The sequence below is a fragment of the Melopsittacus undulatus genome, chromosome 3, assembly GCF_012275295.1.
Source record: "Melopsittacus undulatus isolate bMelUnd1 chromosome 3, bMelUnd1.mat.Z, whole genome shotgun sequence".
Taxonomy (NCBI): Eukaryota; Metazoa; Chordata; class Aves; order Psittaciformes; family Psittaculidae; genus Melopsittacus; species Melopsittacus undulatus.
Genome location: NC_047529.1, coordinates 37,384,583 through 37,456,671, shown reverse-complemented (window position 1 = coordinate 37,456,671; position 72,089 = coordinate 37,384,583). Strand labels below are relative to the sequence as shown.

Genomic DNA, 72,089 nt, shown 5'->3' with positions numbered 1-72,089 from the left:
ATTCCACTGTTCTTCATTCCAGCTGATCATCCTAACTAAGCAGTAAAGAAAGAAAGGCACTCTTAGTCCCTGAGTCACCCCATCCCAAAATAGTTATCTAAATCAGGTCACTTGAATTATGGTTAAAAGTGCCAACTGGTCTCCACTAACTGTAAGGACAACCTAAGGTGGCTATCACAGATGAAGACACCGATACTATAAAAGTCTAAACTTAGGTGAAATGAATCCTACCCTAATGCCTTTGAGCTGCATGTCATAGTACTGCATGATGTTAAAGTGTGGCAGTTGGTTTAAAAGTTATTAGAGGGGACAGACAGATGGATATGGTGATCACTGAAGCCTTCCTTTGTCTGGGTGCTGGGCTGAGAAATCAAAAAGTATTGAGGAAAAGTGATAAAAATATATCTATGCATATTTGCACAGAGGAAGGTGCTATATTCACTGAATAAATTATTTGTTGTATGACTCAGTCTGTTCTAGATTTTATGGCTGATATCTAAGGTCTGATCTCCCACCTAATAAACTTCATAAAGACACACCCAATAGTTCCTGCATGAAATCCACAGCCGTTCACTAAAGCAGAGAATATACATAAAAAGATAGAAAAACTCAAATTGAAACAATTTTTCTTTGAAAAAAAAAAACGAATACAATAAATTATATTTATCCCTGTAATAGCTTAAAACCAAACAAAAATAGGAGCTTCTATATAGCAGGTTTTTCAGTCTTCAAGCCATTCTCTTCCTGAGAATTCTCTTCCACTTTCTGAGCTCCCTCCATCTGCTCAACAGCCCCTGTATGCATCTGAGTGGTTACAGCCAGCAGCCCAGTGCTGATGTCACCACCATCTTCCCAGCAGCTAAAACCACCACACATTGTTCGACAGCAAGTACCAACAAGTTGACCTGTTCTGCAAACAAAGGTGAAGTTAGTTACCTTTTTTGATTTTCAAGGTTTTTGAGGAATTAACATGTATTTTTCCCAGTCATAAAGTAGGAAGGTGATGAAGGAAAGATGATAAAAAAATCACACAAAAAGTATATGGGTTCTGACAAGATGAGAATATTTAGCTGTTCTATGTTGGAAATCAGAAAAAAAAAAGTTGTTGACTCATAAAGGACTTTGAAACATTCTCTTGCATGCCCCTGTCTGAGGACAGCCCGAGTTTCCACATGCCTCTCTTTCTCCAAGCCTGAAGCTAGGCTGCAAAATCCCCACCATGTGCTACTGTGCAGATTCAGAAGTGTTCCACAACTCTGAACTGGTTTCTCAACACACACAAAAGCTTACTTTGTGAAATTTCATTGTGAAAAAGTGCCCTGAAACACACTATGTACAGTAAATGCTCACCACTTGTGAGTGCAAGCCCAGGACAGCTGGGGTGAGGGCACTTCCAGTGCCTCCTACACACCTTTTCTCATCCTCAGCCCAGGTTGCCTCATGCCCACCTCCTCAGTTTTGGTGACTGCCTGGGAAATCCCCTCTGAGGGCTCTTGCTCAGGGGTTCCATGCTTGCTGCTCCAATGCTGCATCCTGCTGCAGCATGCTGTGCGGTGGGGCTCTGAGCTCGTGTGTGTGCCATCCCTGCAAGGGACGATCATGGAGTTCTGGTGGAGCTGGGTGTCACTGAACACAGGTAACAGGCACTTCACACACCCTCACCCTGGGAGGAAGCACAAGCCCCCAGAGCCGGCACAAGAAACCTTCCGTCTTTCTTCATGGTCCCCCCAAAGTAGTTTCCCCCTTCCCTCCAGCTCTGCCTCCACAGGCACATACGTTCACGTGGTGGGATCCAAAACTGCATCACAACCCCAGGCCAGATGACAGCTTGTGTTTTTGTTCCGGTTGGCTCAGAGCTCAACTGGATCATTTCCTTTGCCACCCAGACCAGGCCTGTACAAACTCAAGGCCTTGAGAGGGTAGGAATGAGCTGCTGAGGGGCAGGGCTCTCTTTTAGCACTGACTCTGACTAATGTCAGCTTAGACAGTTAATTCCTAGCTGTGAACCAACTTCTTAGCCCTATCAGAGCAGTCCTCTGCAGCCTTTTCTCTATGAATGTGGAGGGCACATGACTGCTTCTGTAACTGGGCCTCACAAGTCACAGTTCGCAAATAGCAGCGGCTGTTTTGCACTGGAATGCAAGCTGAAAATGCCAGGAAAGGAGACTCTGAAAGGATCTGCTGCAGAAAAGCCACTCGTTTTTTGAAAGGCTGACCAAAGTAGTCAGCTGCCTGGCAGCCCCCAGTGCACATGGGCTGTTCTGTGGTGGGACAGTCAGCCAGAGGCCAGGGTTTCTGCTCATGGAGGGCTGAACGGGAGAGGGAAACCTTAGGTTCTCTCCAGCATCAGGCAGCCACACTGCCAAAGGAGCAGCTTCTAAAGCCGCAGGAATTGGCCCACAGAAATCCAGTTCAAGTTGCTGGATCTACTCAGAGTTGCAGAAAACTGCCAATTTTGTGGCAGTTGAGATTACGGATTTCAAGAAGTTTAAACTGAAACAAAAAGTAAAGAATGAATGTGCATGCGTTATACTGTGTTAGAAAGACATGCAGTTTCATAAAACAAACTTTCTCCAATGTCTTTGGTACTGTTTCCTATTAGCCTCATGAGAGTGTCAGCTTCCTTCTGCTGATAGCACAGCAGAGTTACACAACGACGGTCTGTCCCAGTGCCACGTGGCTCCAGGTGCCTCATACTCAGTGTATCATGTAAACACAAAGTTATCGGTTTGCTAGCAGGTTTGCTCAGGTGAAACAGGGCCAACAGAGGATGACTGGACAGAAACTATCGGGACCTTTCACATTATAGAAGAAATGAGGCACAGCATAGCCTGAGACCAGGGACTAGATTCAGCAGATCTAGAATCATGTTACAAATAAATTATGTTTTCAAATTTAAATTAAGTTATCCTGATTTGCTTAGAAGATTAGATGCATAACACCATATAGAGCTTTTTGCTCCAGTATTTTAAATATGCCTCAAATTGGTAGTGACTAAGCACCTTGACAAATTCTCATTTCCCCCCTGCAAAATGAATCAGTAGATTTGGGTTGCGTAAGACCATTACGCATGTAAAGGCACCTCCATGTGTGCTTCTCATTGACACGGGCAGGAGAGACCCAAACAAGCTGCTTTCTCCCTGAGAAGGCTCCCAAGCCAGCCTGGCCCTGTGCTGGGGAACTCATGATGCTACTACACTGTGATCTCTCTGCACTCACTTTGAAAGCTGCTGCCGCCCCTTCTTTCCACAAAGAGAAACAGACTACTAAAAGAAAGACACCTGAGTTCAATTTCCTCAGCCATTTTTTCTCCTAAAATTATTGTGCAAGCTGTGCTCCTGGAAGTACCAAAATTCTGTTTAAATCTGCATTTTCCACTTGAAACTTTAGGAAATAATTCACAGTGTAGAGGACTAAACTAAACCAACTCACCAGCCAGAAGAGAAAATACCAGTTGTCACAATTATCCTTTTTTTCTGTTTTAGACTGTTTCCTACGACTCTTGGCAGGAAAGTGGCAAAGACAGTGGCAAATTTGATGAGCAGAGAGATTAAAAATTATTAAGGCTAAAGGTATTAATTTATTTGTATTCCAGAAGGCTGCTGTTTGGACTCTCCTGAAGATAATACATCAATGTTAGGATGAAATGTTGGGATGCTGTCCAAACTTTTCACCTGATATTGAATCACACACTACAGATGCTGAGTTACTGATCATTGTTATTACCTCAGAGAAGTAATATGACATTGTTCAATGATGGAAACCAGCCAAACTTTTACAAAGATAAGAAATGGATCCATTTCCTCCCAAAAGAATTTCATATATTTCTGGTATCATTTGGTGATACATCAGTAGAAAACCAAAAAGAACTGGTAAAAAGGGTCTGCTCATTGTTTCTTTAAAGAAGATTTGATCCCTTTAGGCAATTTCAAATGGCATCATTTTGGGCCTCTGACTACTATGTAGTTGGAGACCTGATTTTCACAGCACAGCTGCCATGTAGTGATGTAGCTTACTATGATGAACGTGTCATATTGCTTATATGTAAACATAGTATGTCCAAACAACTACCACAAAGGAATGCATCCACAGTTTTGCATTCAACTCCAAGTGGTGAGATGGAAGCGTTAGTCAGGTTGCCAGAAGTAACAGGGAGCATGGTCAGTAGTCACTAAAAGACAGCAGCTTATGGGATTGCTATGAAAAGTGGTGTTAAAACTTTCAGAAGCAAAGATCCTTCTCATGGGTCAGCAATTAAAGCACAGCTTGATTCAGGAGAGCTCCTCTATTTGGTCAGTGCTTGCCAGAAAACAACTGCATATTTCTGTTGATTTTTGGCAATTACCCAATTTGGCACAAATAACAATGTTCCATTTCAAAGTTGCAGTTTCTTCTTCTAGAACTCTTAGTATTCCAAAAGGATGAGAATATTTTAAATAGACTGCACCCTTAGTGCAGTCAAACAAGCATGTCTTCATCAACTAGGGAAGTTTCTGTCTTCTGATTCCTCTCTCAGTTTTAATTCTATTTCAGATTCTACTACTGATTGGTTCTATGGGTCTTGGAGAAATCAGTATGGAAGTGGGACAGGTCACCAAAATCTCAGATGTATAAACTTGCTTCCTTTACAAATACAAGTGTAATATGCTATTGAATAGCAGTTATTATCTGTAGTTTACAGTGAAGAAAATGAAGTGATATGCCTTAAGGAAAAGGAACATTTCAATGATAAAATCAGGACAGAAACCAAAAATTTCTGACTGAGTTCTGTTTAGTGTTTTCTAACTGGTACTGTACACAGAACTGGCAACCACATTTACAGGAAGCAGTGTCCAGGAGTTCCCATCTGCAGGTGCTCATTTGACTATGCAAAACTTTCATAGAGCTGAAGTTTTCACCCTTGGTACCACTAAGAGTGCCCGTCATTACAAAATGTTGACAAAAATGGTTGCCTTTGCTGAGAATAAGTCAAGACATGAAATACACCTTTCTGGGGGGTTCAGTCACTGTTGAGAATGTGAATGGGTGGGAAACATGCCATGTTTTCTAGGTTAACAAAACCGTAGTTGATCCTTCAGGAAGCTTTTTGGTATCTATGAACTGAAGGAGAATTTCCCATTTGGAGAGGTGGAGTTACAGCATATGAGGAACTCCTCCAAGCATGCAACACATGTAAGTTGAAAGTGCTCAGGAGATCCTGCTATTCCAGTCTGTGGAGAGGGTTTCTGAAATCAGGGGGGTCTGACAGATGTGTCGTCCCCATGCAGCACCCAAGGCTCCAAGGCAAGGATCAGCCAAAGAACCAACAGACCAGCAGAAGATACACACCACAAATGATGAAAAGCAAACAGCTGGACAGTGTTGTGTTCAGTTCATCTTGAGATAAACCTCCTTTTCTGGAGGTGGGAATAAACAGGTACTTTTCATCAGCATATCATCTATGAAAGGCAGTGGGAATACACTTGTCCTAGCATCCTTTTGGGACTGACTCGCTGGGGAGGACAGCCTTTCTCTTAGTGAACAAGTTCAAAGGGGAGAGGTCAGTGTTGTGAATTAAAAACATCTTAACTTGCTGATGAATGCGTAAATGTCAACATGCATGGTGTAGACATAGGAGGTCTGCATTTTCATCTTCTCTTGTGTAAACCTATGAGGTTATTCAGACACACATTCCTAGTTAAAATGAACCTGTACTCAAGGAAATCTGGTTTTGCAGTTAGTCCCTCTAATGTCACAAAACGCCAGAGTTAAGCTTGCCTTTGATGTAGTATCCTGTTTTGTATGTATTATGATACACTTTTTTTATGATACAACTGCATCATGCTCCTTTCAAGTGATCCCTGCTTCATTCAATACACAAGAACAGCTGAGATTTCTTAATAGGAATCCAGGCAGGATTTTTATTAGCACTGTCCTTCTGCACCCTCTTTTGCTTACTGAAGTCGTTCCTAGTACAGCTCTGAATAGAAAATTTAAAAAGTAGTATGTTGTGTAATTATCCTGAAAGTTCAGCTCAGCTGCAACTGAGTGCTAAGACTCAGTAGTCTAAGATAGGAAACTAAAACATGCAGGCCAAGCAAGCTGTGAAAACCTAGTTTTCAGGTCTTGTGTCCCGCAGCTTGTGTGACACAGCCATGTCCAGCTGCATTCACGATGGCACTACTCCTACTCTCCTTGACAGCTCCCCACTAGACCCTAAGAGCTGGCCACATTCTGCAGCAAACAGCAGAGACCTTTCAGAAGACAGTATGTTTCAGCCTAACTCCAGAAAATACATATCTTTTACTCTTGCTGCATAGTTACACCAATGTCCTCCGGCTGACTGACTGTCAGATACATTTGCACAGTACCAAACCTTACAGAATACTTGAAAGTATTGTAGGGCAATGAGTAGTTGGAAAACCTGGAATTTCTTCTCATCTCTCCCAGAACTGACTACTATATCCAATGCCTACATGCACACACACAGAAGAATGGATTCCTCTCTTCAAAGGATCCTGAAAGTGGAGAGATTGACCAACACTCACAGAATAAGACAAATCCATCCCTCCTATTTCCCAGGAGACAGTACTGGAAGGCATTTGTGGCACCAGGAACACTGGGCTTAGAGCTGCCTCTAAGGCAGTGAGAACTGCACCATGGGAGTCTCCACCTTCAGAGTGCCAAGAGGTCTAATACAATATGCCAATGGAAAAAAAAAAACCCAGCACAAATAGCCTGTTTCTTAAAAAGAAGCTGAAGTGGAAAACCATAATCCATTTGAAGGTTTCAGAGGAGAATCTGTTCAGGTAAACTAGTAAGTAAGCTCTCTGTATGAGTTAACACTTTCACCCCTTGACTTCTTAACATACCAGCTCTAGGGGATTTTCAAGGAAGATGCAGGTTTTCATATGTAGATGCCCTTTTGAGTACTTTAGGATACCCTGCTCAGCCTCCAGCCACCAATACAGAGGGCATGTGGGCCCAACAGGTCCTGTGCTATATCTGCAGCACTGTGTAGACGTGTTTGCTACCCTCTGAAGCTTATGTCCAGGCATCAGCTTTGCTCCCTGACAGCTGATGTTGTCAGTGTTCTGGCATGCATCGCTGGTTTGTTGCTGTGCACCCAATCCTCTGACATACCTGCCAGCTACATCTGCCCAGCCAAAGCAGGGTGCCAAAGGCAACAGTGAATCATTGCGGCATTCACCCCAAGACACTGTTGCATGAGGAACCTGGGTTTTTAATGGGGCTGAAGCTGCACTTCCCACAGGGCTTAAAACATGGAAAAGCAAGCTACAGGTTAACTTTCAAGGGAGGATAGCTCGGGAGGTGCCTTTTGTTTTAAACTAACCGCAGCAGAAGAATGAGCAGTCAGCTGAGTGTTAAAACGGACAATTAATCCACACATCAGATAACTGACTCAGTTTTGAAATAATACCATACTTTATCATTTTAGATTGAAAAACACAACTGTTCAAAACTGCTGCAACTGCAGCCAATGGAAATACTGTCTTTGACTTCAATAGCAACAGAAAATGTCTTGAGTTAATCTGCAAAAACTCTGAAACACCAGAGTGATTACTAGTTGCTGCCAATCCTAATTTTTCCTTTTTTCTCCAACTGAGTATGTTAAATCTTTTATGAGCAGTACATTTCATTACCATTTATTTATTTGCTGTCTACCTTCATAGATTCTCTACAGATTTTTGAAAGATGAAAAGCTGATCTGTTTCCAGAATATATGATAGCAAAAAGCCCAGCTAAACAAATAAACAAACAAAAAAGAGAGAAAGAGAGCCTGCCTAGGTCCTATGGAGATGGAAGGGGAGACTGCAGTTATGTCTTGAAGGGAGCTGAGAGATAAGCTTACAAAATATGCAGATTTTATTGACCATCTTCCCTTAGAACAAAGGCTTGTTGCTGCTGTCTCACTGGCTAATCTGCCATATTGCAGTCCCAGCTTTATCCACTTATACCCCATTCTGTGAAAGAGAAACCCAAAACGACAAATAAAAAAATATGTATATGCAGGATGCTGCTGAAGGTGGACTGTGCATAAAAAGAACTTAGTCATTTGTTATTCAAGGGTAGTGGCACTTTACCACAAAATGGATTAACCAGCTTTCCACTGCTATAAAGATCTTGCTTCTTTTTCCTTCACTTCATTTCCTTAGACACAGACCCAGTCACACAATCCTATCCCACCCTTTGCATTAGCTTTGGTGCTCTTCAGTACATTCATACTTTGAGTCAACTCCATATGACATGACAAACGATTCACCTTTTTTCCAGTTTAATATCTTCTTGATTCCAATAAATTGAATTGACTTGGTGTGGGGTCAGAAAACACAAGTCAGTGCATGTGAGGGGAGGAGGTCCAAGAGAGGAGGAGAACAGGGAGAATGGCACAAAACTTCTTTATGTGGAAATGAGCTGTTAAGACAATCTCAAGCCCAAACGTGTAACTTCACCTGTGGCAGCTTCACTGCAGACACTTTAATTCATTGTTATGTGCTCTGTAGACTTGTCTTAACAGCCATCTGCAGCGTGTCAGTAATTATATAGCCCAGTTCAGAGGACTGAGCAATGAAGTTATATATGGTGAACACAAAGAACTCTGTCTCGTAAACCAGATATTAAATGTGTTTAGAGGCCACCTACTGAGTTTCCAAAGGACTGAGCTATTCCTGCAGAGCTGGGCATGTCTTTATAGTTGTAGCATCTTTGTCTTCAAGAACCTGGCCCTCACCTCCACACAACTTCCTTTTCATTTAGGACTGTGTCTTGCTCTATACAACACAGTCCCAGAAACAAGTATGGTAACACCACCAAAGACCCTGCAGCCCATGGTCCATGGCAGCTTCCAACAGCAGTGTTTATGCAGTGTATGGGAGCAGTGGTGAGACAGCAGCCAGTAAAGCTGCTCCCTCACACAACACGTTTTCTCACAGAGAGAAAGCAGAGCTATTGAGCTCATATTACATTCATTCTTCAGGACCTGCAGCTCTATCCAGGAATACGAGCTGCCAAAAAAAGTTACAAGTCATATCTAAAATTATTTGAATAGCTGAACTACTAAATGGGAGGCAAATGTTTCCAATTTTTATACAGTTGGTCTACTTGCAAATTGGCATTTCAGCTTCATTAGTATTTGCTGAGCTAGGTAATACTGTGTTTTATTCTTGAGATGCCTGGAACATGCTTAGGCTTATTAACAAATTTAACCTTCAGCTACATATAGAAATAAACAGGTTTCTACTTAGGATTTTGAACAATTGCTTCATGATTTAGTTAAAGCCTTTCCCTTGGTGGAGTGCCACAGAAGTATACAGCTCTTATGAAAAGGAAGATTAGAGCAGACTGCTGGAACTGGAGATGAACAAAGGTTTGTCACTGCCATATGACCAAAAACTGCACACATGCATCCACTGAAAGGAAGGTACCATAATTCCTGTATCAAAGCCAATTAAGAAAATAAGTAGCATTAAACTGAATTACTTCAAGCACAGAGTCTTTTGGCTATATCTGTTCTTCCTTTCTAGCTCTGCTGCTATACAACTAGAACAGCCTGCACTGAACAAACCTTGCAGCCTTCTCTGCCCCTTTGCACCGTGCATGGTTGCAACACTGCCCTGGCACTGCTACTCTATGACCCTAATTTTGGAAAGAACCGGATGGCAGCAGCTAATTCCATGGGCAAAACCTGGGAATCCTGATGTCAATGCCACGGAGCGTGGGAGCGCTGCAGGTTTGGCAGGCATGTGGTTGCTTTTTACACAACTGTGCAAAGTACAGTTCTTGTAATAAATTACAGTACATTACAGGTTATTTGGGGCAAGGGTTAAATTTCCACTAGTCTTATCTTGGTGTCTGATGCATTCTTTGGCAGAAATGGGGATTTGGACAAAGATTAAAGAATATATGGATGTGAGCAACTAGGTTACCACATAGAGGCTGTATTACTGTTACTGGCAGTATAATCAAGGGTTAGAAATGTGAGGCATATAATCATTTACAGGCATAAGAGAGAAACCAGGCAGTTACTTTTTATAAACCTCAAATACTAGAACAAAGGAGCCTTGGGAGATTTAGCAATGCGAAGCACGGCTTGGGTTCCAACCCTTACCTCACCTGATCAGCTTTAACTGTTTCTTCATACTTTCAGGAAATATCTTCCTGAACACCACCTGAAAGGCATATATATACAACAGAGCCTGAGCTGAAACAGGGAATAAGAACAACTGGAAGTTGAACTTCGTGCAAAGCCAGGTTATAAACACAGACTTGATTATATAAAGGTATACCACTATCTTAAAAGCTTTTTGCATATCTGTATTATTTTTGTGTGAAGTTCTGGTGTCCTCAACATAAAAAGGACATGGAACTGTTGGAACAAGTCCAGAAGAGGGCCACGAGGATGATCAGGGGATTGGAGCACCTCCCGTATGAAGACAGGCTGAGAAAGTTGGGGCTGTTCAGCCTGGAGAAGAGAAGGCTGCATGGAGACCTCATAGCAGCCTTCCAGTATCTGAAGGGGGCCTACAGGGATGCTGGGGAGGGACTATTCATTAGGGACTGTAGTGATAGGACAAGAGGTAATGGGTTGAAACTTAAACAGCAGAGGTTTAGACTGGATATAAAGAAGAAATTCTTTACTGTTAGGGTGGTGAGGCACTGGAATGGGTTGCCCAGGGAGGTTGTGATTGCTTCATCCCTGGCAGTGTTCAAGACCAGGATGTATGAAGCCTTGGGTGATATGGTTTAGTGTGAGGTGTCTCTGCCCATGTCAGGGGGTTGGAACTAGATGATCTTAAGGTCTTTTCCAACCCTAACTATTCTATGATTCTATGATACTCCAAGTGAGGTCTCACAAGAGCAGAGTAGAGGAGCAGGGTCACCTCCTTTGACCTGCTGGTCACAATTCTTTTGATGCAGCTCAGGATACGGTTGGCTTTCTGGGCTGTGAGTGCACACTGCTGGCTCATGTTCATTTTCTCATCGACCAACACCCCCAAGTCCTTCTCTGCAGGACTGCTCTCAATCTCTTCTCTGCCCAGCCTGTAGCTGTGCCTGGGATTGCTCCAACCCAGGTGTAGGACCTTGCACTCGGCATGGTTAAACTTCATGAGGTTGGCATCAGCCCACCTCACAAGTGTGTCAAGGTCCCTCTGAATGGCATTCCTTCTCTCCAGCGTATCAACAGAACCACACAGCTTGGTGTCATCGGCAAACTTGCTGAGGGCACACTCAATCCCATTGTCCATGTCAGCGACAAAGATGTTAAACAAGACTGGTCCCAACACTGATCCCTGAGGGACACCACTCATTACTGGTCTCCAGCTGGACATTGAACCGTTGACCACAATTCTTTGAGTGCGATCATCCAGCCAGTTCTTTATCCACCGAGTGGTCCACCTATCAAATTGATGTCTCTCCAATTTAGAGGCAAGGATGTCGTGTGGGACAGTGTCGAACACTTTGCACAAGTCCAAGTAGGTGATGTCAACTGCTCCACCCTGTCCATCAGTTCTGCAGCCCTGTCATAGAAGGTCACCAAATTGGTCAGGCAGGATTTCCCCTTAGTGAAGCCATGCTGGCTGTCACCAAGCACCTTGTTGTTTTTCATGTGCCCCAGCATGCCTTCCAGGAGAATCTGCTCCCAGATTTTGTCAGGCACAGAGGTGAGACTGACTGGTCTGTAATTCCCTGCGTCATCCATTTTCCCCTTCTTGAAAATGGGGGTTATATCTCCACATTTCCACACATCAGGTGACAGCAAGAAAAAGAAGTTTTAAAGCAATACCGAGAAGTCACAACCATGGCCTTCCTATGCTAATTGAGAAATTAGCTTCAGGCATTCTACCTTTGCCTGGAATAAGTCTGTTAGTTATCTTCCTCACTGCAGAGCAGGAAAACCTTCACTTGAAGGTCCTTCATAAAATCCTTCATTTGAATCTTCTCCAGGTTGTGGTTCCCCTCTTCCCCTCAAACAGATTATTTAATCCAAGCTGCCAGTCAGCAAGACTTTCTGCATCAAGAAATAATTGCCTGAGCACAGATCTCTCCAGTGCCTCAGGAAATGCCTGGAGGCCTCTTCTTGCCCGAAAGGAAGCAGTTATTACATCTGGTGCTCACCTCAGTCAATTATACTGGACAGAGGTGCACATCATAAATTACAGACTTGGAAGCATTAAAATTTGATTAAAAAAAAGACAATTATATTTTTTTTTTACCAAGCATAACATTCCAAACCTTTCAAAGTGGAATGTTCCATCTGAAGTCTTTCTGCTTTATTCAGAGAATAATACAATATTCAGCAATGTGAACTCAACAGTCACCTCAAATAATGCTACCTTAAAACTTTTCAGAGATGATTCATAAGGAAAAATAACACTTTTATTCTCCCTGTAATAACAGCCTCATCACAAGACATCTTTTTACTTATTACTTCTAATGACAGCCAGTAAAAGAAAGGATTCTGTAGGAGTGGTCTCACCCATGAGTCTACATATCTTTCATCTCTCCCAGCGGGTATATCCTCAAAGTGACAAGCTCTATTTAAACTCTGTTTAGATTTAGCTGATTTGAATAGCTTGCAGATATACAAAACACAATGCTAGTTATGCTCTGTGAAGGAAAGCAGTCACATGTGAACCTTAAGGACAGCTCCCCATTCTTGCAGGTGACATTAAAATGTGTTCACTCCCTTGTACAAACATTTCTGGGTCTATACAAGGGAATGAATGTTATCACACTGCATCAACACTATCATAAACAAATAGCTGAATCTCACCTGGAAACAAATTTTCCATCTCTGTAAAAAATAAACATTTCCCTTTTACAACTTGACGCAGACAACTCATGCTGCTTTTCATACAAGGCAAGGCTTCTCCAGTAAGTTCCTGTTCTACAACAGAGAAGGAAGAACAAAACAAAATGCTGGTATGTGGTTAACTTGACATGCAAGTTGCTTAAAGCAGTTATTGTAACCACTTCAGCTGAACACATAGTTTTTTTAAAAAACAAAAACCAACCAACCAAACACACACAAAAACAAATGACATATTGAAAATATACTAATGTCACACTCCCTGGTCACATTTCCCAAATAAATGCTGATTTGCTCTGTAATCAGTGGATACTTCAGGAATGAGGAATGGTCCCTACCTGGGACTGAAATCAGCTACTCAAGAGATAATGAAATAACAAAGTGGCCCAGTTCAGATCTTGGAGCTAAGGGAGGGTTTAAGGGGAATTTGGGCTGGGTCTACTCTTAAAAATGTTCCATGTTGCTGAGTCTGGGCAAAGGATGTTTTTCAGGAGAAGATTATTTCTTCTCCCCAAAACGCTTTTCTAGCAAACTTTCTTTTTTTCTTCTTCTGGTTTTTTTTTTTTTTTTTTTTTTTTTTTAATTTCCAGGTTTATTCCTTAAGGTTTTCCTTTGAACTGTCCAGAGAAACTAGCCAAGTCTTGGGGCTGGGAATACTGGTACAGAGCTAAACTAATAACATCATCCAAAGTAATGCCTGCATGTTTAGAGAAGGTTTTTTTCCTGCTAAGTGTACTGGAAGTAATTATACATGACACTAAGTGTACTGGAAATAATTACACAACATTATGCATGTAGGCAGATATTATACAATGGTGGTTTGTCTTGAAGTCACATTTTGTGAATAGCAAATGAACACTTCTGCATTCTGTCAGCCTTAGCACACTTTATAGTCCTCCTCTATGCCACAGTCTCTGCAAAGGAAAAAGACTACAGATAGCCCTGCACTACTAGAACACATGCACTAGAACTGAAATGCAAAAGGCTGCAGGTGAAGACAACAGATATCTCATAAACAGAGCTGACCTGCCATGCTGTTATGCTGAAGATTACAATGTGAGAAATCAATTTACATTTTTACCAGTTTTACTAGTGCAGAAGGAAAAGATCTTGGATTTCTCTTATAAACAATGTCCTCGCTCTATAGTTGATATGATTAAGCACACAGGACTGGAAACAGAGCAGATAATGGAACTGACATAATACAACGAGATGAGTTTAAACGCGGAAAAAGACACTGAAAACGTGCTCTTGAGCTTCAGGTCAAAGAGTAGCATTAGTGGTCAGTGGTATGAACTGCATAATAGCAGCCCACATTATCATAAAGCTGATCTGAGTTTGGAAATATTGCATATGTTGCTGGAAATGTTTACCGTCAGTTATAAACAGCAGCACACTCAAGCAACTGGGATCACACCAAATACCCAGTTCTTTCAAAAACATCTCTCAGCAACACAGTGCTCTCACATCAGCCTAGTCAGCTGAAAGCACGGATCCTAAATAACATGGACAGGTTTGCCCAGATTCATAAGATGACAATGTTCAGTTTGCTGTTATATACCAACACTTGCTCCAACAAAACCCAAGCTCGACTGCCCCAAGAGAAGGAAAGGGGCTAAAACAGCTGGCAGAAAAGACATTAGCTGTCACTTGGTCACTGCTGGTGTTCCTCAGGTGTTCCAGCTTGAAGCTAAGCCCGTGGAAAACAGGAGGCTGGGCAGCAGCATGGTGGCAGCAAGGCTGAATCTTGATCTTTTGGTGGAACTGTTCTCAAATATGCAGGGTGGTGTATTAAGTCTCTTTGTCCTCTCAGATCTGAAATAACAGTACAACTTGGCTTTCACATGAGGGATACGCCTCATCTGACTCCGACTGCCAAGTGTAAGATATCCTGGTGTCCTGATTTTTCAAAAATTAAAAACCCTTTGATCTTTTAAATCCTCTAAAAAGGATTTTAACTTAAATATTGTTTTCTTCTTCCTCAAACTAACCTTTCTCCGGATTTACAACAGTACCAACAGCACTGATATTGGTTAGATCAGCTATTATAATTTTAGTGAAAAACATTACACTAAAAAAGTCATGAGACACTGAAACTATCACATTATAAATTAGATGTTTGTAATTTTAATTATAACAGTCACTGTTTGTTCTTGTTCTGTCAATGCTGCCCTTTGTGTACAAACTTAGGTAATTAAAAAAATAACTAAGATTCAAAACCTTTTACTTTTGAGTGGTTTTACTTTAATGCGTGGTATCTTCTACTAATGCATTTCAGATTTATTATTCTAATGTGTTGGGAGCTTGTCCTACCCTGAGGCACCTCATATCCTGAAAGAAAAACAATTAGTCAGTTCCTGTCAATATAGTCATTCAGTTAATGAAATATCTAATAATACAGATCATCCATTAGTGGGCTATACCACAATTTAAATAGTCTACTAATTCTTAAATCCTTAGCTATGCAATCCTACTGCATATCAGCTATGCTTGTCTTCAAGGACTGTAAAGAAAGACTTCTGTGAACGTAATAAAACCAAGGGCCCAGCTTCTCAGAAGTGAGAGCCTTTCTCTTCATTTTCATGTTTAATTCCTTATTTCTGTCTCTTCATTTAGAAAACGCTTCAAGTACTGCTGATAGGCCTTCCTTCTGTCCTGCATCAAACATCAAATACACACTGACACGGCCCTGCTTCCCCTTTCCTGAGCTGACTGCTGTTCCAATGCCCTTGAGGACAATTCCCAGGTAACTAACTCATCCCTGACATCTTCGTTAGCTGGCTGTTTTCCTGGCACAGCAGGATGTGGGGCTTACAGCCAGAGCAGACATGTCTGTCATAAGGTGTCTCCATGGAGTCTCACACCACCCACTTGAAGCACCCGTAGGCATCCAATCCATAGAATCATTGAGTAGTATGGCTAGGCAGGGACCTTAAAGCTCACCTAGTTCCAACCCCTGCCATGGGAAGCGGCACCATCCACTAGAACAGGCTGCTCACAACCCCATTCAACCTGTCCTTTCTTCTGAGACACGTGCTCTGATCTGTAATAAATACACAACACCCTTCAGTCCACCGTCCATATTTTAGGCCCTGTATTTAGGCACTTTTAGCCACACCAGGGTCCTTTTCCACCAGGAACCCCATCCAGACCGAACCAGCCAGCCTGACCCGCCGCTCCTGCACCCTTGGCCACGGACAGGGCCGCCCTCGCCGCCGGGGCGGACATCTTCCCACCGCCATTTCAGCAGGCCTTCCGAAGGAGGCAAAGAGACGCTTCCCCCTACGCTCGCGGCGTGCGCCGGGGAGCGAGCGGGGCAGCAACACTCGCACACGCACACAAGCGCTGCGAAGCTGCGGCTTCCCCGGAGGCTGCTTTCCCCGAGGCGCCTCCTTCCTCCCCAGTCCCGTGAGCGGGGGATAAACCCGCTACCGGCCGCCAAGCCGGCAGCAGTGCTGTAACCGCGAGGTAGCGCTTCAGCCTGCCCTCAGCGAGCCCCGACCGGGGCGGGGCCTGCCGCCGAAAGTGCTGAGTCACGGCCTGACGTGCTGTGCCGTCACGTGTGGCGCCGGGCTCCGATCCCGCTGCCGCCGGGGCGCACAGCGCACCCCGGGTCGCGCAGGCTCCGCTCGTCTCTTCCCTTAGCCCTCCGTGCACTGCCGCGGGCCGGCATGGGTCTGCTGTCGCAGGGCTCGCCGCTGAGCTGGGAGGAGACGCGGCGGTACGCGGAGCACGTGCGGAAGCACGGCATCCTCCAGTTCCTCCACATCTACCGCGCCCTGCGCGACCGGCACAAGGACGTCCTCAAGTGGGGCGACGAGGTGAGACCCCGGCGCGCACCTCACTGTACCCGCACGGCCTGATGCGGCCTCCGCCGCCCGGGTGCAGGTGCCGCTGCTGCTGGGGGGCGGCCGCTACTCTGCTCCGCTCCGGTGCGGCCCGGGCCCTGCCCGGGAGCAGGGGGTCTGGCCGCTCTGCCGCGGCTCTCGGCGGGAGGGGAACGCTCAGGCTGCCCGCCGGGGCTTTGTTTCCAACGTACACACTGTCGCTCGCTCGCCGCCTCCGGCTGCGCAGCACGGCTGCCCTGGTGCTACCTGGTGATTTCTGAGCGCTCACACAACTTTAAGCGCTTCCGTCAGGCATCGGTACACGCGATGGTACACCTCGGGAGGTGTATCGCTGTGAGCGGTGATGTCTGGCAACGCTTGCTCTTTCCCGTGAGCTTGTTTATTTTCTCTGCAGTGAGGTCTGGTTAAAGCATGTGTATGTCTAAACTTAAAGGTAGTGCCTTGGTCTTGGAAGGGGGAGCAAGGGAAGTAGGGACACGAGGTGGGCAGGTGGGCTCAGCAGCACCACCTCTCACCACACACCAGGTTCTCCTGTGGTCCTGGCTTGTCCCTGCGGAAAGGGACCTGCCAAACCTTTATTTTACTTCAGTCTTCGAAGCGTCTGGTGCAAGTTAGCCTGCCTTTGGAACAAGGATGAGAACAGTCACTCAGGTCATGATTTGAGTATTGTTACAGGTGTTTCGTGCCCGAGGACTGTAGCTTTATCTGCAGGTCTTAGCCATGCAAGCCTGTGTTGAATCGTGTCCCAGACTGACAGCACCCTGTGAGGAGCAGAAGCTCCCTCTGTTGATCAGGATTTCCCAAGGGTCCCGGCTTTCCCTGGGGACAGCGAGTAGCTTTGGATGTGCTGCACTAGTAGCCATTCTTCATCATGGTGCTGGTGTGGTCCAGCATGTCACTTTAAGATGCTTGTGATGTGACTGCAGGGGAGTTCAAAGAGCAGAGTGGGAAATGAGCAACATGGGGGCTTCTCTGTGCATCTCTGTTTTGTGCTCCATTTCCTTTCTGAATGGCAAAGGCATTTCTGAGAAAACTTTATCCAGGGGTAACAACAGGTTTTCATGGATGCTCTTTGCCGAAGGAAAATGCTGTTCCATCGAGCGTCTTGAAAGACCTTGATTATTAAAGTTTGTTCTTTTAAGGAACTGGTGTCATATCTCACAGAACAAGGCAGGCATTGGAGCACAGGAGCTGTTTTCAAGAGGACTGAGTAAGGGCTTGGCTACTAAAAATATGTCCTGTAAAGGGACTAATGCTGCCAGCATGTCTAGTCTGCACTGAAGGGTTTTGCAATCAGTGATGTGGGCTCAGGAAGTTTAAATCCATATCTGACTTCTCTGTGTCCCTTAATCTCTTGTATTACTGAAGTTACGCTGATAGAAGAGCCTCACAAACAGTTCTAAGTTAAGGAATATAGATGGAGCAGAGCCTTCCTATTGCTCTGAGACTTAGCTTGGGGGGTTTCTCATTAATCTTGAAGATGAGATACTAATTTTTCAATGGGCATCACTTTCTAGTTGTCCTTGCTTTCTCAGGGTGAGATTTCACAAGATAGCTAGGGCTGATCTGCAAGCAAGCAGGTTCAGCTTCCCTTTTCTTACTCCAGGCTCATGTTTCTTCTGCCTTCTTTGCATTGTTAACTGACTATGTGAGTTCAAGAGCTTAACCCAGCAGAAAACTCTTCTCCCACTCAGTTTTCTAGGGTAGTTAATTTACTCAGAGCTTCCTCTGCTTCACTGTGAGCTCCAGCAAGTTCTGCTTAAAGTGCAGAAGGTAGCAGGGGTATATGGAGGAAAGGGGTAAGCAGAACTGGCTGATAAATTGTGGTGTGTTATGTTTAAGGAGATTCAGTTTTCTTCTGTCATGCCCAGTATGGCAAGAGGCAGAATTTTAAGACCAGTGTGATTACTATGATTACAGCCACAATTCTGATAAGAAGGTAAGAGCCATATTTGAAATGCCTGTGAACATTGAGAGGTAACCCAGTTTATCACCTACCTCTGATTTTAGCAAATGGGAATAAGCTCAGGTGTGGCTACTTATTTTCATTATACTGTATTATGCAACTTTTATTTTTATGTAAAACAGCATTTAGGAGTGCGTTAATGTATCACATACTTGCTGCCAGCCTGCTCTTCTTGTGCAAACACAAAAGCATACTTGTCTCCATAGGCAAGTGGGGAAAGCGGTAAAGTTGTTTTCTGGTTCTTCCTCTCAAATACCTACTTATTAGAAAGTGGCGCCACATTTACATGCAGCTTAGACAGATCAACTAGTTGGACCATTTTCATAAAAAGCCTTCTGTGTACTTTGACCTTCGTGCATAAAGACACAGCCTGAGGGTGTTTTGTTGTTTTAAAAACCTCTTGAAGGTAGACTCCAAGAATGAAGATGGCAGCCCTCATATAATGGTAGAGATTAAATCAGAATTAACAATTACTTCTGTGTTCAAGAGATGTTTCTGAGACATTGTTTGGTGAAAGGGTTTTGGGTTTGTTTTGTTTTTTAACTTTATTTTTAAGGACTGCTTCAAATTTCTCAGCACATCCTGAGTTTGTCTTTCAGGGCAGATGTATGAATCTATAAAGATTGTCTCCGTCTAGCTGATGCCATTGTGAAAAAGAAATCCTGTGTTTGCTTTAGAGTACAGAACAAGCTTTTTCTTTGGATCTGTTTTTCAACAACCATGAAGCCTTTGCAATGGTAAAAAAACCCACAAAAAACAACAACAACCAAAACCTACAGATGTGAGTGTAGCAGAGAATAAGACTTGGTTAAGAAAATCAAATCTTTCTAAAGGTCTCTTTGAAGCTGCGTTTGCAAGTAAGGGTCTTCTGTATCTTGATCATCCTTCTGCCTCATTTAAAACTGACAGTTGGCCTCCCTGTTTATGCTTGGCTTCTCCTGACTATGGAACTGTCTCATTATCCCTCAGCAAGCCTTTCCTTATTATCCTTGCCTTAATGCCTACAAAAGTTGGGCAACAGTTAGACCTGCTGATAAGACCCCATCACACTAACCAGTATGGTCTCACAGTCTCCTTGTGTTTTCATCATCCTGTCCCATCCAACAACATATGCTTATGTTTGTATTTGCAGAGTAGCAGTCATTATTAGTATTTTGTGCAGCAGATGCAAAAATTGCACTTTTTTGTACTGGGTTTTAAAACTCCAGTAGAGTTAGTAGGTATTATGTGAAACAATTCATTTGTGCAGTTTGGCAGATGTTAGTGGTACCAAAAGAGTTTAATGGGTTTTTGAGAGTAAGGCAAAGCCTATTCTGCTGCTTCCCAGCTTTTGTACCAAAAAGCTCTCTTCTCTGCCAGCACATTACCAGTCTCCTGTGCTGTTCAGTGCCTCTTGTCTGCTGATTGCATTCCTCCAGCTGACGGATGTTGCTTAAATTTCACTTTGCAGCCTATTGCGGATGCTCAGATCAGACAAGTGGAATGGTTGGCCCTTGGCTAGGCTCACTGCCACTGCTTTGTGCTGAGCATGCACACAAGTATATGAATTGTGACACTTCATGCATAACTATCTATACATATGTATTCATATGTGCATGTAGTATTTGTCTTCTGTAGTCTGTTTTGCTGCTAAATGGGAGGTTGGTTGTTTTCCAGGCTGGACACTAACCTGGACTGGGAAGAAACAATACAAGCAAGAAGAGCTGAAAAAGGAAAATTGATAGGAACAAAGAAACAGTAAAGAATAAGGAGGAAAATGTTGAGAAAGGCATGCTGGAGGGAGATCTGCTCAGAAGGAGGGGTGTAGAAAGCAAGCATAGGCAAAACATGACGGTTTTATTTGAAAGTATATGTAAATTACTTGCCCAGCCTTGTTTAGTGGAATTGGGCATAATGACCCTTTTGTTGTGTATCAGACTGTTCCTGTCAGTGTTGGGACATAGCATGTAATAAGCATCTTCAGCTTTTAGAAAGTTGTTTTCTTTATGGAAACTTGAAGTGAAATTTGGAGGCCTTTAAAATGGGTTTGATAATAAATTGTATGAGGCAGTGTGAAAAATGTGCCACTGCACTGCTTGTCTGTTAGCTCTTTCTTATTTTTAAAAAAAAAACTTCTTTTGGTCTTTCTTCTCTACTTTAGATTTGTTCCCTTCCTTATCCGTTAGTTTTTTAATCATACCTTATAAATAAGTTAAATAAGAACTAAAATGAACATTTGATGTTCAGCCCTTACTCATGCAAGAAGCGAAGCAGCCCCTCTCAGATTCTGTGAGAGGCCAGAGGTTTTTTACTAGGGTGTCCCAAAGGTGTGGCCTCTGATTAGAAGATGCAAGACTCTTTCAAGCCTTTTCCTTCTTCCTAATGAAAGGCTGGGCTGTGAAAAAAAGCTGCTTTTCCTTGTGAATGATTCTTCCCAGGTACCTAGCTATTGCATTGATGTCTTGCTGCGCTTTACAGCCTGCATGGTTTTGTTTTGCTTTTTGCTTTTTTTTTTCCAGGGCAGTAGCAGTGTGTAAATGATATCATCAGTGATGTTGTGTTACAGTCTGCAGAACTTCCAAATGGCAAAATAACAAGCTACATCTTAAGGAAATGAGTTTGGGTTCAGATGCACACAGTTTGAGGCTCCTGTTTGTCAGCCATCTAAAACCAGGAACGAAGTCTAGGGCATTTTGTAACGGTGATGAATCTAGCTCACCAGCATCATAAAATAAGTATAGCTACTATCCCTGATATACACAGGTTAACTTTTGGTCATCTTTCCACTAAAATACGACAGTGAGGCTTGGTGAAAGACACCTATGTCTGTGGAAAAGGTCAAGCAGAGGTAAGAAAGGGACATGACTGATAAAAGAAGCGGTAGGTTCAGGGAGCATTGTGGCATACAGCAAATGTGATGTCCTTTTCTCATTTTGCAAGAAATTTGGCTAACCTGATAGAACAGAGAGGCAGCAGATGTCCCTTTAAGATAATATCTTACTTTACAAATCTTAGATGCTCTGTGGAACAAGATGCTGCATGATAGCTTTGAAGCAGAGAGACAGACATGGGCAACAAGAACAGACAACCTATTGCGGTTTCTTTAAACTCTACGTGCTGCAAGATGCATGTGCCTCTATCCAAACCACTTAGGTAACTGTCAGGTGACTCATGGGGTTTCTTTAATGTTCATCTGAAACTTTCTAACTAGCTTTTTACTGTATGTGTTATAAAATAGAATCACCACAAATAGTTGTTTTATTTTCCTGGCTGTTGATAATGGATCTTATTGAAAAGAAGTATCAGCCAAGTCATTATACAAAGTCATCATCAGTATTCTGGTGATCTCGCATACTCACTTTGTACAAATTGCTGCAATATACAGAATGCAGAAATTGTTGTATTTTAAAGGTTTTTAAGGGAATCTCATGATTAATAAAGCCAACATAGCCTGATGCCTTCCAAAATTGTTTTTTATGTCTGAGCTTTTGTCATTTTAAGACAATCACTTTTAGTCTCCTCCTCCCCCAGCAAAATTCCCCAAACAGAATGTGGTTTTGAGTTTCTTTCATGCAGAAATTCCTCGTGAGGGCTCTTGCCAAACAAGGCATGTGTGGATGCATCTGAATGGGAGCTGTCTTAATCGATGTACTCGCCTGCTTACCGCATATGGGGAAGCAGCACTCGTGAATCATCTGGTTGTTTGTCACGTGTCTGCCTGTTCATTCTCTCTGAGCTTTATTTGATTAAATAAAGGGACAGTGCATTGATTGTTTACACATGGATTTAGTGCTTTCTTAATGTTTTGTAGCTGCACCTGTTATTTATCATAGTGGCATTTCTGGGGAAGGGTCTGAAGGTATGATGCTAATGCGTCAGCTCATGCTGCTTGACAGCCTTGAGTGTATATATGCAACCTCTCAAATGAGTACTCTCATGCATGCAAATGCAACTCCTTAAATCTTGACTTGAACAAGATAGGTGCCCTTGAAGAGTCTCCATGTTTATTCCTTCACTAGATGCTTTGGCTGACAATCCTAAAACTAGTTTTTCTTCCTGGCTTTAATCCTCGTGTCACGGAAAACCTAAACTGAATTACATCTAAACCCTCTAGCTCTCAAGATGTGCATGATGTGGTGACCTCCCCAAGAACTGATTATTTTGCTTCAGCTCTGTTCTTCCATGGCCAGGTGATGAGGTTGTAGTGCAGTACCCCTGACCTACCTGTAAGCTTTGCTGCTGGATGTGTTGTGTGTATGACAGTGCAGGACTTGCTGTAAATTATAGTGAGGTGCTTTTTCAAAAGCTAGTTTTGTAATTCAGTTGAAAGCAGTTTGGAAAAGATTTTTGTTTGTTTGGGTTTTTTCTTTGGTTGGTTGTTGGTTTTTTTTCCTAAACAAGTTGCAGTTCATCATAAACAGTAACCATCCCCATTGTAAGCATTGATTTCTTCCTTCCTGATCTCAAAGCTTAAATTATCTGCTGTTTGTATATTTCTGATAAATATTCTGTTCACAGTGAACGTTTTTCTGTGGATGTCAAGTGAATTGCTATGGTCTTGTCATGGGACTGTTGTCTATTGCAATTCCTCTTTTGCCACAGGGCTTCCTCTTCTTGTTGTAGACACCTTATTTTGGTTAACAGTGTGAAAAAAGGTGAATTGTAAGAATGTTTTTGTTTGTTTGCTTGTTTTTGTTGTTGATGTTGCTTGTTTGGTTTTGGGGTGTTTTTGTGGTCTTGCTTTCTGATGCAAGAGGCAACTTAGAAGCTTGCAGCATCCTGTTTCATAGTTGATCAAGTGGTCTTTTAATAGTACATAAAAACATCTAGCCTGTGTGGAACAGAAAATATCATTGTGCCAAAAAACTCCTTTTCTGTTTTAAATCTATGAACATTCATAAGTGAGTGTGAAAGTTGCCTTTGCTGTAGAAATCTAAAGTTAACATTACCCTAGTATCTTTTTTTAAAAAACACTATTAACCTTAGGTGTTACATGGTGCAGCAGTCAGAGACACTGCTCTCTAATGTGCCACATCTTGTTCTTTAGAAGTACACAAATGGTTATAACCTCTAGAGTCTAGTTTTTAATAATCCAGCTTCCTGGTTTGTGGTATGCTGGCACAGGACATCCTCTAGTCACATTGTATCACATGCAAAAGAAAACCTGCAATCCTGACATTGTCAAGTGGGAGGGGGAACAGGCGTGAGCGCTTAGCTGGGTCTGGCTGTGCATCATTGCGATGAGAACCCCTGCATCCTCCTCCTTTTCCTTATCTATGGTTGTCTTTAATGTGGCATAGAAGTTCTTAGTTTTTTGCTTATTGTCAATGTAGTATAAAATACCAGCTGTGTTTTGTTTCTAGGGCATGGTCTCTGGGAGTTGGTCTCATGTGGAGCTGGAAGCTGCTTTGTTCGTTGGATTGTCCCACTTCAATCTGCTTGATCAAAATTAAGAACTTTGGGAAGTAAATTTAAACCTTGGTTCTGCTGTTTATGGCAGATACTTTAAATTGGTTTTGTGGCAGAGAACACCCATAGTAATCTTATGAGCATGGAAGTGGCTCATCCATGTGCCAGTGTATGTGGTTTGGGGATAGGCATAGGAATGGCCTTTGTGGCACTTCCAGACTTGTTTTCCTCTGAAATCTGCTCCCTCAGGGCTTACACTCACCTTTGTGGGCCAGTAAACCTATCATTAAAGGTACAATACCAGTTGGTTATTCCTGTGGCTCCATGTTATCACACAGCAGTGGTGAGAAAATAAATTTATTTAAAAAACAAATCTTTACTGTTATGCTTTATGTTCATCAGAGTTATGTGTACCTGTGGAATAAATCCACTTTTTCCATCTTAACACTGAAAACTTGTGGCAGAGGTTATTTAATGAACATTTGAGTTATTAAAACTTTGTTCTTCTGTAGTCTATCATTTTAATGATACAGGATATTTTAATACTGTATTAGCTGACCAATAAAGGTCTGTGGGTTTTTATTTTTGCTCTAATGAAGCTTAATAACTAGTGAAAAGAGTTTTGTTTCTTTGATGCTCTTGAGAAGAAAGTTCCCCATAATTTTATTTTCTACTGTATACATAAATATGAGGCATACTGCATAGAAATACTTATATTAAGTGTTGTAGTGACTTTTGGTAACAGTAAACACAAGCTGTGAGACCTCACTGGGTGTTAAGAAAAAATTTCTAATTTCTCTTTAAAGTTCCAGGCCTGAGGGAGGGTAGGTATGAGGAGGCTGCTAATAATTGCCCCAGGTATATGTGGCAACAGTTGTCCGGTGGAAGGAGAAAGAAACTGTCAATAAGATTGTCCTTGAGGAACGGCAGTGGTACATAAGTTGCATGTGATCAGGCCTCGTTTAGACTTGCAGAATGCTTTGGGTTGTTGACCTTAAAAATCATCTAGTTAACTGCCTCCTGCAGTGGGAAGTGACATTTTCCACTTCCATTCTCAATAGCCCCATCCAACCTGGCTTAAACACTTACAGTAATGGGGCATCCACAGCTGAGATAGATGACCAGGAGTGTGGTAAAAAGTAAACTCCAGGAACTGATTTTCACAGGTAGAGAGCATACAGACTTGCAGTGCTTTCCTCTCAGAAAAATTTCTCATCAGATCACAGATCATCATTCTTAAACTATTTTCCTCTACTATGTAATCTCAGTACCTTCTGAGTTTACCAAAGTCCCAACTGTTTGCCTGTGTTTGTGTATGCAGAAATACCTTGTGGCAAATACTTGGAGTGTCAAAAGGATTTCAACATTAACTCTAGAGCAGAGGCTTCACTCTCAACTATTAGATAGTTTTTGTTCCCAGTGTACTTAGCATGATGGTGTTGAGTATGTGAGAAAGGGCTTTGATACTAAGAAAGCAGGCCACTGTCAAAACAAGGATTTGTACAGCAATACTATGTGAGATGTGTGTCAACTTTGGTTCCCCTTGTTCCTTAGAATTGCTACTAAAGAGTCACTTAACTGATACTTCTTCAGTTTTAAGTAGTGTGAAACAATATGTGTAATTATGGTCAAACAACTTGGGCATTCAAACACAATTTCAGGCATGTTTACCTGTTTCCAGAGAGCAGTCATCTTTTACTTTGCCACTATCCAAGTCCAGCACAACTGTTTGGCTTTATGCATGGAGAGTGGTTTGGATCTTCCCCAGCTGAGGGGCTTCAAGGACTCACTTGTGGTTGTATTTACAGAGGCAGCATCAAAGAGTTTTCAAAAGCCTAGAATTTCCTTGGTAGCAGGCTGTGAGAAGTGATCATAGCAAGCGAAGTAATGCTGTTACGGGTGCTGTCCTGTTGGCCAGACAGAATGCACTAAGGTGCATACTCCTATGGCAGTGGAGCAGAGCTAGTGTGGAAATACTCTGAAGGTGCAGTACATTGCAAGTTGGTAGTTGAGAGGAAGGAAGCCTGTAAAGAATAGTTTTTCTTTGTATTGGCTCACAGATAGATGTTTTACCCTTACTATTTGCTTTAACTTTGAATTTATTGGGGTTTTTTACTGCATTTAACTTTGAATGATTTGTTTTTAGGCATGCTCTGTGTGGGTATGTAGATTTACAGCTTTTGCTTTGCAACCTTGCTGCCAAAACTGATGTTCCTTCTCTGGGCTGGTTGGAGAGGTTGGCCCACTGAAGCAGTGCTGAGCATGTCTGTCTGCAGGGAGAAGCTGAGAGGCCACCTCCTGTCCTCGGCAGCCTTGCAGCACGTGCCAGCCAGAGGACAGAGATGCAGAGGGTTTGCTTGCAGGGTGCGAGCACCGGCTCTGTGTGCAGGTCCAGAGTGGCTGCCTTTCTTGCCATGGTAGGGTACGCTTTCCTAGCTATATCTCAGCAAGACTGCTTGTCATCCCTCTGCATCGATAATTTGACCTGACATGTATTCGGATGTTTGCTAGGGAGGCTAGTTAAAATCGGAGGAAAGCTAACTCTGAAGATCTTGGCAAAATGATGAATTCTAAATGCTAGGTGAAACCTCACATATTTGGCTTTCAGACTCGAAGCTCTGCCAGGCCTGCTGATACTTTCAACTTGGCTGCAATCCTCAGAACTTTATTGTGGGTAGAAAACATGTGAGAAGTCTGGGAATGACGAGCTGAAGTTAAACGTGAAAATGTGTGAACTCTGAATTTGTTTCTCTCTTTCTAGCTGCAGGCTAAACCTTTTGATGAGCTTAAATTAAATTCTTTAAGGATGCCCATTCAGGCAGTCCCTCTGTTGGCAAGATACTCTGTGGGTTACTTGGAATTGTTGGCAGCTGTCTGAAGATTTTTTCTCTTTTCTCATTAAAATTAATGGCAGATCTTCTGTGTGTTAAGACAGCTTTGAAGATTAGTCAATGTTTCCGGAGGCAAGAGTAGTAGCTGTTTCTAAAGCTAGATGCATAAATGCAATATATTCACTATGGTACTTGGATTATGAAACATCTTGATTTCTTTGGTTTTACCTTCTTGGCTTAATACTTCTTTACACTTCTGACTTATTTTCTTTTGTGGAACTGGTCATACAGTTGATAGAAAAGCAGAGTGTTCTCACCAGCAGCTCATTGCAGTTATATTTGGGGAGGGTTTCTTAAGACAGGAGGCTAATCATAGTAACATATTCATGTAGTGGTGGACAGATGTTCAGCTTTGAGATCTCTCAAAGGCCGCTGCAGTTCCTTTGCCTTCCCTTCTGCTGCCCATCCACGCGGTTGTTGTGCAGTTGGATGGTATGGTACGAGGCCAGGAATGCAGTGGGCTTGATGCCCATTCATGCATGCATCTGTATGACTCGGAGATCTGTGTGGTTATGAACCTGCTCTAGTTTAGGCTGGGTCTGAGTGAGGAGGGTGCTTTTGCAAAGCAGGAGGAGATGATGTTGAACGTGGTAGAAACTGGAAGGTGTCAGAGTAAGCACTACTTTTTCCAATAGTTATGCATCAGTATGGGGAGACTGGTAGTAGATAATAAATAAATCAGTACTGGAATACATCCTGGTTGACTGTAGTCTGTATTTACTTTGAGTAGATCATGGCGGATTAATACACGCAAACCACAAAATGCCACACAAAATGCTGTCTTGCACAGAAACTAGAAATCACTGTTTTTCTTTAGGGGATTAAAATTTGATCTTAAAACAATATAGAGAACAAGTGTAACTGCTGAATGAGTCCCTTCAGAGTGTCTGTCTATTCAGATTCTGTAGAATTACAGACACTCTTGGATAATGCTGCTGGTGATTTAATCGCAAATCCCAACAGAGGATTATATTTGTTGTCACGGTAGCAAGCAATAATTCTGTCATGAACACAGAGGCAACCAAAGAACATAAAGCCTACAAATCCACTTACACTGTGCTGGAAAACACCGTACAAGTTCCCTATGTTTTGGCAAGCTGTTTTCCTGTATGCATCAGACTTCTGTACCAAACAGGAGTTGTCATGAGTTGGTATGCTGCAACTTTAACATCATCATCTTGCATGAGTCTGAACTCCTGGAGCTGGAGCAGTGGTGTTTGGTTAAGTACTGCTGGATGCAGCTCTAGGCAGTGTCTGAAAACCAAACAAAATACAGTGCAAAATCTGTAACAGGTTCTAGCTGTGGAACTGCAGCTTGAATTCTTAACCACATGCTGATCTTTGTAAGAGATGAGTTGTGGAAGTCTTGGAGGCACCAGTTTCAGAGCCTCCAACAAAAGGTGCTGTGTATCACTGCTGGTCCAGTCAGGGGTTTTCAAAGCCAGTACCCCTGTGATGCATTTCCATGTATGACTTCTGCTTTCATGTGGTAGACAACACATTGCACTTGGGGGCTGTTTTGTCTTTCACATTTTCCAGAACAGTGCAAAGCATCTCCTGCCGAATAGATGTTAGGAAATAGATTATATCAGTAATAGTGAAAGGCCACAAGGTGCGGGCAGCTGTTGGCTTGCTATACTGGGTAGCACTCTAAAAGTCTTTTGGGGAGCTTTGATAGCAAGTATGCAGGGAGATTAGGAAGTTTGACATGAGGGTGTTCCAGGTTTGGCTGCTTTCAGATAAGCTGTTACGGAAACACCTTATTTGCCTATGCTGGGACGCAGCACTGCTGTTAGTGACTTTTTGGATTGAATATGGCTTGTACCCTGGAGCAGGTATAGGGACAAGGAGGCAGTAGTCTGGGGCAAGGAGTGCTGCTGGGCAGGAGAGAAAGAGAGCGCGGCAGCAAAGCTGAAATCCAGAATGGGTGGAACCCCCTACCCTGTGATGAAAGCTGAAGTGTGTTAATAGCAGGACTGATGCTGTCTGTAACAGTCGTGGTGTACATGAGGCTTCATGCTAGCCTTAAATAGCTCCAATAAGTGATGAATGTAAATGAGTCTTGTTTGTAGAATGACTGGGTTTTTTGTCAGTAGGAGAGACTGTAGCTCGGGGTTACAGAGAGGTGTTTGTAGGTAACCCCCATGGCTTGCATGGTAGTTTATTTCTTTTTTTTTGTCTGAAAAATAATGTAGAGGCAAATGCAAATTCAAAAATCTCTGCAAAATATCCACAACCGGAAATGGAGGGGAAAAAAAATTCAAGGCTGATTTCAAGGAATTTTAATTCTTTATTGAAGATTAAATAAGCCTGCTGCTGCCATCTCCAGTACTGTTTACTGCGTTCAGTTAATGATGGGTTTTAAGCTTACGTAAAGTTCAATCTGACATCCATTTTGGTTTTTTATTTAATCCTTAAAATTATGTGTCAACATGTTTGTGAACAGAATCTGACCATTTAATTGGTTTTGTTTTCATTATTTTACAAGGTGGAATATATGTTAGTGAAATTTGACCATGAGAATAAGAAAGTGCGCTTGGCACTCTGTGGTGAAGAAGTTCTTCAAACACTGCAAGACAAAGGGGAGAAGGTAAACCCCAAGTGAGTACCTGCTTCCTGTTTCTTCTTTTTCTTTTTTTTCTGTTTGGATACTGTAAACAAACTATTAACTTTCAAGTCTGCTGTCACTAAAACTATATTTTTTACATAAATCTGGGGTGCAGGAAGTGAAAGATTCGATCACACTTGTAGGCAGTCCATGCACATTTTGTTATACCTTGGAAGAAAGAAAAATGCAATGTCGAGCCCACAGAAGTTACAATTTGGTATTTGTTTTTTCTTGATTTGTTTTTGTGTCTGTGTATACACAGTAATTTGGTACTAGACCTTCCCTGCCCCATAAAGCATATGCATGTGTGCACTTGCCTCTATATCCTTGGCTACAGAAGCAAGTGAGGGCTGTGTGTGGAAGCCTGTTGTCTGTAGGAGCACTCGCTCATTTTTGACAGAATTAGCAAGGTAGGTGTAATGATGGCAGGGCAATTCTTCCCCATCCTCTCCCGTGGAGAATAGTTAGATTTCAACTGGCTAGAGAGCTGTGAATTACCTTTTAACTGATAGCCACAGAGAAATGAAGACAGAGACAGCTGAAGAAAGCCAAAGCAGGTCACACATTAATGGGAGCATAGAAACTGCTGTAGTAATGAAAGGCTTTTGTTCCATGGGCCTGTCTGCTTCTTTCTAGGTACCTTAGCCTCGTCTTCCAGTAAGGCTTCCCTGTCTTTCTCAGTAGGGGTACTACCTGCAAGAAGGAATCGCTTAGCTTTTAGGCTCAAAACTACTACTGCCAGAAAAACAGTAGGGGAGATGTGACTGTCTCTTTGTAGTGTGTGCTGCACAGAGGTGGAATGGCTTCGCAAAGGGGAATGGGAAGGTATTACTTTTGAGGAGTGACTAGGTGCACTCAACCTTCTTTTCATTTCTTAACCTGATAAATTTGTGAAACTAAACCAGATACTCACAGGCAGTAGAAAGAAGAAAATGAGTGTAACTTTTGCCTTGCCTTGTACTGTGAAAGCAGTTGAGCGTTCTATATTTCCCAGTGTCAGTTAAAACCCTGAGGAACAAAGCTTGAGACAGATACTACAAGTGACTGAAATTTGACATAGGCAAATCCTACTTGTTACACTATACAGTAATACTTTCTACTGCCAAAGTATGTTTTAATTTCTTTGCACCGCCTCCTGGTGGTGAGGTACATTAGAAAGTGCATTGTGTTACTCTATTGAATAATCAAATTTAGGAGCTTTTTCTTGCAAGTTGCATTCATTTCTGAAATTCTCACAAATAATTCATTCTTTTTTTTTGAAGTTGCAGAAATATTTAAATGAGGCTATTCTTTCGTTATAGCCACCCAACACTCTGGCGACCAGAATATGGAAGCTATATGATTGAAGGGACACCTGGGCAGCCATATGGGGGAACCATGTCTGAATTCAACACTGTGCAGGACAACATGAGGAAAAGACGGCAAGAGGCTGCTTCTGTTCTCAAAGAAAATGAGGCTATTTGCACTGTGACGTCGTTTCCAAGGTGAGATATTTGCTGAAGTGTTTCCTGTTCTTCTTACACTCTTTTTGTCCTTATTGTACATAGCCACACTGTGTGGTGAAATAGGGGAAAACACAATTTAATTAAAGTACCTCAACTTAATGCTTCAGTCATTTTTCCTGAAATTTTTACTGCAGTAAGACAAACAAGTAAGCATCTTATATTTTTAAGTTACTTGCAGTCTGTGATGATTTTGTATTAGGAGGAAATACCTGAATATTTGTAACGAAGTGTTGTATAGAGTAGTCTGCTGTCTTGAATTCATATGTAAAAATCATAAACAAAAGTTGGGTTTTTTTACCTATTTTGCAAGCTTTTATATTTATAAATAGCAGTTTTGTAAAACATGGCTAACCTGGTCTCTTTTTTTTAACACTACTTTTTAATTGAAGCACATGCAAACTTGTTTTGATGGCTTGGAGCACACAGGAGAACAGGAATGTTATTATTCTTACAAAATGAAGACTTTAAACTTCTATAATGCTGTACTTACTGAATCTAGAAAGAAAAGCATCTCTCCTGGCTTTGCAACACACTTACAAAGGGTAGATTTCCTCATTTTTACTGTTGTAAAAAGACTCTTGAAGTTAAATTTGGGATGTGCTTCATTATCTGGGAGAAACTGTACTCTCTGACCTTCCTTTCAAATGTCATTCTAGGCAGGCATTTGTGTTCACTCCCACTATCCTGGTCAGTCAAATGAATGAAGATAGTTATGCTTAAAATAGTAAAAAAATAAATAAATAATTGCTCTGCAGTAGAAGAGAAGCAGCCTTACTAGCTGGTTTCTTGTGTGGTACAGAACACAGTGGCCCTGAATTCTTGCTGAGAGCAGGAATGGTACAAATGTGACTTAGCAGCAAAGTTCAGGTACCAAAATGGCTGTGTTATGTCCCATGAATGCTGTTTTGAGAACACTCTTGACAAAATAAGCTTCCTCTTTATGAGAGCTGTGCTAGAAATCTGTAATAACAGCTTATTTAAAATCCAGTGGTTAATGATTAGTTCCCAATATGTTACAGAATTGGGTTGTGGTTTGGTTTTTTTTCTCCCTACAGCCTTACAAATAGACTGTCAGTCAATAAATTGTGTATACAAATGTTTCAGACCAAGTCTCACAAGGAATAAAGGGAGGAGGTCATCACTTTGTCAATACAGATAAATAATTTCTGCATCACTGTAGGAGCAATACATTGGACTTTAGTGAAAACCAGTAAATAATAAAATGGAGCTTATTAGATGTGGATCATCCCAAACATAGTTTCATCTTTCAGAGATTTCTCTCCCTAGCCTATTTAGTTTCTTATTTCTGTCTTTTGCTATCTTGCTGCTCAAGTCCCTGTTGGTTCAACTGTTGTTTTGTGGGTTTGGGGTTTTTTTGCTATCTTCTCCCTGCAACAGTATGTACATATGCCTGTCTGCCTCTGTGCATATACATGTGTGTATAATAAAAATAAATCTGTGCATCTGAAATGAGAAACTTGTTAGAGTGCTGATAGAAGAAAGGTAAAGAAGTAGGCTTATTCAAATTAGAGTAACTCAGTTAAAAATTAACCAACTTGAAATGCTTAAATATTAAAAAAATAAACAAATACTAGCTTAGAAGCTAAATGAGTATCCCTGGTTCTTAAATTTGTGAGCTCTCACTACTGGATCAGAAAAGTGTTTTCTTTCTTGAGGAGTGACAAAGTTTGCAATGTTGTTCTTGTGTAAGTGATGAGGTTGGGTGTACATGTCGCAGGACAACTTGCATACTTAAACCAAGAAGAAGAAAACAATAGTGAAGTACATGTTGACCATAAATAGTATTTCCAGAAATGTGCATGTTTCTGGCATTTTGAATACTTTGATTGTAATTGTATCAGCTAACCCTTTTTATACATTTAAATACCAGAGCTTCAGGAAATGGCACAAATCTCACTCTTTATACTGTGTAGCATGGGGAAATTAATATTTGTAAATTAATCTACAACTCTACCTCCACCTTCTCAAATGTGCCTTTTTCTTAGTTGACTGAAAGCCTCCTTAGTCTTGTTTCCAATGACTCAAACTTACAACAGAGTTTCTGGAGAGGGGGGTTATATTCTAATTATTTGAATATCTCTGCATTTTACACCTAATAGCTTTCTTTTGTCTTTGCTTATTACATTCTCCCATGGGAATTTTCAGAGTTCTAAAATCACTAATCTGTGTGAGGCTTGGGATGTGTGTATCACTTTGAAACTATCGCTAATTCTTATGAAGTTGGTTAGATACATCTTTTTAACAGGGGTAGATTGTTGGGGTAAATCACTTTAGCAATCAACATAAGCCTGAACCCTCTAGAATACAGCTGCATGTCAGTATTAATAACAGGTGCTAACACACAAGAATGCATGTGTACTCTGCATAATACTATGAAGTTTCCTGCTTCTGCTATTGTAAAGGTCCATGTTTGCACTGTAATGATAATAGAAAAGTGGTTAAAAAAAATAGTGTCTGTTTCATCCACCAGGAAGCTGGTTGTTGGCAAACACAGACCTTGTATGGGCAACTGTTTTAAGATATCTTTCTGGTAATTCCACATGCATAGGTAGCAGTGTTGAAAAGCACTTGAGAAATATGGTAAATGTATTAAAAAAAAAAAAAAGATAAAATCTATTTCCATGTCTTTGTCTTCTACAATCCTAATCTCCAATCATCTGACCATTTTAAAATCACAGTCTGTTTTCATTACAGTTTGAATCTCATTGTTGTGTTACATAGGTTAGGGTGTCCTGGGTTTACAGTGCCGGAATACAAGCCAACACCCGTAGAAGGAGGAGCTTCAAAATCCCTGTTTTTTCCAGATGAAGCCATCAATAAACATCCTAGATTTAGGTAAGAGTGGGGAGTAAGAATGAGAAGCTGAATAGTTTTCTGTGCCTAAATATAGCATATTTATATATTCTATATTTATTTATGCATATAAATATTGCATACCTGCAACTTCTTTACATGACTGGAATAGAGAGCTGTGTGGCTTGTTGTTGCGGATACCACAAGGACTTGGACAGTGATGGCTGTGATGACATGTATTTTCTGTCAAAGTGACTTAAAGTAAACTGTTAAGTTCAAGTAACTTTACATAGCAGTTGATGCCATTGATTGTATAGTAGTTCATGTTGATTGTGCTACTGCAGAACTGTTTCCAGTTTGAAATCCCACTGCTAACTGCTTCCATCACAGTTAATCCAGCTCTCACTATGTCACAGCAACATCTCAGTGTACTCATTAATTTTCCCTAGAAACTCTGAAATGGTGCATGGTGTCAAGCTGCTGGTATAGCCTGATAGCAGTTTTCGTTGTAAGGTGAAACTTTGGAGAAAGAAAATAATTTTATTTAGAAACTAAGCATACAGTTTTCACTTGCCCTTGTATGCTTCATGCCAGTAGCCTTTTGCTTCTGCCTATTCTATCAGCATAGTACTGTGAAGTCCGTTAAAGTAAGACTGGCTTTACTGAAGAGAAATTCAGCATTGTATCTGTTATGGACTATCTTAAACTAGGAAAATAAGTGTGCAGAAGTGAAATACTCAAAATAAGTAGAATGTTGACATTCTGAAACCTTGAGAATTGGCGAGAAACTGAGTGCATAAACTAAGTGCAAGAGAAACTTTCAGATACTTCAGCAAACTCCTTTTGTTGTAGTACACTGACCAGAAACATTCGGCACCGAAGAGGAGAGAAGGTTGTGATAAATGTACCAAGTAAGTAAACAGTCTGTTTTTTTTTTCTTTTTCAAAATAACTGTTCAATCTAATGCTCTGGGTTACTGAGTACCTGCATTTTCCACTCAGTCTTTAAAGATAAGAATACGCCATCACCATTTATCGAAACATTTCCTGATGATGATGGAGAAGCAGCAAAGGCAGCTAAGCCAGACTACATATATATGGATGCTATGGGATTTGGAATGGGAAACTGCTGTCTTCAGGTAAAATACATCAAGGTGTCTTTCCTAAATTCTTCCCTTCTTAAGACTTGCCTTATGTCTGATTCCTCCAGCTTAATTCAACAGATGCATTTTCAGAATGGCAACATAGGGAATAAAACAACAAATTAAATCTTATACCTAGTAATCTAGTCTTAAAATCAGATGTATTGGATTTGCATGGCAAGAATTTGGTAGTGGGAGGGCTACAGCAATGGTTTCTATGAGAAGCTGCTAGAAGTTTCCTCAATGTCCAGGACACCCAATACCAGACAGCTCCAAGTGGACCCACCGATGGCCATGGCCAAGCCCATCAGGGGTGGTGGTATAATGTACCTCTGGGATAATGCATTTAAGAAGGGGGAAAAGTTACTGCATCAGGAGCAATTGCAGCTGGAGAGGGCAGTATGTGTCAGAAACAGCTCTGTAGATACCAAGGTCCGGGCAGGAGGTGCTCCAGATGCCAGAGCAGAGATTCCGCTGCAGCCACAGCGAGGCAGGCTCTGCCCCTGCAGAAGGAGAGCTTTCTCTTTTGTGTCATTTTATTTACAAACCACATGAACTCCTGTGTAAAACTTCTTAAATATGTTAAGCGATCTGCTAAGAAGTCTCCTCACATCCACATGGGTAGCTGTCTTCTGTTATTGTGTGATGGGAAACATTCTTAGTTGTTTTCTCCTATTTTTGCATGCTTACTTTGTATTGTTTTCATTCATTTGTCCAAGTTACTGCAATTCTATAATGTCCTTTGTTTAAGTCTAAGTGCTGTGCTTTAATCCTTTCAATATCTGTTCATTTTAAATGTTTCCCTACCATAGTAACCTGATGCAATGGGCTGACGCCTTAGGTAGTAGTGTTATATTTGACTGTTGAGAAAATCTGTCTGTTGCCATCACAGTCTTGGAAGCAGAGCTAGGAAGTGGCTAGTGTTAAGTCTCTAGGGGATTAAAGGAAATTCTTCAGTCTCTTGTTTCATGGCAGTGGCACAAATAACTCCATTCAAAGCACTTCCCTTTGAGATTGTGAAACTATGAAAGCTGAATAGATGAAATGTTCTTGATAGCTCCTTGAGCATGATTTCTTGTCTCTAAGGGTAAACTAGGGAAAATCTGACATACTTGTAGTAGTAAAGCATGCATAATACTGCATGGTTTTACAAGGTGTTAAGTTTGGTATGATGTATTTTGTACTATCTTGTAAATAAAATAAATAAACACAGCCTTACTATTCAGAACTTGCTTAAAAATATATTACAATCCTTTTTAAGGAATAATGTTTTACTATTCCCCTTCTGGTAATTGGTGATCTAATTTTGTAGTCTTGTTATAGTAAAGGCAGAATGAAAGCAAGGCTGGCAGGTGTTATAAGCAACTGCTTGTGTATCAACAAATAATTCTTGGTAAAGGACTAGAAGAAAACGTGTTCCCCACCTATTTTCTGTAAGGTAGTTTGCAGTATGCGCACTTGCTTTTGCTTTCTTTTCTCACTATTCACCAAGCTACAACTTTGATATGCTTCCAAGGTTAAAAATAATGTCCTTATGAGCTGGGCTGGGACAGCCCACAGCAACTGTGGGTGGGAGGTGCTGCCCCTGCAGTCTTGTGCTGCCTGCAGTCCACCTCTGGAGAAGACTGCTGTGCCCTTTTCCTCTGCAGTGGGGTGTTTGGCTAGAAACTGGGTCGATTCCCAGACTTAATGTGATTTGAAACAAACATAAACAGGAAGGAAAGTCCAACACCACTGTCGGGGGAAGGACTGTAGGTGTCCTGTCGTTCCATCCCAAGGCAAGCTTCCTAGTGCTGGAAATCCAGAATTAGTGATGAGAAATCATAGTTAGCTGCTTCTCTGCAAGAGAAATAATCTTGTCTTTTCCAAGTGTGTTTTGTTGTGTTTTCTTTTTTGATAGGAGCTTGAAGGACAGGCACAAATACTTTCTTGGCCACCCACCCTTTTGGGATGTTTTAATGAATGTCGGCTGCAGATTTAAAAAGACAAACAAAACAAACTCAAATCCTATATTCCTCCTACACCACCACCCCACCCCCAAAAGTAATCCACCTCTGAGCCCTCCAGTGAACTCAGGAGGTTTTGGGGTGTTTGGGTGTTTTGTTCTTGGATTGGTTTATTTGGTTTCTGGGGGGTTTTTAAGGCTTACTGGGGGTTAGATTTGGCTTCAATGGCAGACGAGAAGAACGTGTATGCCTTGAGGGACTCTAATTGCAATCCATGGAAAATGAAAATGTGTGTTGGCTAGCATTCTTCTGGACAGCAGGCATCGCTCAGTGGTTTAGAGCTGAAGCCTGTAGCATGATATGATGATAGTGTGCCGCAGAAAGGACTCAGTCAGAGACCAATATGATCAGACAAAAAGCCATTTATTGCAAAGCATTAACTCCTTATATACTACTGCTTACACACACCTACAGCAATTTGGCATATCATGATTGGATACTTGTCTTGAAGACCTTTAGTGACTAACATATAATTGGTTAAGCACAGGTGTGAGAACTTGACCTTGAACACTTGCCAACAGTCCACAGTTCTCATAAGTCAGTGAATTCCAGCTTCTTCTTATCTCGCTTGCTTAAGCTTCCTCGGGCCTCCCATGGCCTTGCTGTATCTTTCAGAGTTATTCAGAGTTCATGTACCAAATATCCATTCTCCTGTGAGAACACTGTCTCCACAATAGTGGTACAGGGATACACTCTTAACTAAGTTACCATGTGATCTAGGATATGTAAACTGAAGGAGAGAGAGGCTTTCAGTTTAGCATCTTCTAACAGTTTTGAGGTGATTGCTCCCCTTCTTCATTTTTAAACTGCATGAGGTGTTGGTTTGGGAAGTCTTGGAAGCTAAGACCTGCCACTAGGAATGCATCTCCTATCTGAGCAAATTTCACCAAAAGTTGCAAAGGAGTTACATTTTGCAGTGGCCCATGTGTGGTAGGGCTTCCACATCATTAATGGCTTCTGCAAATAATTTTTTTCCCATCTTTTGCTATGGCCTAGCCTCTAATACATGCAAAATTGGACTCTTTTGGGGGTTCTTAATAGAAGTTACAGTAGACACTAAGACTTATTTTTTTAATTTTTTCCAGATTAAAGGGAGTCTTGAAATGTCCTATAAACCAGGATTAGCTATCACATAAAACAAATACCACATTTACAATAGTTTCTGACTGTTGCTCTAAGTAGATAGATTCCTGGCTTAGTTCCTAAAGGTGTGTTACTGACTCACATGTATTGTAGATGTCAACTTGGTTTTCTTTGGTTCTGACAAGTGGTTTAGCCTCGCAGGCAAAGTGTTGTGGTCTGAAATCTTCTAACGAACATGGAAATGGTGCGGAAAGAAGCTTCTGATAAACACACTGCTGATAGATGGGGAAAACAGTTTGTCAAAGACTTGGGGGTTTGAAATCCACGATAAAAACCCCAAAACCAACACCCAAACCCAACCAAACATAAACCCCCTTAAAAGTCCTGGTATTTAAGTTGTTTTATTATATTACACTTTCTGAATCTAGGAATACTGTGCTTGCACTATGATCATAGAAATTACGATAAGAGTTGTTGTTCTTCCAACAGGTAACATTCCAAGCTTGTAGCATTTCTGAAGCAAGGTATCTCTATGATCAGCTAGCCACAATATGTCCCATTGTGGTAAGTAATGGACTTCTATTACATCAGCTCTGCATTGTGCAAAAGCTGCTACATGTAAAAAGAGAAAAAAGAATCTATTGTAAAAAAACCCCAAACTTGAACACTGCTCACAGATTTGGTACTCTGGGAGAAGTGTCAGTCTCTTCCTAGGTTGTCACATGAGCAGTGTGATTTAGTTAATGTTCAAATGACACCACAAAATGGATTATGTCTGGTTTTTCTCTCCTCTGCCCTCCTTCCCACATGCATGAGACTCTTGCTGAATAGTTCTAGAAATACACTGGGGACAGTTTTTCATGAAAACAAGACAAACTCACTCCTTAAAACAATTTTAATGTGTCAGCTCTGGTGTTACAAAGGTTTTCAGCTTCTGTTGTTTAAATCTGTTCCCTTTGTAAGAATGTGTTACGAAAATAAAGTGCTGGTCTGGGCTCAGTGGTGAGCAGATTGTGCTCCAGGCAAGGTATATTCCAGCACGGTTGGTAAGGTGCTTGGCCAAACAAAACTAAACAAAATGGTTTCCAGGTGGGCTTTTGGAGTTTGGAAGTGTGCAAGCAGAATACTTGCTGATTCATCATGAAACTGCTTCTGCCTGTATCATCTTCATATTTCTTAAATACTGATCTGGGGACATAATAAATTTGAAGAGTCAAATGCTCTTTGAGTAATACTAACCCTTCATCTAGGCATATTCTGGAGATGGCAGTTAAGAGATTTGTGGCTATATGGCTTTGGCTGTATGTTAAACTGAAGTACATACTTGAATTGCTTCTGGAACACCATGTTTCCTTTTTCACTGGGATTATATTTTGCTTTTGGTTCTTTGGCTTGTCCTTGGTTTTCATATCAGGCTGTTTTATTTTAGATGGCATTGAGTGCTGCGTCTCCATTTTACAGAGGCTATGTGTCTGATATTGACTGTCGCTGGGGAGTAATCTCTGCATCTGTAGACGATCGAACACGAGAAGAAAGGGGGCTAGAGGTAAGTAATGTTAGGCAGCAGATGTCTGACTTTTTTCAGTCAAAAAAGTTAAAACTCCTTTAGTATCAAATTCTGCTTGTGCTCATCAAAATCCCTAACAAAGGAACATGGCAGTCTTCATGGTAAATGTAGGAGATGTTATGAACATTCGCCTTGGCTGTACAATTTACATTAGCAAATATATATTTTTAGTTAGATATGAAATCCCAGTAGAATTCCACTCACTCCTCTACAGCTTGCTGGAAAGATCCCCCTGTGATGAAACTTTGCAGCCTGTGCTTGAGCTAAAAAAGTAAAAATTGCTTTGGATTAAATAGCATGTGCTGATGAGTAACCCAGTAATATAAACTAGAACTATGTGAAAAGATCAGTTGTCAGAACTTAAGGAGTCTCTCCAAGCAGGAATTGGGATTCAAGGAACTTGCATAATTGTAGAAAAAAGAATTTAATAGAAATACCTACTGAAGTATTTTTTGAACTACCAATTTTAAGAGCATCTCTAGTAATGTGTGCATAGTGAAACTGTGTGTTGGTATGTTTTGCAAATAGGTATAATAATGCTTTCCACTAGAGAACTCTAGTCATTGTGTAATGACTGTTTTTTGCCTCAGATACATACATCTACAAACAAAACAGTCATAATTCCAGGATTGCTTTTTAGTAAGCCTATTTAATACTTGTGCTTTGAATAATTTTAATTGAGGCTATAGGGTTTTAAATAGGGTAATAAATCTCACATAAGTGTCATTAGTGAGCAAAACTTAGGTGACATTGCTAACAAGCTGTTAAAATATTGTATTCTTAAATTATATAGCCACTGAAGAACAACCTTTATAGAATCAGTAAATCCAGATATGATTCCATAGACAGTTATCTATCTGAATGTGGTGAGAAATACAATGACATTGATTTGACAATAGACAAAGATATCTACGAGCATCTAATAAAGGAAGGTAAGTGTTTGCTTCATTATGAGCAGGTTAAGAATTGTGGTTGCAGTGTGTGGGGATATTTTAGGGTTTTGTTCTTGTTTGTTTCAATCCTTGTGCATCCCTCACAGTGACTTCTACTCAGGAAGTATCTGTGTAGCATGGTCTTGAGAGTTCCTTACAAAGTATTCATTTGTAACAGAAACTGTCCCCAGTTCCAGCTTGAGAAGCTCAGCATTTGACGCATTCATGTTTTACCTTTGTGGAGAGAGCGGAACTGCTTTAGGAAACATGGCACAGAGGTGCATCAGAAAACAGGAAGAATGGTAGCCACACCAGTGTTCAGCTGCCATTTCCAAACAAGAGCCTGCTTTGTTTTGGGTTTTTCTTTTTTCCTCTTTAATCATTTCCTTCCTTCCTGAAGTCATCATTTAACAGGATGTGGTGGGTTGAGGTAGCATTGCAGAGTTGGATGTTTTCAGTCTTGTAAAACAAATAATTTCCTAGAGCCTGCTTTGCTATGTGTGAATTGTTTGTTTGAATTTTCATTTTTAGGTATTGACCACCTTTTGGCACAGCATATTGCACACTTGTTCATTCGAGACCCATTGACTTTGTTTGAGGAGAAAATACATCTAGATGATGCAAATGAATCCGACCATTTTGAGGTTGTGTCTGATTTAGAGGAATTTAATACATATATACATAAAATTGCATATTCTTTATAGTACTGCTTAATTGGAGCATAGCTATATTAGCTAAGATGGTTTCTCCTGGATTTTTCACTTCAACTAGTTCTTTAGCGTAGGACTGCAGTTATAATCACTATTTGTTTATTTGTTTTACGATTTATTTAGCAGAAGGTGGTGGCTTATACTTTAAACCCAATAAAATACAAAGAGCCCAAACTATAGCTGTATTATTTTCATGGCTTCCTAAAAACTGTTTTGCATTACATTTGTCTATAAATGTCTCTTGCACAGCTTTATGAAATAACTACTATGGTAATATTAGGTATTTTTAGTTTGGGATGCATCAACCCTTAGTTTATTTAATCAAGCCAGCTGAATCTCAGCTCCCTAATATCTTACATGTAATCCTCAAACAAAATAGTATGAGAAAGTGTAATGCATTTGCTCCTAGGTTGGGTAGTTATATTATGGTTTTTAGGAAGTCATGCCACTTAGTTTAGAAGCACTTCTCTAACTCGATTGGCTATTCTTGGGAAAATATTAGGGCTCTAGTTACCTGCTTTTTCTTTGATTGTATTATAGAATGATGCATATCTTGATTCTGACAGATTATTTCATGTGCTTTGCAGAATATTCAGTCTACGAACTGGCAGACAATGAGGTTTAAGCCACCTCCTCCAAATTCAGATATTGGATGGAGAGTGGAATTCAGACCCATGGAGGTAAGAAAGGCATCAGTATGAGCGAAAGAACATTTCTTTTTAAGTGGAGAAGTACCAGGCATCTTGCTATCCAGTCTCAAACCCTTATTAGTTGTGCAGTGTTTTCTCCCTTCTGAATTGTTGGATGCAAGTGAAATGGACAGCGGTGTTTAATCAGACATGGACTGTGGGAATGTAACTGACAGAGGAATCCACTGCAGCACAGCAAAGCATGCTAATGGATTTTGAGTGATGGGAAAGGAATTAGGCTTGTATTAAAGCAACAGTAAACAAATCCCCATTTAGCTTCCAGGGACTGTATTTCTCCAGTACTTTTCCTGGTACTGAATAATTCCACTGTCATTGTTTTGTTTTTCACAAGTGGTTTTATTTTATAACTATTTCTGAATTTAGTTTTAAAGGTGAAATGTAAAAGCTATTGTACATTTGTAATTACACAATCAACCTGAAGATGGAGGTTATTAGTCTTTTGAAACCCAAGTGTGTTTTGGTATTGGATTAATTGTTGATGGATGTGTGTGTGTTGAGCATTTGAAGTCACTGGATGATTCCTGCTTGTCCATCAGCTAGCAGAGTGTGTGTAAATACAGGTACCAACATGAATGTTCAAGTCAAATTGTTTTAAACTCTCCCAGGTATTTACTTACTGCCATAAGTGTGTTCCCGCTAAATTAATTTAATCTCTAATCCTTTCATGTCTAGGTCCAGTTAACAGACTTTGAAAACTCTGCGTATGTTGTGTTTGTGGTGTTGCTAACCAGAGTGATTCTGTCATACAAACTGGATTTTCTCATTCCTTTGTCCAAGGTAGGTGTGAAAGATCAGATCTATTAGAGCTAAATGCAAGGTATTTGCATCAAGTCTGATTTTTTTTTTAATCCTCTGCAATCTAGGAACTAATAACACTTGTGTACTTACACAACAGTCAATTTTATTTTTCAGTCAGTTTTTATCTGTACCAATACTTTGACTCAGTTTCAGCTCTGCAGTGTTAAATGGGTATTTTACTGCTGTCTCATGGAATTAAGCTTATAGACAAGTACTGATGGAATTTCTGTGGTGCGTAACAGTGTCTGACCAGTGCAAAAATGTTGAGAAATGCCATTGTCATGAGACTGCTTTTGAGATTGGGAAAGGGAATGTTTCCACCATTTTACATATGAGAAGGGAAATGCCCTGTGGAGGTGAAAATAAAAACTTTAGGTATTTATTTTAACATGGCTGTTGCTTATGTCTTACTTTTTATTTTGCTTGTATCAGATGGAGGGGGAAAGGAGGAGTTCAGCATGCTTAGTGTTACAGTATATTTGAGTGAAAACAAATACTGCTGCTTCTGGTCAGAGCTGTAACTTGTGTTTAGGCAGACCGGCCATGCAAAATGTACCTTTTCCTTAATCTTGTTCTCACAGTTGTTGAACTGTTTTGTGTGAAACTGTCCTTATACATTGTCTTTCTGAGGTACCTGACCTGAAAATGTCTTTTAAAATGGATAGCTCTGCAATGTTTTATGTAAAATTAGTGCAGAAGTGCAGTGGAGAAGGCTTTTAACAGACCAGATACTAGAAAATGCTACCAGCATATAGCCATAATATCCTGGGGTTTTTCTTAGTGTTTTTAATTAAAATGGAGAAATACCAAAGTTGTAAAGTAACAGTAATCTTACTATACAGTTGGTATGATTTCTAAAAGGAGAAATTCTCTTCGGATGTCAGGATGTTCAGACTTCATAAATAGAGCAGCATTTAGAGTGTATAATTACATTGTTATTTGGAATACCTCAAAAGCACAAAATTTTTAACTAATGAATATTAGGTAAGGCTGAAAAAGAGATGAGGTGCTGAAAACATTAATAGAGTTGGGGGGCTGGGGAGGGCATAGAATTGAGCTTGCCAAGCAATTTGACAGGTAATGCAGCACAGAATTTCACAACCATTGGTAAGCCTGCCTCTTTCAAGTAAATAATACGGGTTTATGGGGCTAACCTCACACTAATCTTTGCTGTCTGATTGAGTGCGTTGTACTCCCATCAACTAGGACTGCAGTGCTTTCAAACTTTCAAAACAGCCTGTTGTGTAAGTAGGTTTCATAATATTGAATGTAAACACTTTTGAAAACAAAGGTTTGAAAGGTAAGAAGTGAAGGTTTTGCACTGCCCTTAGTAAAAGGTCAGACAAATAATTCAGTAGATCATATCCCTTCTTTGGAAAACAATACAGTAAAGCTAATGTCTGAAAGCTGTGTGATAATGAATCTATGAGAACATACCGACCAAAGAATTTGGACAAAATCTTCTATTCAGAAAGACAGAGCAGTGCTTACACTATTTGCAGAACATATGAGCAGTGCTTTGTAGTTTGACTTTTTGAGAAGCCTGCAATTTAGAACTTCTTTACTAGCAGTTTGTGTTTATTTGTGTATGGAACAGGTATGGTTCCCATACAAAGTTACTGGCATTCTGTTTCTGTAAGTTTATTTAATACAGTGATAGATATTCTAAAGACTTCAATGATGTTGTTAATAAAAGCAGCAAACTATGGCTAGGGAAGTGGTGATTTTCTCCTGTACTCATTCAGATTGCGTCTAAATATGCCAAGAAGTCCTGCAGGTGGGATGGAATTTGTTAATCACAGCTGTTCCTCTGTTTTCACCCAGACTTAAAATACTAGCATAGCATGTTGTAATGCAACACCATTACTTTTTCTGCTGGAGACCCAATTACACAGAGTGTCATCTCTTTGTGATTTTGCCCAGGAGCACTGAAGAATGAAATAAAACTTACCTTCACAGCTTAACCTTGTATGACAGAATAGTAATAGTAGATGTTTCAACTAACGAGACCAAAATGGGAGGGTTTGGGAGAATCCTGATTTTCTAAAAATGTCACAAATCTCTGAAATGCTTCTTTTGCCAGGTGGATGAAAACATGAAGGTGGCCCAGAAGAGAGATGCTGTCCGTCAGGGAATGTTTTACTTTAGAAAAGATATCTGCAAAGGTATGAAAAGAAGCAATCTGATTAACGTTCTTGTGGATGTTAAGTACATCTCTTGCCTTCTAACCATTTCTTCCTTTCCCTTTGTTATCCATGAAGGTGGAAACGCTGTTGTGGATGGATGTAGCTCTGCGCAGAATGGGACAGGCACCAATGCCGAAGAGTACACCTTAATGAGCATTGATACGATTATCAATGGGAAGGTCATAGCCAATTCTGCCTCTGTTCTGCCCTCTGTTCTGCCCTCCCAGAAACCAGATTAAGTATATTTTGTATGCTGACTCTGTTCTCTTACACAGGAAGGAGTCTTTCCTGGTTTGATCCCAATTTTGAATTCCTATCTTGAAAACATGGAAGTGGATGTGGACACCAGGTGCAGCATCCTAAACTACCTGAAGCTAATAAAAAAGAGAGCAGCTGGTATGTTTGACACTGTTGGGCACTGATTTTCCTGGCAGTTTTCTACTTTGACGGTAGTTGGGCTGGTTTATAGTTTGCAGTTGGGTAAACCTGGTGGCAGCTGTGGCTGTCTGGTTTATTGTTAAATTAAAGGAGCAAAGGACTGGAGTGTGTTCTCTGGCTTAAAACTGGTCTTGTATAATTCTGATTGTTTTGTGATCCATTTTAGAACTTAAATTAGGACTAACTGATACGGTTACATTACCTTCTAAGCTGTACTTGTATGTCCAGTCCAAGATTGCTCTTTTCAGCACTTACTGCTGCTTTTCCCAGTGTATTTTCTGCTTCATAGTAGTTTGCACATACAGTAATCCCATTTGCTGGTCACTTGTATGTTTTAAGAGTATTTGGGACTGGGTCCAATAGCCTGGTGTTACTGGTATGACTCCAAATCATTCAAAAGTCTAAATTTTGGTATGCTAGAGCATGGGACCTTGTCTTTAGCTCTCTGATAAGAAAGCCCTTCTGTAAGTAGCAAAATTCCTTCAAGGCAGAGCAAACCAGCCTTCTCCCTTCTTCCACATGCTGCAGTGTTTTTGAAGACAGGCAATATAATGACTCTTTATGCTCCTTTTTAAAGTGCAGCATTATAATGAGTAAAAGATGCAGGCTAAATTGGAATTCAGAGCTGGGCATGTAGCAAAGTCTGCAGCAGCTTTATACCTTTCTGTGAACACATCCCATGTATGCCTGCCTTGCTGTAAATTCAGCTAGACAGTTGATTTTTTAATTTCTTAAGTCAGCACTCCCTCCCCCACCTCACACAAATTTTAAACTAAAGTGTTTCATTTCTTTATAATTCTTGAAAATTGCTGTAGAAGACTTTTTTAAAGCTGAGGCAGAAATCGGAACTTCTTCTTGCCTGGTAATTCAGTACTTCAGCAGTAGTTCAGAATGGCACTAAGTTTGAGTTATTGTATCTTAACTCTGGTGAGCTGAAATGATTTTTAAATGATGCTTCTTGAGAACTAGAATTCACAGAATAAAAGGCATTAGATATTGTATTACTGTGCTATGGTATTTCTCAGTTGTGAGGTTTGGATTATTCCAGTTTAATCGCAATCTTAGGCTGCAGTTCAGGAACATTTGATTTGTCTAGCATGAGACATGTCCACCGAGAGTGACCATTTTTCAGATTTCTCTCCTCACATGGTGAGCACAAAGCACTCAGAGTTAAACACTGGCACATTAGCTGCTGTGGCTTTAATCTTGCTCTAACGTAGTTTTATCTATTCTTCAGTCACATCTTCCCCTGTAGCACACCTAGGTATTGCCCTCTTGGTCTTTGTCTAGCCGGTACGATTGACACCTCTCAGTGATACTATGGATTGGTAGGCAGGCAGCAGCTGCTGACCACCACTAGATATTAATGAAGGCAGTATTATGACAGCAGCATCGAGTGATCCTGATGTGCTCTCCTGGCTGGCTACATCATCAGCGTGTTCTTGGCCAAAGGCAGTGCAATAATAGCAGTTTGACCGTTCACAAATGTGACTTCATGATTGGTGCCCTACCCTTCTTCAAGCAGTTACGCTTCTGGTCACCATAATGTCATACAATAAGAGATACTTATTTTTTATTTTTTCAAAGGGCATGTAATAATTACTGTAGTTTTGCATGTTTAAATGCTTTTCACAGTTATTTTATTATATACTTTCTAGTTCCTACATTGTAGGATAATGTTTCTCTACTCGCTTCTCATCAACATTCATGATCTTGCAAAGGATGGGGAGGGATTGGTCTGTCTGACCACTAGGTGTCTGTGTTGGTGGGAGCTGGGCTGCTCTCCCTTCTCACCTCACAGTTAACAACCAAGAGCTGGTATAATGGTGAACTTGCCTGGTTTTTGCTAGGAGAGCTGCCAGAGGGAAAAACAATAGTAAGTCAAGGTAGACAGAACAAAACTAGCAGCTGAGTTGGATGGATCAACTACAAAATTATTTTACATATACGTATATATTCATATGTAGATGTTGTAGGGACGTCTATTCGTTCATCTAAGCCAGATTGTTAAATGACATATTTAAAACCTCTTGCTGTACAATCTGTTGGTAACACCTGTTCCAGTTGCTACTTCTCTCTACACTGTCTCATCGCAACATCTGAAAATTTGAAGATCACACTAAACAAGTGAGCTTTAGACTGTATCGGCAACAGCTTATTTATGACTGCAGTTTAGCCCTGTTCAGGAGAAAAATATATATTGGAATGTGTTTCTCATTAAAGCATGGGCCATTCATTAATTGTGTACATAATACATAGAACTGGAGGTGTCATACTGCTAAATTAGGTGTATAACTGTGAGATTTGACTTCTCCTTGCCCACAGGAGAACTGATGACAGTTGCTCGATGGATGAGGGAATTTATCGCACAGCATCCAGACTACAAGCAAGACAGCGTGATAACTGATGAAATTAATTACAGCCTTATTTGGCAATGCAACCAAATCGCACAAGGCCAGGCAGAGTGCCCTGAACTATTGGGGGTAGGGTTTAATAAGAAACAAAGCGGAAACAAAACCGGCTCTTTGTAATGAATTTATGTTTCTTAAAAGAAAGTTTAAGCCTTTTAGCACAGCACTAGCAAAGATACTGTGAATCTGGTACAGTTTCATGGTGTGAAGACCAAAACAGGGATACTGCACTATAAAGTGGGCCAATCTGCCTAAATATTCATTAAGGCACCCTAAAATGGGCATATTCTTAAGGTTTATACAATATACATGTAAATAGTAAAATATTTTTATGATTAACATCAATGTATTTTAATAACATTGTATCTAAAGTTATTGTGAATTAGCTTGCAACTTTTTTATGCCTATTCTAGAAAGAAAAATTGTCCTTTGTAAATGTAATGGTACTTGTATATTATATGCATTCCAGTTACTGAATGTTTACTGTAATTTTTTTTAACCTGGAATGTGCTAAGTAATCTACCTTATTGTGTAAGAAAAAGGAAAAAATCTTCTGGACCTACCTGAATTGCAGATACTTCTCCTTCCATTTGGGTTTTGAAAGTATGTATGAACACACAAATGCATGTGCATCCCATTTGTTAATCTTTACAGCAGTTTCTCAGTTGCCACAAGACCTGCATCCTTCAACTGTAAAATTCAGAGGAGCAGATCTGTCTTTATTCGAATAACCTGCAGATGCATTGTTATTTTTTTCTCCGCTGAAGTAAATGTGTATGCTGTTGCAGGTCAGAAATTTGCCTGGTTTAACAAAAAACCAGTAACAGCGCAGACATGGTACAGAGAGGAGGAAATGAGAGCTGAACATAAAGCTCTCCTTACAGAGGAGCCACAGAGCCCTGCTCTGTCCTTCAGCACTCCTTCACTGCTCATTCTCCCACATTGCTGCTGTTCCCACAGGCAACAGTGGTGCAGCCCAAAACCAAACATCTGTTCATTCTTCCTGAATGCTGAGTTTCTCATGTGTCATTCATTATAGTAAATACTTCTGTCAGCATGTTTAGGTCCTGTAGGTATGGACAACTTAATCCCCTCTAGAAAATAGTTACGAAGCAGTTACAGCTACTCCTTTGAAGTGGGAGTCGATGCAGGGAGTGACTGTAAAGTATTTAAAATTTAGCCATTGCAACTGTAAATAAAGCAACCTAACGGGGCCTTTTTGATTTAGCTTCTTAACTGACTTCTAGAAGTGAATTGCGTTATGGGTAGATAATGCAAAGCTTTTATGCAGACACACATGAAATACCTAAGGTGTAATGAATTTTTACAAAGAACTAACAGAGAAGCTGCAATGGAGAGGTGCACTAAGAAGCTTTTATGTACTGACATTAGCCTTTGGTCCGTGCTCACAGGTGTGCTTTAGAGAATAAGAAGAGCGCCGTTTTCCTGCTGTGGTGGATTTGTTTTACTCAAGCTGTAGGCCTGTGCTCATTTAGTTTCTGTAATAAGGAAATAAAAAATAAAATTTGCAGTATGTGTTGGTCACTTGCATGACTTGAGCCCATGTTTTTGGATGAAAGAAGGAGTGCCGTACCAGGCAAGTGCAGCTCATCTTATCTAGACTCACTTCATTCACATTAAAATGGTTTACCACCTCTGCAACATTGCCTTTGCCACGGTACCAGCTGATTGCATGGCCTTAGCTGCTGTGCTTGGAAGACCCCTAAAGCAGTTGAATGCTTTCCTGCTGTTACTGCATCAGCAAATGTCCGTTTTCCCTTTCAGTTGACATTAAGTCCCCTTCTTGACCTAGTAGGTGGCTACAAGTAAGGGTCTTGTAAGTGAAAAAAAAATTTGTCATAATGCCGGAGAGATGTGGCTGGAAAGTTTCCCTCTTGAATTCTTGCAAGGTTTTGGAGAGGGTGAGGAAGATCAAACACAAAGCTGCTGCTTATTTGTTGAGGTGTCTGTGGTTGCAGTGTCTAAGGAGCTTACATTCCCCAGGTGAAGTGTGAAGGTATGTGCTCCAGCCTGTTCTCCATGGGCTGGCATGGTGAAGGCTCTTAGGGCAAACCAGAGCTGCTGCAGGGAAGGGCAAGCTTTACCACTGGTTCTGAATATGCCCTAGAGGCGGCTGTGTGGTATCAGCACCTGCTCTGAGATGGAGCAGCAAGCCTTGGGCCAAGCCTCAAGACAGCCTTCTGCAGAGAGCATGAGAAGCTCCCTTGGGTTGTAAATTCAGGATTCCTGGTCCTGCAGACATGAGGTTTTTCCATGGAAATAAGTGACCTTTCCAACAGCCACCTGAACAAAGGGAAGGGAAGAAGCACCGAGCACCTGAGATGAAACATGATTGTTCCTTGTCCATAGACCTGGCACTCCGTGTAATCACTGATGTGTTGACCCCAGCTCAACACCAGTAATTTGCTTCATGCTTTCAACTCGGTTCTCAGCTAGAAGATCCTGTTGAGTTTTCCAGAGGTCTATAAATAGTACTCTGATACCCAGTTTTCTCCTGGGAGTCAAACTCCTTGAGTACAAGCGCCTTTATTTCTGGATTATTTTAGCTATGCTTTTATCATGGCCTAAATCATGAAAATGTGGTTACTTTTGTGTGTGCGCAGAGCTCTGTGGGCAGTTTGCCTTTCTGGGACTGGTGCTTCAAGAGCTTTGTGCAATAATTCAGTCCTGCAAAAGCAATCTGACCTCTGAAACAAGCATCATGCAGCTTGCAGGAGGTGCATTGGGCTTTCTTGGAAAATGACCTCGCTTTTTGTTTGCAGTAACTTTAATATTTGAAGTTGATTATATTTGGTGTGCTGATAGCAAATTCTGAGAGACTTCCTGCTGCATGGGAAGCTGGTCAGAGGAGCAGTGACAGCTGAGGTTATTTCAGCAGTTACCTGGATGTTGTGAGCTGGATTTCAGCAGGAAAGGATTGCTGCAATCCCTTTCCAGGACCCAGGCCCTTCTGTCTGGCTCTTAAGGATAAACAGCAGCACATTAACACATGCAATAACAGGATAGTGTGGATGTTCTCTATTCCAGGACAGCAGACAGGGATCAGAAATACAATAGTTCCCCTTGCTGCAGGGGGTATGAGAAGATGATCATAATGCTGAGCAGTGCAAGAGCCTATGCTTTACAAGAGAACAGAAGCCAGAATATGCATTTTGAGCATTTCAGCAGAAACCCAGGCTCCCAAGGTCTGAAAGACGTGATGCATCATTGGAACCTTCTTGAAGCCACTTTGTAGAGAAACATTTGTAAACTGTGACCTGTGCAATGTGCGTACTTGAACCCTGATGGAAGAGGGGGACAGTGTGGCTCCTGCTGTGGGCAGGTGACTGAGTAGTGAGTTTTGTGGTTCCCATCACATGAGCGAAGAGATGGCAGTGACAGCATCTCATTTCCCTTTAAACAGTCCAATGCCTTTCCTGAAGAAAAGTGTGACTGTCCATCAATGCTGGCAACGAATTAAACAACAGGGTGAAATTCTATGGCTTATGTTAAGCAAGAAATGGCTATGAAGTCTTTTCTAAGTCTAGCCTAGAATACAGTATGTTAATTTAGCCACTGAATTTAGTTATGTATCTCAGACACTCCTACAGCTACCCCTGTTACATGACCTAAAGGGAAAGCTGTAATCAGAATGGCAGTGACAAGGTAAAAGTGACCACAGTGAGGGAAAGTGAGGGTCATACTCAGAAGCATGTTGTGCTCAAAAAACACAAATGAAAGTGTTTGTGCATGACAGCCCCTCATCACTGACTTCCAAGAGTTTGTGTTCTGGCTGGAAAACTGCTAGTCCAAAAAATACGTAAGAACAACTGGAGAAGGTCCAAGCTATTAAATGCATTAGATCACAACAAAGCAGTTCTTCATGAGAGTACAGATTTTGATGAAGGCATCTTAAAGAGTGCCTTGCTCTCTGACTACAGCCAGTCTGTGTGGAAGCAAGGAGTTGCTCTGTGTATGTTGCTCTGGCAGGTCATGTTCAGAAGAGGCTGGGGGCAGCAGGGAAGAACACATAAAGGGGTGAAGCCTATCCCCCCCCTCTGATTTGCACTGGGGAAGTAGCTGTGCCAAGATGACCTCAAGCTTTTAAAACCTTCAGGTTTGTTCTTTCACTTTAACCATTTACTAGGTTGGACTATATGCCTTCCCATCCATCCTCAGCTGGCAGTGCTGGACAGCTAATCCCTGCCAGTTGACTCACAGCATGGGCATTCAGAGGCCAAGAACCTGCAGTATTCTTCTTGGCAGTGTAAAGACTGGGACTCCTTGCCCAGAGACTGTCACACAGCTGCCTAATGAAAAACAGGAAAGCCTCTCAGAAAAATAACCCCCTCCACTGAGGGGAAGCAAGGCTTGGCATCACCCACGTTTCATCCCCTTCACCACACCCTGCAGCATTCCTGTGCATTACTTATTCCCCTGGCACATCTGATTTTAAATGCCAACAGGACACATGTCACTGGCGGGAGGCCAAGCTGGCAGTTGGGTCTCCAGACCTTCCTGATGCTGGTGAGCAGACGTGTCTGTGCAGTACTTTGTCTCAGACACAAACTGGGCTGCTGGGTACAAACGACGTCTGTCTGTAATTCCCCACCGCTGCGGGGTGAACTAGAGCAGTGCAATATAAACTCTGATGGGGTCTCTTGAGCTACAGCAGTGTTAATATCGCCAGCAAAACGCAATAACCCCGGTATGGAGAGTGGAAAACCAGCCAGGGCTCTCGCTGGGGCGCGCTGGTGGCACAGGCAGGGATGAGGCAGGGAAAAGCTCACTGCTACGCCCAGGGCCAGCCCTAGGTGTCCTCCTAAGTTAAGCAGCAGCGCAGCGAGCTGGAGAAGGAAAGTAACTGTTCTGTGGGGTGTAATGAGGAAAAGGAGACAGAGCCACAGCGGTATCTCAGGTCCAAATCCTCTGTCCATTTTGGCCCAAGTTTCTACTCCTGGGCTTAGCTTCAGGCCCTGCGGCCGGTGCAAACCTCTCCAGGTCCTGGTGCCCCAGTGACTATGCATCCTCCCTGCTGCCTTCCCCCTGGGGAAGGAGCTGCCCCTAGGGACACCCTGGCCAAGAGCCCTCCAGGTTGCAGGCTGTGCAGACATCCCAGAGCATGGCAGACCAGCTGTGTGTTCCAGAGGGTATGCAACAGCACAGGCTGGAAATAGGCCAGCCCATCCCTTGCACAGGTTCAGTTCAGCTGCACAACTGAGCTGCTGTGAGCAAAGCTGCCACCATCTGAATTAAAATGTGCAACATCCAAGCACTGACAGACATGAAACATCCTGAACAGCCGTGTGGGGTGGAGAGGAGGATTCCCCTTTCAAATGCAGCTAGGTCTTACTCTTAAAGTAATCATTTCTAGACAACAAACTTCACTCACTGTTTAAAACCAAATCTGTCTGGGCCTCTGTCCTGGGTTCAGCAGTAGCAGTCATTTTTCTCCTTAGTAGCTGGTGCAGTGCTGTGTTTTTGACTTTCAGCCTGAGAACAATGCTGATAACACTAATGGTTTTAGTTGTTGCTCAGTAATGTTCACTCTGACCAAGGATTTTCTGAGTCTCCTGCTCTGCCAGGGAGGAGAGGGGGGAGGGAGGAATCCGAGGCAGGCCACCTGACCCAAACTAGCCAAAGAGGTATTCCATACCACAGCACATCATGCCCACTGTATAAACTGGGTGCAGTTACCGAGAAGGGCTAGATCACTGCTTGGGTTGGGCTGGGGATCGGTCGGCGGGTGGTGAGCGGTTGTATTCTCTTACCTTGTTATTTCCCTTATCATTATTATTATTGGTGGTAGCAGTAGGTGATTTGTGTTATACCTTAGTTACTGGACTGTTCTTATCTCAACCCGTGGGAGTTACATTCTTGCGATTCTCCTGCCCATCCCTCGGGGAGCAGGGGTTGGGAGCAGAGGGGGGTGGTAAGGAAGGAGGAGGGAGTGAGTGAGCAGCTGCATGGCTCTTTCTGAGTTACCAGCTGGGCTTAAACAACGACAGGTTCCTCAGAGAATGGCACAAAATAACACATTTCAAATTGTCTTTCCCCTCTACTTATGCTGCAGCTTGACTGGCACGAATCCCGTTGCTTCTGCCTGGACAGGGATAGGGCATTTCCAGAGGCACAGGTGAAGAGCAGAGCTCCAGAAGGGAGTGTCCATGTGTTCCCGGAAACTCATTCTGACTTCCCACTTCCCAGTCATCCCAGCACGTGATATTGTTATCTGCCCATTCCCATGCAGGCCACAAGGATCCAATGATGTGTCATGGCTGGGTGGGCCAGGTCCTCTGGCTGTGAGTCCAGCTTCCAGCAATGTAGCATGTTTTGGCCTTGCTGTGAGCTGATAGAATGATGCTGTCCTGAATCCAAACCCAGCACTAGGACAAGCCTTTAATTTTCATTATACCTAGGAGAAGCAAAATCCGCACAACAGGAAACTCAGGAGATTCAAACTGTGCAACAAGGGTATACAGGGAAAAAGCTCTGCAGGCTGCTCTGGTTTTCAGTGGCTGCCTTCTGTGTTTGCATGTCTATACAAAGCTCTGTGATGCAGTTCAAGATATACCAGGGCAAACTGTTCTCTGAGGGAGAGGAGCACTTCCTCCAGGACCATGGTGTCCTGAAGGGGATGATTTGCCAAGCACATCACCAGTCAGAACATCAGCAGAGCTGGTTTCTGTTTCCAGTTCAGCTTCTGTCCTGAAAGGGAGGTTTTATCTCCCTTTTGTCCTAGTGCAGCCAACAGACTTTTCTAGTGTGAAAACATTGCTGTCAGGAGTGTTTGCTGCTGCAATGGCATGCCACAACACCACACAGTTAGAGCCTCCTGTTGATGTATGGAAATCAGAGGCATGATGCTGACCTAGAAGAGCCTGCAGGATGATGTATTGTGCTGAGTCTGGTTTTCTAATTGCAATTAAAGTGAAATGCCTTATGATCAATTTTATTACCAAACTGCTCTGTCTTTAGAACATTTCCTCAGTCATGCCCAGGGTTTGAGAGAGATGACATAGTGACAGCCTTGCACATCCATTTCCTAGCTTTTATAATGGACAAACACAGAGCATGAATAAAGTTGGCCTGTACTAGATAATTCCTTCTAGACAACTTTTACTGGTGGAGCCCACTGGCAGTGAGGACCTGTAAACAGTCAGACTTGTGTGTTTCTATGATACCTACCATGAAAAGACATCTGTGGGCTGTGTCCTGGCATGTGCCTCCCAGGGGACACTGCAGGCAGTGCTGAAATCACTAAATACCAACACGCAAATACCTCCTGGCATACTTCTAGTTGGAGACCAGCTGCTATGGTAACTCCTACAGCAGAGGCTGGTGATTTAGCAGCTACTTTCCAAAACTTTTTTGTTGGGGTAGGAAAGACTGAGGGAAGTAACCCCAAATTCACAGTTTGTGACCTGCCTGACGATTTCCTTGGGGATAGGCATGGGAGAGAAAAAACACATGTACCCAGCAAATCCCAGCTGCTCTGTCCTACTGCTCCCATAAGCTGTGCTTGCTCCCAGAAGCAAAGCTAAACCTATTTGAGAGGAGCCGCAAAAATGGTTCTCAGGGAAAAAATCTAGTTTTGTCATTACTTCCCTCTTTGCCAGTCTTACCTTCTCCTTCAGCACGCACACCTCTCCACTCTCCCCCTCTCTCCCCAGGTGGGACATGGTTGAGTTTCCTGACCAACTGCTTCATTTGCTCTTATAAGCTCCGTCTCCTTTTACCCTGCCTGCTTTGGAGGAAGAAGGCTGCCTGCCCCTCTGCAGCTGCACACTGGCAGCCCTGCTCCCTAAGGATGCAAACTGGGAGGCTGTGCCTACTTCCCCTTGCCTAAGGGCTGGAAGAGACCTGTAAAGAGCCAGACACAGGCATGGGACACACTATAGTCATCCTAAAAGGCCTCATTACTTGTCATTACAAAAGATGACTCTGCAAGGCTTAGGCAGCCTGGACACCAGGAATGAGTGCCCAAGCTACAAATGTGTATGGGCTTGTTCTTGGCTAACCAGTAAAACCAAAAAGGAAGACAGAGAAGAAACAAGGCAGATGCTGAAGAGCTCCAGTTTGGCCAAGCTCACTTATCTGGCAGCTTATCTCAAAGGAACTGAGCAGAAGGCAGCAACAGGTCTGGCATAGAGAGAGAGTGAGTTCTAAATTGTCCGTAAGGAGACAGGCAGATGAAATTCCACTTTTATCCAGAGACAGGAGAGTAGACAGCAGAAAAAGAGACACACAGGCCATGCAGGAGAGGTGAGGAGGTGAGGAGAACCCACTGAAGGGTTCCTGGTGGAGCAAGGAGATAGTCAGAAGGGAACCCAAGAGTGGCCAGAACAGGAGAAAGCCAGGGAAGATTAGATAGCAGGGAGAGTTCAGCAGTGTTTGTGAAGCCTGACAGTCCAAGGGAGACAAGGCTGGCATATAATTTGAGATGGAAGGCCTTTTTGTTTGCAAAATATTACATTGAAAAGAAAACAAAAGAAAGAAAGAAAGAAAAGCTCCTCTAATACTGAGCCACTCCTTCCAATTTAGACATCCTCAAGTGGCTCCCAAGGAATGCTTTCATGCTCTTACTCTGTTAGCTTTGGCACACAGTGAGGCAGGCCAGAACTCCTCTGGCTACCATGGAACTGGTTTTGGACATTCAACTGGCAACTCTTTTCCAGAAATCCCAGCAATTTCTTCTTCCTTAGGAAAGGTTTCCATCCTCCCTCTTCTTCTTCCTGTGTGGTGGACAGAAACTGAAGAGGAATGAAGCATTTCTGGGATAAAGTGGTACTTTGATAGAGACAGCGGGCTGCTGGTCTCTGTTGAAATGTCAGGCCTTGGCACTGGCTCCTCACAGGCTTACAGCAGTACTTTTATCCAAATCAGGAGTGGTACAAGTCTGTTTATGTAGACTTCTTTTTCCAAGATGGGTCGAGACATCAGACCCTGGCTCCTTTGCTGTCTTCTGCAGAGGCCTGAGCTCCAGATTCCTCTTACATTTGACCTCCAAGTTTCCCAGGCATCTCAGAGCACACTTCTTGAGACAGCGCCAAGCAGGTGCTGTACAGGCTTAAACCATGACAACTGCCCAAACCAGCAATTCCCAGGTCCCAGACAGAGGGACTTGGTTTGAAATGTAGGCAACAGGCAATGGTAATCCACAAATTGCTATCGTGGCTGCTTTCTTTATCTCAATAAAGGCTTAGCAGAAAAAGATGTCTCAAAGTTCATATGAGACCCTTGCGGTGAGAGCACTTCTCAGAAAGTGGAAGGTCAGGTGCTCTGCTGCCTCAGGGGATTCAAGTGCACATCATCTTCGCACAGAGTATCTGAACCAATTCCTTGACATATTTTAAAAGGGTATCTAGAGAGGATGGAAAGTCTCCATCCTCTTTATTGGACTTTGCTACCACAGAGAACAAAACAAAAGATATTTTTAAACCCCTGTAAAAATATGCGATGTGCTGACATCTTCATTATTGTGCAGTGTTCTTCCTGCCTAATCTCAAAAAGCATAAAAGAGAGCAAGAGATGGCCAAGGTCAAAGGAGATTTTCAGAAGACTCTAAGGTCTTTCGTAACAAGGGAGACAAATAAGTTAGAAGTTCTTCTCTTGGAGAATAGACACCTTGGGGGGTGAGTGGGTTAATATGATGGGGGTATGTAGAATTAAATCAACTAAGTTAAGCATGGAACTGATCACTGCAAGATGTTATAGAGGTAGGTTTTGGCAGGTCATTAGCCAAATCAATGGAAACGATGTAGCTACAGTTGTTAGATAATGGCATCATCATCACTGTCATTACTATTACTGTTATTATCTGCTTTAATACTCAGCATTCTGGTTGATGTGGCAAGGAAATCCCCAAACCAGAGGCTGCTGGAATGTGGGAAATATGTCAGGGAAGGATCGTTTTGTATCAGCTTTTTCTCATGTTCTTTCCCTGAGCATCCACATCTGCCAGGGAGAAAACAGACACTGGTATAACTTGGCACTGAAGAGAGGCAGCTTTTTGTGCTCTTGCACAATCGAAGGTTAATTGAGAAGAGAGCATAGGAGAAAGAAAGAGCTGCATCCCAGAAGGCAGGTGTTGGGTCAGGAGTCCTGGGGTTTGGGGCCTGGGTCAATATTCAAGCAGTCACAGGTAAACTACAGAAGAATGTGGACCACCAGACCTCTCCCCTGGCAGGTAAACTCCCAGTCACCAGGCCTACACATGCCTTCCTTTCAAGGGAGCCTTGACCAAGCCTGGTGGCTCCTCCTGTGGGGTGGTTGTTAGTGACTGAGCATGCAACTGAACTGAAGTCTTCACCTTTCTGTGTGAGCCCTCCAAACGCAATAGCATTGCACAGAAGACAAGTAGACCAGCTGCAGCCATCTTGCTGTGTTGCTTGGCAAAGGGGTAGTCACACAGAACTCCTGAGAGGACACGAGATTCCCTAACAACCTTGATTAAGTGAGATGTAAAGAAAACTTCAGTATTTCCTACTGCCTTGTCTATACAGCAGCATTTTAGACAGTTTTGCTCCATGCTTATGCTCTAGGCAAACTCAGTGATTCATACCTTTCTCCTTAACTATCCAAATAATGTCTTAATCTGCCTCTAGCTGCTCTTTCTCATGCCCCAGCTACCTTCCCAATCATGTCTTATAACCTTATTAATTAATAGGTACAGCCCACATCTTGGGCAAAACTTCTCTAGCAGCCTGTTAACCTTAACTAGCTCTTTGATGGAAGTACTGGTTGCTTTCAACCACAGAGATACCTAACCCTATCCATGAGATGGAAAGAGTTTTGGGCTCATATACAGAAAAGCGAACAGACCTGGTTGGCCATATATGCACGGAATACATACAGTAAGCTTATTCCCTGCATGGTCCCAGCCCAAGCTGCCAAGAGGAACAGAGAGAGGGGGAGGAGCACAGAGGGGAAGAGAAACGATGGAAGACAAAGGAGTTTTAATAGGAGTTCTCATACTTCCTCAAATTTGTACCAACAAACCTGATTGTACCTATGAATGTTTTGTGGGGCCTTTCCCTGTGTCAGGTTACATTGGTAGTCACATCAACAACTTGGTTTTAGCTGATGCAGAGCAGAACATATATATCTCCTATGCCCACTTTGTGACGAGTGATGCCCTCATATTCTCCCTCCTACTGATGCTTGCTTCCATCTTCCAGCTTGATGCCCTTTTCCTAGAGCATTTGCAGTACTTGGAGAAGCCCTCCTGGTCTTCTAAGTGTAAACTCATGTCTCTTCCTTCTCACAGATTTCCAGTGCAAGGCATGTTTCCAGTACTGCTGACTTAGTGGTTCACTCCTCAACTTCTTCAGGTCATACAGCATTTGTCTAAAATTGATTGCACCTCGAAGCAGAGATGTGTTACCTGTGAAGACTGCGCAGGCAGTGCAAGCCATTGCCTGATGTAACACATGTCCAGAGCACTTTATATCAAAATGAGGCAGGCATTCTGCTTCTCTCACCTGTGTTGTTGGACATGTGGAGTTACAGCACTGAAGTTACCTCAGCGTTACACCAACAATAAGTGACAGGTTAAAGTCATCCAGCAGGACGGTTTTGCAATTGGAATGGGTAAACAGATTATCTTTTGTTGTTCTTATCCATTCACCGGTAATGTTATATAATCTACACCAGCACTCAGGGTTTGTTTAACTGTATGAAGACAATATCCTTAAAGTCCTTTGCAAATACACTGAGTATATAGGAAAAAATCTAATTAGCAGTATAAGAGGAAGGCAGACCAAGAGCACAGTACACTTGCTTGCTGCCCAGTCCTTTCCACTGCAGCAGATATTACCATCAAACAGTTAGAGAGAGAAAGCTGATTCTGAGAAGCATTTCCCCCTTTTGAATGTTGCATTTGAATTGTACATTTTACAGGAACAGCAAAATAGCAAAAAGCTTAATTTTGATAAAAGATTCATCCTTTATGAAATCTAGAAGGAATGGTAGGTGACTGCTGCATTTAGAGCTTTGCTTAATTGTCCCTTTTGCAGGAGGTATGAAAGAATGGCATATAATTTCAAATTACTGCAACAGGAGACCATGGTTATTTGCACTGACATGTGTACTCACATACATCTTTCTGGCAATGTAAAAGAACCTGCATGGTACCCACATTTTAAAGCCTTTTCCCACTGCCAGGGGACACAAAAGCATAATCAGGTCGCAAGTTATTCTCTTAAATTATTATCATCTTTTGCTAGTTAAGATTAGTGAATGATTTCAGATTTTATGGTGTATCATAGAATTGTAACTCAAGTTGGAAGGGATTCATAAGGATCATTGAGTCCCACTCCTCACTCCTCTCAGAGTTACCTAAAGCTAAATCATACAACTAGGAGCATTTGTGCTGTTTTCATATTGCTGGAAGCTAAATTTCTTGTGGATCCTAGAAGAAAGAGTAAGAAATCAAGCAAAGATGTGTGCATACATTAGACCTTATATTCTTGTACTTTTAGTAAAAAGTCCTCCATAAACCACGAAAATACATCTGTAGTTATCATGATGTTTGGTTTCTGCAATTGCCGCCCGCTGAGAAACACTGAACTAGCACATCCTTGGTAGCACCGTCAAAACTCACAGGATCAGCTTAGGAATATTTCAGTGTTAATAAGCATTGTGCTTGTCAAACGAGCTTATTCAGTGACCTCGGAGCAAGCACTGAACTTGACAGTTGGGAGGGGACAGAGGGAAGAGCAGCTTTTGGGATAAAGTACAAGAACACCCTGGCCATGCATTGGAGGGGCCTGGCTGTTCATCGGGGTTGAGGAATGGTTGTGCTGATGCCATCCTCCCCCAGCAAGGCATTAAAATTGTTTCTCCTTGCTACCAATGCAACTGTTTTCAAACATGAATTGAAAACAAAGGACATTTGTCCTTATGGGTTTAAAAACATACAGTTTGCTTTATATATAGCAGGAATAAATCTATTTCATTTTTTCTTGTTTGTCAGACATGGTTCTCTTTGGATTTATGGCCATTCATGTCCAAACACCAATTGTTTTCCCTTATGTTTCCAGGGGTGCTTTTTTATTCTTTTTAAGCAGTTTTTCCTCTCTAACTGGACGACAGCAGAAGTAAATCAGCTTCCATGTGTTTAGATACAAAGGAACAATGAAACATTCAGCCCAGCTTGCCTCAACAAATCTTTTTTTATACTTTCAGGGCAATTTACAACAAGAGCTTAGAGGATTTGGGAGGAGGAGCTCCAAGCAGCAACTGTGACTCTCTAGGGAGATTAAGGGCCAGATCCTACCCTCCTGTAAGTTCCTCTAAGTTGTGCAACTGCCCAAAGAGAGCTGGGAGAAGAATTGGATCAATTTTCCTGCTGAGACTAAACTGTGGCGATTAATGAGTTTCTGTTTGCCAACTGAAGAGCAGCAACTGGGTGCTTGGCAGCCAGCTCCAGGTCTCTCAGCAGCGTAAGCAAAATCCAGGTGTGTAGCCACTCTGTCCTGGAAAGAGGTGGAAGAGCAACATGGGACCAGGGTGGACAGATGCAGGGATTTTGGGAGTGAGTGCAGCTGAAGCAGGCAGCCCACTGCTCTCCTGGCTTGCTCCTGCTGGCCTTCCTTGTTTGTAGCCCAGTGAGTCCTGCCTTGTCTTCTCAGCCTGTGGCAGCTGTGGCAGAAGACTTGTTGTTTAATTCCCTGCGTAACAGGTCACCCTGTGGGCTGACAGCAAACAGGTAATGGAGGCCAGCTGTCACTAGAGAAGCTGTCAAGGTGTTGATGTCCGGTTGCCTGCACATACGCTTTCTTAGATACTAGGCGGCACTTCCATGGGGTTCCTCCTCTGACTGGAAGCACACAGCCCCTAGTAAGGCTGAGGCCATATTTTGGACCTCGGGAACCATTTCCAGTTGTATAATCTGAAACCACTGCAAAATTATTCACCCCCTTGCTCTAAGACATGAAAGCAATGGCAGGGGTGGAGGGAGGAGGTCACCACCTACACCTTGTCAGCCAGGAGCTGCAGTCAAGCCATGGCTCAAGCATGTCCCCCTAGCACGCACAGCACCTGGGACCTGCAGAAAGGTACCAGTTCAGCTCACAGTACTGAAGGTGATTTCAGCAGGCAGTGTGCAGTCACATGGGCTGGAAAACAGCCAAGGTGGTGACAGCACCCTAGGAAAAAGTCACCAGGGATGAGTAATTATGAGGGATATTTGATTAGCTGCTGCTGGGCTCCAAGTGCAGGGTGCTGTGTTTCCTGCCACACTCAGTGGCTCTCCCACTGTTTGCACCATGGCCAGCCAGAGGGGCTGAGCAGAAACAGTGACAGTCACCAGCTTTTTTTCCTTCTGGTCTTTTGTCTTTCTTTGGAAGGAGGAGGATTCTGGTGCATGGTAAATCTGGGGAGGCCATCTGCCTTCAGCTGGCCGGACTGCCGGCACTAGCAAACGTTTCCAACAAAGCTGAGCTTACAGCTTCTATTGCTGTTTTAAAATAAGATATTTATGGTTCTGGGCTTTGCTACTGGTTTCTTGAAAAGAGAATGTTAAAATCTATTTGATACGAACGGCTGTATTCCTTACAGGTTTACAGTTTAGCCTGCTCAAAATGTTACCTTCTTTTCCAGGCAGCATATCGTTGTCACCATCTCTTCAAACATTATCTGATTTCTTCCTGCTCCTCAGTTTTGCCCTTAAGATGGCTTCCCTTTGTTTTCTTCCCAGTGTTCTGCATCATTTCCATCAGCTTTCGGTTTTACTTTCTGAGTTTCTTTTGTGATTCTTTTTCTCAGCTAACTAAAATGAACAGCCAAAACGTAAATATTCGTTATTTCAGTGATACGATGTAATGTAAAAAGGAGGGAGCCACAGGAAGGAAGTACATATTTTTAGAAGAAAAAGAGGATGTTCTGAAAGTACCTGCAGAGAGAGGCCAGCAACACTGGTAATGATGTTGAAAAAACTGCATATGCAGTGGGTGAATGCTTTTATGATCTGTATTTATCTGAGGGATGAATCTTGGCCCAGTGGAGGAACTTTGGTCCTGACCACAGGGATCAGTCTGTTCTGAATTTAAGATGACAACATGACTACACAAATATAGTGAAGAAAGAGACTTTTGTGATCCTCTGGTGAAAAAGGCCCAGATACCCCCATGCTGGGCTGCAAGGTTGTACTCAACAGCCACAGTTGGAAGAGCACAGACTGACAACTTGGAAGAGACATTAGTCAGTGGGAGCAGAAATCCCAAGTAGAGGTTCATGTTGCTCACACAAAACTACCCTGCAAACAGTTGACACAAACATTAGGTACTAGACAAGGACAGAGGTCCCAAACTTCTGTTTAGCTCCTGTCCATTCAGCCCCAGCCCACTGCCCTTCCCAACAGGTAAGAGCAAGTCTCTGCAATGATGCAGGCTGCTATGTTGTGCCACGCATGGCATCAGGACAATCACATCCAGCACTGGCTGCTAGACTGAAAATAATTAAATTTAACTTTTCATTAAAACCTGGACCATTTAAATACAAGAAGAGGCTTGCAGCTCTCTCAGCAGGGGAAGCAGCTCTGAATAATGCCAATTTATTTCCTTCCCTAAGGTCCATGGCTTGCAGCAGAAGTCTCATGAGATACCTCCTTCCCAGTCCTTATTTTTCTTTACAAAAACATGCTCAGGACTTCACCCTTCCTGTTCCCTCCGTGAACCTTATGCTGCCCTCCCACCTCTGCCATGTGCCCCAGAGAGATGCCTGCTGTGGCCTGGTACCACTTGCCCCAAGGCAGGGGCAGGGCACATTTGCTAAGGCTCAAGCAATGTAAAGGGCACGGCACAAGTAATTAGTCCCTACAGATCTGCTGTAACCTCCATGTGGGGTGTTATCAACAGCTCAAACTGCCCCTGGGCACATCCCTGAGCACCTCCCCAGGTGCTCCCAGGAGAGGAGGGAGCTCTAACCAAGCCAAGCCCAGTTTGTGGTGGGATTAAACCAAACCCTCTTGGCCTTGTGGCAAAAAAACATGCCTTGAAGTACCTCGGGGAGTGTCCCTCAATAGCACATCCTGAGGCAGGAGGCCAAGAGGCAGCCCTGACTAAGGCCATGGAAAACAAAACACCAGCTTCCCGGCAAGGGCTGTGCCAAAGGCCTGCACCTGAGACACCATGGCAGCGCTCCGAGCAGGCAGACACCGCGATGGGAGCGCCATTCCCGGTGTCAGGATTCAGCCGGTGAGCACTGACCTGCACAGCCAGGGCAGCCCTGCTCCCCACCCATCATTTCTGGTGTCTGCAGTTACACTGCTCTGCATATGGTTTTTGCAGAATGCAGAAGTGTTGCCCATCAGATAAAACTGAACTGAATGCAGAATTAATTTGTTCCCTTCACAAGAGATGGTTTTTTTCAGATGAAGTGGCATTTAAATGGGGAACATGATAAATATAGGGGGTTTACAGCTTTTACCCTAAGTGATGTAATTAGTCATGCTCCAAGAACGATTTGTCAGATGAAATCCAATATTTAATTGTTGTCTAAATCAATGTGAGACTCATTCCTTTTGCTTTTAACATAAATGGCAATTTAAGTTCAAGAAGAAGCTGGGCCCTGGTTCTGTGAGAATGTAAACCAGATCTTACCCTCTTGGTCATGTTCTTTCTTTTAAAAAGAAACCATTAAACCTACACCATCTTAAGTTTCCTTCTCTTGTAAATATATGTTTCTAAAGAGGTTTAAAAAATATTTCACTCTTTTGACTGTTTCCTTTATATCCTATTCCCCATAAAGCTGGGTGTTTCAGCAACTGTCTCTGAATTTCTCACAGTGCAGAGGACCAGCCAACTTCTGCGCAGAGGACGGTTTTTCATAGCTGTGTGACTCTGGGGGCTCTTACACTGTGTATCCTAACAAGCCTCAGGGACATTCCTGAGACACTGGGAAGCAGACCCCTCCCTCCCACTGCCTGCAGACATGCTGCAGTTTGCAAGTGCCAGTCACAGCACTAGTTTGCTCTAAGGCTTCACTGACAAACAGAAAGAACGATTGACCTGAGAGGGACCTGGTCAATACATGCTATTGTACAGCTGCTTTCTTTCAGTTCTAGTTGTATGAGACCTATCAGTATGGTTTTCGTCTTCCTTGCAAATTCACCCAAAGAAAGAAGGCCTAATACAGGGAAATAAGTCTTTAGAGAAAAAAAATACAAAAGAATAAAATCAGAAAATGTAGTAAGGGTCAATTTTTGACAGATTGCAAGCAATTAAAGCAAAAATAATAGGTCCATATTTTCAAAAGTCTGCTTAAAATAAGAGGTGGAAATGAGAGGTCTAATCCTGGGTACCTTCTAGAAAAGAAGACCATCAGCAGAAGCAAAATGCAGTAAGCACACACCTGTGTTTGCAGTGGTGACTGACACTAGTTCCATGATCCCTTAATCCAGTGCAAGCACTCATTCAAGCAGGAAGTGATGGTCCTGCCTTCCCCCTGCTCCCAGCTCTCATTCCCATCCACTTTATTGCACCCACACCAATGCTCATGCAGTCTGACAGAACCTAGTACTCACTGAACAGGTTCCTTCTGATATCCCATACAGGCAGGGTTTAATGTTTCAGTACTAAATTACTTATTTGAAGATATTTGACGTTGCATAGGACTTTAATTTAGCACACTGATACAGCAATATACTGAAACACAACTTAAGCATTATAAGCAATTGCAGTACACAGTTGAATCACAATACAAACATTCATTGCATTATCATTCTCTATATGTGCTGGGGAAATAGTTGGACTTAATGATCTTAAAGGTCTTTTCCAACCTAACTGATTCTGTGATTCTGTTATATGCTCACTGTCACAATTCTGGACATTTCCAGACACCAGGAAGAAATCGGTACATTGAAGCCAGCTGAAGGCCATTGTCCTCTCCCCAGTTAATTTTACTGGTTCTTCAGTTTTTATATTCCTTGTCGGTCTGCGACATATATACACTTCCCCCATGCTGGTCTGGCCTGATAAGGAAGATAATTTCTCCTGATCATTTTAGGGCATGCCAATTACACAACCAGTTGATGCACAACAAAGGACATTCTCTAGTCGCCTTGGTGTTGAAATAAGTTTAGCTTCCTTTATGACAGTTGTGGTAATTTCCTGTGTTCTTTTCTGAGCTTCATGACCACACCACCCTCACCTACCTCCTCTGAGCCTTTTTCCACAATAGGGGTTTGTGGACTGGTCACATAACCATATGGACCACACATATTCATTTAGGTAAGCATGCCAGGAAATGCAGCCAGGCACTGGAACTTAGGCATTCATGTTTAAATGAGAAGAGTAATGCCTTCTGGCCATCTCCCAGCCAAGTTCCCAAGTTCTGGGGCATGCTCCAGTGGTTAGCACAAGGAGGCATCACTCTCAACCAAGAAGCTATGTGTGGACACCCTGCTGGAGGTGGTCACTCTACAATGAGTATGACAGTGTGGTCACAGGCATCCTCAGTGTCAGAGAACAGCCTGGGACAAGTTTGATTCCCTCATGCTGGTGTAGCCTTCTGCAAATCTTCCCTGCTTGTGCTGGGTTAGATTCCAGCCACAGTTCAAACCCAAGATCAGGTGAATGGCAAAAAGGACACTTGGAACAAGCAGTTGCAGAAAGTCAAGGGTGAAGTAGTAGACCAGGCTTTTGACGGAAGTCAGACTAAGCTGCCCATGCCACTATAGCCTGAAAAAAGATGTCACAGGCACTGTTAAGGGCAATAAGTGCAAGGCTTTCCAAAGAACACCCCATCTTGTCCATGAGAAAGGGCTCAGTGGAAAGCAAAAGGGAGATCAGATAGGCCAAGATATCAGAAGGAGCGAATCCACAGTTATAACTCTATAGTCCCTCATTAATCTTTCAGATACCAGCACATCCATCTTAGTTGCTAGTTTTCAAGGACTCATCTTACCGACCTGTGGTCTGGTCAGTGCATTCTGGGGTTTACCAGGAATGAAAATTGTACACATACAGTCCATCAGGTGAAAACTGAGTTTAAATAGCCAAGCTTCATTTTCCTAGAAGCTTCTACCCCCTGCTCAAGCTGAAACAGGATCTAGACAACAGATGAAGGTCTTCACTGTGTCCTACCCAAACAGGTTGCTGGCACAGTTCTGTATGTGAGCTGTTAAGTGATCATGAATTGGGGATGCATATTTTATAAAGCTAATATTATGCAAATATTTCATTTAGGGAGCACAAGCTTCCCCTGCTAATCCATGACAAAATGCATGCCATACATTGTAGAGTACAATGGTGCAGTAAGGAACACTGATTAATGTACGTATTAAATAGATGAACTAGTCCGTGGTGCTAAAATACACAGAGCAGAGTTCAAAGCTTTTCAGTGCCTGTGTGGCCTGGCCTGCCACTCCTGGGGACAGTCATCCTTTAAAGTCTGGGCACTGGGAATGCTAAGCCTTCTCATCAAAGCAATGCTTCAGATGAAATAAGTTTTTGAGTCATCTGGCAGAGGATAGGGTTGAGGAAAGGGCAGGGGAAAGGCAAGTGCTATATCTTGAAATAAAATGTAAGATCCAAGCATAACAAAGCTATCTGTTGGAAGCAAAAGGGCAGTTAATAATCCTGCCCCCAGGTCACAGCCCTCAGGAGCTCCTCACGATGGGGCAGGACCTCACTGCAGCAGGCACAGTAGATACACAGTTGAGGAAGAGATATGCCTTACTATTTAGGTACTTGCAGGGCCAGCATGCATAGAATCATAGGATAGCTTCAATGTCAGAAACCAGCCAGCTATTATTAACTGAAACCCACTTTCCCACTTTCCTTTAAAGAAGACAACTCTCCACTATCAAAAGAGGGAGTTAGGCTCAGTAAGTCTGCATTTCTGATCTTAATGGGCTTCATGCTGTTGCCATTATTAGACAAGCCCTAACCATGTGGGTGGAAGCAGAAAGCCTGCCAAGAGCTAGGAGACAAATAAGAAACTATGTGAAGAATGGGGATTTCTGATGAGAGCTTCTGATGATGAATCCCCTGCTACTATGATCATGAGAACAGGGCCAAAAGTCTCAGCTCTGAGCTGCCTTTCCTCTGCCGTCAGCGCTCTCACCGCAGCATTGGAGAAAAAATGTGATGGTTATAAAAAGCGACATGATCAATGATCCATACAAGGGATGTTACAAAGCAACTACCTTGTCAAAATGATATGAGGAGGAGCTATTATAGCAAAAAGCAAATAGGCCTTGGTGATGCTTTTTTTTCCTCATAAAAGTAGGTTGAAGAATCTGAGACACATCAAAGCTGGCAGTTTATTGAATTTGGCAGTGGCTCAAAGCTAGAACCTCTTGTTCATGCTGCGTAGAGCTCACACACTATCTGCAAGAGGTAAGTTATGAGGAGCGCAGATGCCTCTCACAGAATAAAGTAGTGAACTGGTAATTCTTCCTGAGTCCCAGAGGATGCTCTATGCAGCCCCCAACACACAAAATAAACAGCAGAAAGTGCTGTACTGAAATAACAAATATCTGACACATAAGGCTGGCAGGAGATATAAAGGAATTATTTTAAAAAATACACTCCATTGACCCCCTGGTATAAAATAAAAAGACAAGAAGAGTTGTTTACAAAAACTATCCATGCATTTAAATCCACACAAAAAGCTGTATTCAAGTGAAAGGTGAGGAAGGTGTGAGGACACTGCCTATGCTGGAGCTAAAGCTTCTAAGTGGTTTTTCTCAGTGACGACTGCATCCAGAATTTAGCACATTTCAGCAATAAGTAGGAGCTCAGACAATTTTTAACTTGTCTAATAACAGCATGTTGGTAGCGATACTGTAATTATGAGACTCCCATATATATTCTTAGAAGAGCTTCTGCTGGCAAGGAGAGGTGTTAGCAACAAGAAGTGTCCCCTGTATACACTGAGCTAATTTAGTTCTTGTTAAAATATATGTAAGGGCTCAGACACCTACGTGGTTCCTTCAGTTCAACAAGTCCCCGTGCAGAAACAGTAGCTAAAAGTATTCAGTCCCCAGCAAAAGCAAGGCGTGCTAGCTTCAATCTGCAAAGATTTAGGCTGGTGTACTTCATTTCTCATTTCCAACAGGAAATTAGAGCCCAAACAATTTTGTGGTTGAAGTGATGTGGTAACTCATTAAACAGCAGTAACTTGGCATTTCTGAGTTCCGGCTGTTTTGTCCTGACACAGGGAAGTCATCCCAGAGATGAAAGGGTCCTGAGACATCCCACAGCAGCCATTCCCACACAGAGGCCAGAGGCAGCAGCGAACAAGCCACAGCAACTTTCAATTTTAGGAAAACTCAGCACATAAAATTACTCCAGCAATAAACTAAAACCAGCTACTATTTCAACCATACTAAATCTACCTTTTAAATAAGAAAAACACAATTACAAGAATGCAGAACTCTTCAAATGTATCAGATAAAAACTTGATATTTAAAGTTATCAAGTAATAACAGTACAGCTACTAGACATTGATAGAGCCAAACCAGAAAATTAGAATGGTTCAGAAACAGACTCTTTTATCACAGAAAACACTGAAAAGATAAACCTTCAATGCAACAGACAAAACTGCAACAGGACGTAAAAGGAGGAAGTTGCCTCATTTAAAATGGAGTTATGTGAGAGAAAGCCAAGGACTGCGGCTCATAACTTCAGTATTTTCACAAAAGTGGCTGCTCACAGGTGTAGTTGCACTAGCTTGCTACTCAGGAAAGCTGTCAACACAACCCACATGACATCATCAGCACATTGCGGCTAAGTAAATGGATATTGATGTGAGAGGCTAGCACATAGTTTCTGATAATAGTGTAATCATGCCATCCTCCTACAGCTTTTCAAATAAACCAATAGATGCAAGAAACCCTAATAATTGTTAGTGAGGCTGTTCAAGCACTAAAGTGAGAATTCGTGACTGGAAACAAAGGTTGCAGCAGACAAACTGACAGGTTTTAGCAGACTACAGCTTGGAAATGTTATAAGGGCAAAAAATATATGGTAAGCAGGAAGTTGGAATTAAGGATAGAGATCAAATTCTGCACCAGAGGGATAGGAGAAATGGTAGATGTCATCAAAATAAGTGTCAGGCTTAAAGAAAAACTGTAAAACTAAAAGACAGGACTGCAAATGCAAATGCATTTGTTCATAAAAGAAGAGTCTTTGAATAAATGTCACCTCAGCAACATGAAAAAAAAACACCTTTGGAAGCAAACCCAAGTATATTAAAATACTGCTTTCATATTGAAGTCATAAGCAGCCACTTGCTGTTTTAAATTGTTCTTATTATGGGTATTTCTTTGATTAAAAGACTTCTGAGAGAGGCAGTGGGTTCAAGAAGGAATTAGGGAGACTGACCAGGGCATTGCTTCTGATAAAGTCCATTTTCAAAAGTGTACATCAGGCTTGTTTCTTTGCACAGCAGCAATACTGTGCCCCCAGAGACAGCAGCCTCTGCCCGAAGAACGAACTCTTCTTCTTTCCCAGGACCTCAGCATGACCTCCTGTGGACTTTTACACAAGGCATTGGTTGGCAGTTGTACTCTCAACCTATACACTTGGGACATTGTGACCAGTGTGGTTGAGGATGTTCATTTTAGCTGCTAACCTTGCACAACAGGAATAGTTTTGTTTCTTTGGCTAAGCTCAGGAAAATCTCACTGTGCCTAGGGATGCAGGAATTGACTTGATCATCTTTAAGACCTTTGCTTATTTACAATGAGGCTTCTCTGAAGAGCTACCAGAATTGTACCCAATCTTCCCTTAGAGCTCCTTGGGCCATTATCAAAATAACTCCAGGCTCGTGCCACATTTCCATACACTTCTCCCATCTCCTAATTATTTGAGGTCCACTCTGCATGCATGCAGTGGGAAAGATCTCCTGCCCTAAATTTACAGTGTAAGTGGTCAAAACAAAGAGTGAGGGAGGAAGAGATGAATATCCACCATTATTTATCTCAGTCTACCTGTGTCCACTATTGTTCACAGCTGGGAAAAAATGCATTCCTAACAGAATAAAAGCCAAACCACCCCTCCTTCCCAGGGAAAACCAAACTACTTTTCATCTAACAAAAAGCAAGCTTATTCTTAAACATCCCCTACACAAAAACTGACCTGGATTGGTGACTCTTCCTCTCAGTAAGGCTGCAGAGACTACAGGGAAAAGGCAGGGCCTGCCTACACAGGTGAGAGCTGAAGCCGTCCTAGGAAGTGGGAATGGATATCTGAACACTTCATATCAGGCAATAAGTTTACTCTCACCTTAGACCTTATCCTGAGCAAGCAACAGAGTCAGCACATTAGGCAGGAGATTGGCAGGGGAGGGCTCAGTGTTGTGTACTGAGGCTTTAGTATCCTGCTGCCAGGAAGGGAGGCTTCAGGAGATCACAGACAGTGACCCTACAATAAAACAGACTGTTAAAATCATATGCAATAGTTTTCACTCAGGACAAATGTCCAGGTACAATGATTTTATCAAAATACAGAAAAGATCTTCTGTGAACACTGAAGACTGAAAAAGGAAAGGAGCTATAGCAGAATTTGAGTTCTCTGTAGGGAAACAACCTCCTCAGAAACATGACTGCAGTAATGACTTAACAGCTGTCCCAGCTGTCAGGTAAGAGATAGTGCCATGAAGTTCAACAAGGCAGTTCGAATGGACTAAATACTTGAAAAATTCCAATGCGGAATGAGAACCATTCAGAGTAATGTACAGGTTTTCAGATAAAATTTCAAAAAGTAGTTTCCCTCATCTCCTCTTTTGCATTGAGACAACACGATTTACTATTTGCTTTAAGCAGTGAGACTGTTTTTTGTCAACAACAGGATTCTCAAACAGTTTATGCCGTCTGCAATTAAAGGGAAAGGGACATGGAGCAAGGCACATGAAGAAGGATCACAAATGCCGCCCTTAACTGCTCCTCCAAAGCAGAACATTTAACACCCTTAATGGAAATACAGTGTTGTACTCCTGCCAGTTCCATTATACTGAGTAACATGACAGGTCCAAATCCCAGTCCCACTAGTTCTGAGATAAAGCAGAAAATTGGTGACAGACTAATGTTTATGATGTTGTTTTGGAAGAACGAATGTTGTTTTGAAGGATTAGATGTTGTAATCCATACAGTAAATCAACAAAAAGGCCCCATAACAGGAACAAGCAAGGAGTAAGCATCCAATTACTAATGCAAAATAATGCAGTTTATACTTTATTCACCTCTCTGTGATTACCATTAGCTCTTATAAAATCACTCTGCAATAGCAGAAGCTGCTTGCTAGATGAAGTGACATTACACTTTAC

At 42.1% G+C, this 72,089-nt stretch overlaps 1 protein-coding gene across 1 annotated transcript; it reads left to right on the top strand.

Moving 5' to 3' along the window:
- Positions 1–16,367: 16,367 nt before the first annotated feature.
- GCLC (glutamate-cysteine ligase catalytic subunit) lies at positions 16,368–49,358 on the top strand. Its single transcript, XM_034060836.1, has 16 exons — positions 16,368–16,632; positions 29,393–29,505; positions 30,814–30,996; positions 33,760–33,873; positions 34,684–34,742; positions 34,833–34,969; positions 38,551–38,625; positions 39,491–39,607; positions 40,422–40,560; positions 41,092–41,204; positions 41,858–41,950; positions 42,653–42,757; positions 44,862–44,943; positions 45,040–45,143; positions 45,240–45,360; positions 47,728–49,358. Exons 1-16 carry the CDS (start codon positions 16,483–16,485, stop codon positions 47,931–47,933), a joined length of 1,911 nt encoding a protein of 636 aa, XP_033916727.1. The 5' UTR covers positions 16,368–16,482; the 3' UTR covers positions 47,934–49,358.
- Positions 49,359–72,089: the final 22,731 nt, after the last annotated feature.

Coding starts and splice junctions, on each gene's coding strand:
- GCLC (XM_034060836.1), top strand. CDS start 16,483: ATGGGTCTGCTGTCGCAGGGCTCGCCGCTGAGCTGGGAGGAGACGCGG. Junction 39,608..40,421: donor GAGAAGAAAGGGGGCTAGAG/GTAAGTAATGTT, acceptor TAAATTATATAG/CCACTGAAGAACAACCTTTA. Junction 41,951..42,652: donor TGGAATTCAGACCCATGGAG/GTAAGAAAGGCA, acceptor TTTCATGTCTAG/GTCCAGTTAACAGACTTTGA.